Raw genomic sequence first — 72,089 nt, forward strand, 5'->3', positions numbered from 1 at the left:
TAGATAGATTTTTTGAAAATTGTCTATGTTGTGCTATAGGCTGAGACGGCTGGTGGAAACATCTCAGAGATTCATAAGTTTTGTAGTTTCCCAGGTCAGCTCTTGGGGATCACATGCTTCAATGTCATAGGTTGAGAGTATTTAGGATGACTTTCTTGATCTTTGCTATCCCAATGGTTGTGTAAGCCTTACTTTCTTAAAGCTCTTAATACTTGTAGGGCATACAGAGTGGTTTCTCTTTTCCTAATAAAACCATCACTAATACAACAAGTTGGAGAAGAAAATGGCAACCCACTCCAGTATTCTTGCCTGGAAAATCCCATGGACAGAGGAGCCTGGAAGGCTACAGTCCACAGAGTTGCAAAGAGTCAAACACAACTGAGTAACTTCACTTCACTAATACAATATGTAGTTCTTAAAAACATTTACTACAAAGTTAGGGAAAACAGAATGCAGAATGGATGAGAAAAGTATATTGTGTTATAGGAACACCTCTAAAGGGAATCTAATCCAGAACTGGGGATGGGGGAGAGAAACTTCCTGAGAAAATGGCCTCCAAGCTGAGACTTGCAGGATAAAAATGGGTTAGGTAGTCAAAGCGCACAGGGTGGGGGAGATGGAAGTTGTCTTATCTTTGTGCAAAGACCCTAAGGCCAGAAGGGGCTCAGAGAGTGTTGGGGGTGGCGATAGGTAGTGAAATCTAAGAGCAGTAGAGAGATACTACAGGATTTTAAATTGTAGAGTTTATGATTTCAGATGATCACTCTGGCTGTGGGGTCAAGAATGGAAATTCAAGAGAGCAAGATTAAATGTGGGGAAAGTGATAGGTGGCTGTTGTAAGGGTTCGTACATGAGACGTCCATAGCCTGGAGTTGGGAACTGGCAGAGGGGGCAGAGAGGTGGTGGCAGAGACAAGAAATGTTTAGTAGATGCCTGGACGGGTTAGAGAATGGGAGAAGTCAAGGATGACTCATTTTGCATCAACGGAAACCGAAGCTTAGAAGGATTATACAGTTTACCTCAGGTCACATAGCTGGAAGCAGTGGAGTCAGGATTCAAACCTTAATTTGTCTAACCCTGGAGCTCTTGCTTAACTAAGCTCTATAGCATACAAACAAGAACACAGTCACAGATCAATTTTTAAAAAATAATTAGAATGAGGACCTTGTGGCCCACAAGGTTAAAGGTAGCACATGGGCTAATGCTGGGTTACACATGAGATAATGCCAGGTTCTCTTCCTCTCCTCTATGACTTCCTAGTTGATTTACCTTATTTTCAAAAGTTTTTCCTCTATGTTTTACAATGTTGTAATTAAAAGAAAAAGAATGGGGAAATATTTCTCCTTCTCACTTGAATTGTGGTTTCAACTAAAGGAAAACCAAAAGGCATTTCTATTTCATTGTTTTGAAGTACATAAATCTGTAACTTCGGAAGTTCGAGAGGCTAAAAACCATAACTGGTTGTCATTATGGTTTGTTTGCTTGCCAAAATGACTAAGATAATGTATAAGGTTGGGAAAGCACTAAAATAATTACCCATCCTGCTCCCAGACGCCCACCTCTGCTGTTATACTGTCAATGTCTTAAACAAGTCCCAAATAGTTTGAAGCAAATACCAACTTGCCCAGAATTCTGACTCCTATCTGTTACTGAGTCTTGAGCCTCTGTTTCTAGAACAGACCTCTTTGCTGAGCCCCAAACAGAGGGAACACTCTCACTCGAATGACTTGGGCTCCTCAAACTTTTTGTATTCCAACAATCTAGCTGTTCCACACAGCTTCTCTTCCCAAAATCTTCACCACCCATGTCCACAATACCAGACACTTCAGTAATTATTCTGGACTCACATCTTCCCTATTTCTCATGTTAAATCAGCCACTAAATCTGATGATTTACCTCTTAAATATCCTTTTATTTTTTCTTTTCCTCTCTACTTTCACTGTGGCTGCTTAATACAGGATAGCATTTCCAAATTCCTGAACAGATAGTAATTCTCGTGAGGCAGAAACAAGAAATTGGAATTCCAAGGTATTCCCCAAATCATAATTTATTCTGTATTTTTCCATAACACTTTCAGTTCAGTTCAGTTCAGTCGCTCAGTCATGTCCGACTCTTCCTGACCCCATGAATTGCAGCACGCCAGGCCTCCCTGTCCATCACCAACTCCCGGAGTTCACTCAGACTCATGTCCATCGAGTCAGTGATGCCATCCAGCCATGTCATCCTCTGTCGTCCCCTTCTCCAAATTGCCAACATCCGCTGGATCATGGAAAAAGCAAGAGAGTTCCAGAAAAACATCTTTCTGCTTTATTGACTATGCCAAAGCCTTTGACTGTGTGGATCACAATAAACTGTGGAAAATTCTGAAAGAGATGGGAATACCAGAACACCTGACCTGCCTCTTGAGAAATCTGTATGCAGCTCAGGAAGCAACAGTTAGAACTGGACATGGAACAACAGACTGGTTCCAAATAGGAAAAGGAGTTCGTCAAGGCTGTATATTGTCACCCTGTTTATTTAACTTCTATGCAGAGAACATCATGAGAAACTGGACTGGAAGAAACACAAGCAGGAATCAAGATTGCCGAGAGAAATATCAATAACCTCAGATATGCAGATGACACCACCCTTATGGCAGAAAGTGAAGAGGAACTAAAAAGCCTTTTGATGAAAGTGAAAGAGGAGAGTGAAAAAGTTGGCTTAAAGCTCAACATTCAGAAAACGAAGATCATGGCATCTGATCCCATCACTTCATGGGAAATAAATGGGGAAACAGTGGAAACAGTGTCAGACTTTATTTTTCTGGGCTCCAAAATCACTGCAGATGGTGATTGCAGCCATGAAATTAAAAGACGCTTACTCCTTGGAAGCAAAGTTATGACCAACCTAGATAGCATATTCAAAAGCAGAGACATTACTTTGCCAACAAAGGTTCGTCTAGTCAAGGCTATGGTTTTTCCTGTGGTCATGTATGGATGTGAGAGTTGGACTGTGAAGAAGGCTGAGGGCCGAAGAATTGATGCCTTTGAACTGTGGTGTTGGAGAAGACTCTTGAGAGTCCCTTGGACTGCAAGGAGATCCAACCAGTCCATTCTGAAGGAGATCAGCCCTGGGATTTCTTTGGAGGGAATGATGCTGAAGCTGAAACTCCAGTACTTTGGCCATAACACTTTACTTATATGTTTTTAAATGATAAAAATTGGTCACAATAATGAACAATGAACAGCTTTTCTATGATAGGGTTATACTAGATATTTGAAACGTTTTCTGTAAAGAAGAAAATATATAATAATAAGTTGTTGACTATTACTATTTATTGTTGTTGTTCATTCACCCAGTCATGTCCGACTCTTTCTGACCCCATGGACTAAATTACGCCAGGCCTCCCTGTCCCTCACCATCTCCTGAAACTTGCCCAAGTTCATGTCCATTGCATTGGTGATGCCATCCAGCCGTCTCATCCTCTGATGCCCTCTTCTACTGCCCTCAGTCTTTCACAGCATCAGGCTATTACTGTGTGAACCAAAATACTGGAACAAAATTATTTGTTTCAATAACATGTAAAATGACATGTACCTATTATGGACATTTGATAAGAAGATAAAATTAAGGGCTTCCCCAATGGCTCAGTGGGTAAAGAATCCGCCTGCAATACAGGAGAGATCCCTGGATTGGGAAGATCCCCTGGAGGAAGGAAAGGCAAGTATTCTTGCCTGGAAAATCCCATGGACAGAGGAGCCTGGCAGGCTAAAGGCCAAAGGGTTGCAAAGAGTTGAACGCGACTGAGTGACTAAGCATAGACACACAGAATATAAAATTAAAAGGAAACATTAACAGAAAATAAATGTCAAGTAAAAACCATTTAAAAAATCTAAAGATAATATCACAAATATTTAAGATTTAAAAATTACTCTTAAAATTACAAATCATACAAGCATGAATCTTGCTGTCCAACAGTGAAATCTTCTTAGTTTCAAGATAAGCATTCCAGATACAGAAAAATGTCTTTCATCTTTTGTGAGGTTCATGGAATTGGTTGGTTGAGGGTGTGTTCAAAAGCATCTTCAAACTGAGTGATTAGCGAGCATGTTGTTTCAAATTAGATAATTTCCTTTTTCAGTAATAAGAATATTTTGTCTGTTTGCCCTGGTTTTTGTTTTGCCTTTGAAATAGGCATTGCTTTTTTAAATTCAAATTTTAGATCAGATTCTGATCTCTTAGGTCATTAAATAACATTAACCTGCTTTTCTCACTGTATGTATCTTGTTAAAATATTTGCAAAGAACTGTGGCTTCGGGTGTTTAAACACTAGAAACATCAATGAACATTTAGTAAGATTCATATCCTCTAATAAGGTTAACAGATCTTCACAGAATTATTTGCCAAAATTGCCCACATAGAGATTTATTTTGGCTTCCAAAACTTATTTCTTAGTACATACATACAGAATTAGTATAAAGTAAACAATATGTATAAGCATATTAATATTTATTTTATTGGCAAGAATGATATTATGATCAGCAGACAGGACCATGAAAACATCCTTACGCCAGTGCCACTAGCCAGATCAAGGCTGAATGCTTGTCTCTTTCCTGATGTTCCTCCCCTGGTTCCAGGGACACCAAATTTAATGTTCAGCTCTGAAGCTCACTGTTCCTGGCTCTAGCCTTTGCCTTGATGTTGAGTGGATTCCTTTGAGCCAGTAATGTCCCTATGTTAATAGTTAAGCTCTAATTCTTACTGGGAAATTATAATATTTTCTCTCATTTTTCTGATTTCTCAAATGATTATGATTCATATTTTGTTAGGTTCAGGATTTAGCTCCAAACTGGAAACAATCCAAATGCTCATTTGGATACATAAATTTGTGGTATATTCATGCAATAGAATAATAGTCACAAAAAGGGACATGAATGAATCTCAAAAATCATTGTGCTAAATGAAATAATACAGGCAAAAAAGTGTCTAGTGTATGATTCCATTCTATTTCATTCTATTCTATAGCCAAGTAATATTCAGTTGTATATATGGGAGAACAACATGGCTGAGGAGTAGGTGGATGTGGAGTACATCTCTCTCCATGGATACATCAGGAATACACCTTCAGACACAGAAGTGCATGCAGGACACCAGCTGGGAGCTGACAGGAGTACCTGACCAGTGGAAAAGAATATATAGAACCACACAAATCTCGGTAGGACTAAGGAAGTAGAGGGAAAAACAGGAGTGTTAGTAGGACGGGACCTGCCCTCGGTGGGTGGGGGAACTGAGGCAGGGGTCCGATCCCCACATCGGGGCCATTGTCTGAGTCAGAGGAGAAACATTTAAGGCTAAGAGTGAAACAGTTGATCTACGGCAGCCTAAATGGAATGAGAATCAGACAGTCCTTGCCGCAGCCATACATACCCTGGACAGGGACCTAAGTCTAATGGAAGGTGCAGTGGCTGGGAGCTGGAGTTTAGGGATTGTGGAGCAATCCCAGGGCAAGGGCTTCTATTGACTGTGGAGAGATGGATCGAGGGGATGGGAGGGAGGAGATTGGTGTGGAAAATGCTTATGGAGGAAAGCCGGGCAGCCATGGAAGCAAGGCGATACTGCTGAGTCACACCTAGAGGGTAGAGCCATCACCATAGCCTCTCTCTCCCCACATGCCAGCATTAGCAGCTGAACAATAGAGAGCCTGGCCCATCAAAATCCTGACACACTGAACTACAGAGCAGGAGCCCACCCAGGGTGCCCCTTTAAGTGCCTAATGCACCAATCCACAAAGTAGGACCCCAGCCAGGAAGGCCTCTCTATGTGCCTGACGTGCTGAACAACAGAGAAGTACCCCAGGTAAGGGAGCCCTCTAAGTGCCTGAAGGGGCAGAGCTATGGAGAAAGGCTGACCAAAGAGGCCTTCTGATCACCAGCTACAAGAGGCTTGAAAAGAGGCAGTCTGTGTCGCTGCACACTTTGTACCACCAGAGTCCCCATGAGCCAGGCAGCTGCACCACCTTCATGGTCAACTCTCACTGGGGCAGAGCTGCCCCAGGGGAAAAAAATCTTGCTTCTATGCACATAGGGTTGCTTTGGTAGTGTCTGACTCTTTGCGACCCTGTAGACTGTGGCCTGTCAAGCTTCTCTGTCATGGGGGTTCTCCAGGCAAGAATACTGGAGCATATTGGCCAATACTGGTTGCCATACCCTTCCAGAGTACTACATTTCCTGCTTCCCTAGCCACCAACTCCCCTGAGTACATGGTGCTGCCAGAACCCCTGAGACTCAAGCAGCTGCACCACTTCCACACCTGGCCTTCAAAGGGGTAAACGCAAGTCCTCCAGGGAAGCCTCAGGAACAAACCCCAGTGTATGACCCACATGCAAAGGTGGAAATAAAACCACAATTGAAGCCCAGGGGCAGTATGACTAAGGAAGAAGACCCAAAACTTTCCCACCAGCTGTATAAGCTGCAGATTAAATCCACACGATCAATTAGGCAGACTCTGTGTCTATGGAATATATAAAAGGTCATTGAGAGCTCCCACAAAAGAAAATGCACTAGTTCTGACAGCTGTGGACATTGGAGGCAAGAACACACAGCAGTAGGACCAAAATTAGAATCTGAGCTGCCCCCACAATAGGTCCAATAGCACAGTGTTAGAGGGCATCCTAGGCAGGTGAGGTGGACTGTGACTCCCAGAGAGGGAAAGGACTCTGACAGCAGTGACTCAAGAAAAACATGTATTTTTCTTGTGTTTTGACTTGTCCTGTAGATTCCTTTGGATTTTTTTTTCTTTTCTTTTCCCCCTCTGTTGTAGTTGTGGATTTTATTGGCACTATGAAATCTAATTAAGCATTTAAACTTTTTCTTTTTCTCAGTCACACTTTTTATTGTTGCTATAAACCTCTGCCTCTACATTGGGCTTTTGCAGTTCTGTGGAGTTTCCCTTTCTCTCTCTCTCTCTCTCTCTTTATTTAGTTTTAATTTTTAGTTTTTTAAACTTAAAAAGTATGATTGTTATTTTTATTAATATTTATTTATTTATTTTTATTTTATATATTTTTATATATATGAACAGTATGAAAAGTACATGAACAGCATGAACAGTATGAAACGGCAAAATGATAGGATACTGAAAGAGGAACTCCCCAGGTCAGTAGGTGCCCAATATGCTACTGGAGATCAGTGGAGAAATAACTCCAGAAAGAATGAAGGGACGGAACCAAAGCAAAAAGAATACCCAGCTGTGGATGTGACTGGTGATAGAAGCAAGGTCCGATGCTGTAAAGAGCAATATTGCATAGGAACCTGGAATGTCAGGTCCATGAATCAAGGCAAATTGGAAGTGGTCAAACAAGAGATGGCAAGAGTGAATGTCGACATTCTAGGAATCAGCGAACTAAAATGGACTGGAATGGGTGAATTGAACTCAGATGACCATTATATCTACTACTGCGGGCAGGAATCTCTCAGAAGAAATGGAGTGGCCATCATGGTCAACAAAAGAGTCTGAAATGCAGTACTTGGATGCAATCTCAAAAACGACAGAATGATCTCTGTTCATTTCCAAGGCGAACCATTCAATATCACAGTAATCCAAGTCTATGTCCCAGCCAGTAACGCTGAAGAAGCTGAAGTTGAACGGTTCTATGAAGACCTACAAGACCTTTTAGAACTAACACCCCAAAAAGATGTCCTTTTCATTATAGGGGACTGGAATGCAAAAGTAGGAAGTCAAGAAACACCTGGAGTAACAGGCAAATTTGGGCTTGGAATACGGAATGAAGCAGGGCAAAGACTAATAGAGTTTTGCCAAGAAAATGCACTGATCATAACAAACACCCTCTTCCAACAACACAAGAGAAGACTCTACACATGGACACCACCAGATGGTCAACACCGAAATCAGATTGATTATATTCTTTGCAGCCAAAGATGGAGAAGCTCTATACAGTCAGCAAAAACAAGACCAGGAGCTGACTGTGGCTCAGACCATGAACTCCTTATTGCCAAATTCAGACTTAAATTGAAGAAAGTAGGGAAAACCACTAGACCATTCAGGTATGACCTAAATCAAATCCCTTATGATTATACAGTGGAAGTGAGAAATAGATTTAAGGGCCTAGATCTGATAGATAGAGTGCCTGATGAACTATGGAATGAGGTTTGTGACATTGTACAGGAGACAGGGATCAAGACCATTCCCATAGAAAAGAAATGCAAATGGCTGTCTGGGGAGGCCTTACAAATAGCTGTGAAAAGAAGAGAAGCGAAAAGCAAAGGAGAAAAGGAAAGATATAAACATCTGAATGCAGAGTTCCAAAGAATAGCAAGAAGAGATAAGAAAGCCTTCATCAGTGATCAATGCAAAGAAATAGAGGAAAACAACATAATGGGAAAGACTAGGGATCTCTTCAAGAAAATCAGAGATACCAAAGGAATATTTCATGCAAAGATGGGCTCGATAAAGGACAGAAATGGTATGGACCTAACAGAAGCAGAAGATATTAAGAACAGATGGCAAGAATACACAGAAGAACTGTACAAAAAAGATCTTCACGACCCAGATAATCACGATGGTGTGATCACTCACCTAGAGCCAGACATCCTGGAATGTGAAGTCAAGTGGGCCTTAGAAAGCATCACTACGAACAAAGCTAGTGGAGGTGATGGAATTCCAGTTGAGCTATTCCAAATCCTGAAAGATGATGCTGTGAAAGTGCTGCACTCAATATGCCAGCAAATTTGGAAAACTCAGCAGTGGCCACAGGACTGGAAAAGGTCTGTTTTCATTCCAATCCCAAAGAAAGGCAATGCCAAAGAATGCTCAAACTACCGCACAATTGCACTCATCTCACACGCTAGGAAAGTAATGCTCAAAATTCTCTAAGCCAGGCTTCAGCAATATGTGAACCGTGAACTTCCTGATGTTCAAGCTGGTTTTAGAAAAGGCAGAGGAACTAGAGATCAAATTGCCAACATCCCCTGGATCATAGAAAAAGGAAGAGAGTTCCAGAAAAACATCTATTTCTGCTTTATTGACTATGCCAAAGCCTTTGCTTGTGTGGATCACAATAAACTGTGGAAAATTCTGAAAGAGATGGGAATACCAGAACACCTGATCTGCCTCTTGAGAAATCTATATGCAGGTCAGGAAGCAACAGTTAGAACTGGATATGGAACAACAGACTGGTTCCAAATAGGAAAAGGAGTTCGTCAAGGCTGTATATTGTCACCCTGTTTATTTAACTTCTATGCAGAGTACATCATGAGAAACGCTGGGCTGGAAGAAACACAAGCTGGAATCAAGATTGCCGGGAGAAATACCGATAACCTCAGATATGCAGATGACACCACCCTTATGGCAGAAAGTGAAGAGGAACTAAAAGCCTCTTGATGAAAGTGAAAGTGGAGAGTGAAAAAGTTGGCTTAAAGCTCAACATTCAGAAAACGAAGATCATGGCATCCGGTCCCATCACTTCATGGGAAATAGATGGGGAAACAGTGGAAACAGTTTCAGACTTTATTTTTCTGGGCTCCAAAATCACTGCAGATGGTGAGTGCAGCCATGAAATTAAAAGACGCTTACTCCTTGGAAGGAAAGTTATGACCAACCTAGATAGCATATTCCAAAGCAGAGACATTACTTTGCCAACAAAGGTTCATCTCCAGTCAAGGCTATGGTTTTTCCTGTGGTCATGTATGGATGTGAGAGTTGGACTGTGAAGAAGGCTGAGTGCTGAAGAATTGATGCTTTTGGACTGTGGTGTTGGAGAAGACTCTTGAGAGTCCCTTGGACTGCAAGGAGATCCAACCAGTCCATTCTGAAGGAGATCACCCCTGGGATTTCTTTGGAAGGACTGATGCTAAAGCTGAAACTCCAGTACTTTGGGCACCTCATGCGAAGAGTTGATTCATTGGAAAAGACCCTGATGCTGGGAGGGATTGGGGGCAGGAGGAGAAGGGGACGACAGAGGATGAGATGGCTGGATGGCATCACTGACTCGATGGACGTGAGCCTGAGTGAACTCCGGGAGTTGGTGATGGACAGGGAGGCCTAGCGTGCTGTGATTCACGGGGTCGTGAAGAGTCGGACACGACTAGCAACTGATCTGATCTGATCTGATATATTTTTATATTTATTATTATTTTTTCAACATTTATTCCTTTGTTTGCTTTTCCTACTGTTCTTTTCTCCTTGCAGTTAACCTTTAATGTATATAAATCTTCATCTACCTCTATTTAACTTTGCATATCTATTCTTTCTTTTCTTTTTTCCTTTCCTCTCAACTTATTTGTTAGTTTTATTTTCATTGCTTTATTCCCCACTTGGCACTTTGCTTTACTTTTGTGTTCTGGTTTGTGCTTTAGTTAATTTTGTTCTTAACTGGTAAATATAATTTTGATTTCCTTTGTTTGCTAGGTCAATCTGCTGTACTTTATTTTTCTTGGACTGTTTTGATTTTGCTTATGGGTATATATGTATATGTGTATATGCCATTATTTTAATTATTATTTGACTGATTTTGTAACTGCCATTTGTCTGGGGTTCCTCTTTGGTTTCTCATTTTGGGGTATTTGTTTTAATCTCCCTTAATGCCATAACAAACCACTTGTGGAATCTTCATTCCTAAGCAGAGATCAAGCCCTGAGCCTTTGGAGTGGGATCACTGACTCCAAGACCCTAGACTACCAGAGAACTAACCCTAGGGAGTATCAAATAGTGAGAACTGACCCAGAGGAAACCACTTGAATACAAGACCCGGCATCACCCAACCACCAGTAGCACCCTGTGCAGGATGCCCCATCTAAACAACAAACAAAACAAAACTACAAACCCAATCGTCAGCAGACAGGATTATCACCTCACTCAGTCTTGCCCATCAGAGGAAAAACAAACAAAAACTCAGTACAAATCTAACCCTATAAGAAGCTTACACAAACCACTGGACCAACCTTACAGAGCAGAAACCAAAAGGAAGAAAGAATTCAACCTTGAAGCCTGGGAAAAGGAGACCTCAAATATAGTAATTAAAAAAAAAATAATGAAAAGGCAGATAAATACTACACAAATGAAGGAAAAAACTAGAAACACAGAAGTCCAAATAAATGAAGAGGAAATAGGCAAACTACCTGAAAAAGAATTCAGAATAATGATAGTAAAGATGATCGAAAATCTTGAAAACAAAATGGAGAAAATGCAAGAATCAATTATCAAGGACTTAAAAGAAATAAGAATAAGCATACAGAGACAAACAACACAATTACTGAAATTAAAAATACTCTAGAAGGAATCAATAGCAATATCTGAAGCAGAAAGACAAATCAGTGAGCTGGAAGATAGAATTGTGAAATAACTTCTGAAGAGCAGAATAAAGTAAAAAGAATAAAAAGAACTTAGGATAGTCTCAGAGGCCTCTGGGACAACATCAAATGCACCAACATTCAAATTATAGGGGTCCCAGAAGAAGAAGAGAAAAAGAAAGGGTATGAAAAAATTTTTGAAGAGACGATAGTTGAAAATTTCCCCAACATGGAAAAGGAAATAGTCAATCAAGTCCAAGAAGCACAAAGAGTCCCATACAGGATAAAACCAAAGAGACACATGCCAAGACACATACTAATCAAACTAACAAAGACTAAACACAAAGAAAGACTATTAAAAGCAGCAAGGGAAAAGCAACAGGTAACATACAAGGGACACCTCATATGTTTAACAGCTGATTTTTCAGCAGAAACTCTGCAGGCCAGAAGGGAATGGCAGGATATGTTTAAAATACTGATAGGGAAAAATCTACAACCAAGATTACTGTGCCTGGCAAGGATCTCATTCAAAATTGATGAAAAAATAAAAAGCTTTTCAAACAAGCAAAAGTTAAGAGGATTCAGGACCACCAAACCAGCTTTACAACAAATGTTAAAGGGACTTATATAGTCAAGAAATACAAGAGAAGGAAAAGATCTACAAAATCAACCCCAAACAATTAAGCAAATGGCAATAGGAACACATATATCAATAATCACTTTAAATGTAAATGGATTAAATGCTCCAACCAAAAGACACAGATTGGCTAAATGGATACAAAAACATGACCCATATATATGCTGTCTACAAGAAACCAACTTCAGGCGTAAAGGCACATATACACTGAAAGTGAGAGGATGGAAAAATATATTTCATGTAAATAGGAAGCAAAAGAAAGCTGGAGTAGCAATCCTCATATCAGACAAAATAGACTCTAAAATAAAGAAGATAAGGAATGACACTACATAATGATCAAGGGATCAATCCAAGAGGAAGACATAACAATTGTAAATATCCATGCACCCAACATAGGAGCTCCTCAACACATAAGACAAACACTAACAGACTTAAAAGGAGAAATTGCCAGTAGCACAATAATAGTAGGAGACTTTAATACCTCACTCACACCAATGGGCAGATCATCAAAACAGAAAATGAATAAGGAAACACAAGTCTTAAATGATACATTAGATGAGATGGATCCCATTGATATCTTCAGGACATTCCATCCAAATGCAGAAGAATACACCTTCTCAAGTGCACATGGAACATTTTCCAGGATAGACCACATCTTGGGTCACAAATCAAACCTCAGTAAATTTAAGAAAATTGAAATTGTATCAAACATCTCCGACCACAATGTAATGAGACTAGACACCAATTACAAGAAAAAACTCTAAGAAACACAAACACGTGGAGATTAAACAATACAATTCTAAATAACCAAGAGGCTACTGAAGAAATCAAAAGGGAAATCAAAAAATTTCTAGAAACAAATGACAATGAAAACACAACTCAAAACCTATGGGATGCAACAAAAGCAATCCTAAGACGGAAGTTTATAGCAATACAATCCTACCTCAAGAAACAAGAAAAACATTGAATAGACAACCTAACTTTACACCTAAAACAACTGGAAAAAGAACAAAAAAATCCCAAAATTGGTAGAAGGAAAGAAATCATAAAGATATGAGCAGAAATACATGAAAAATAAATGAAAGAAACAATACTAAAGATTAATAAAACTAAAAGCTGGTTCTTTGAGAAGATAAACAAAATTGACAAACCTTTGGCCAGACTCATCAAGGAAAAAAAGAGAGAAGAATCAAATCAATAAAATTAGAAATGAAAAGGGAGAGGTTACAACAGACAATGCAGAAATACAAAGGATTTTAAGAGACTATAATGAACAACTATATGGAAATAAAATGGATAACCTGGAAGAAATGGACAGATTCTTAGAAAAGCTCAATCTTCCAAGACTAAACAAGGTAGAAACAGAAATTATGAACAATCCAATTACAAGCAGTGAAATTGAAACTGTGATCAAAACTCTCCCAAAAAACAGAAGCCCAGGACCAGATGGCTTCACAGAATTCTATCAAACATTTAGAGAAAAGCTAATGTCCATCCTTCTAAAACTCTTTCAAAAAATTACAGAGGAAGGAACACTTCCAAACTCATTCTATGAGGCCACCATCACTCTGATACCAAAACCAGACAAAGACAACACAAAAAAGAAAACTACAGGCCAATATCATTGATGAACATAGATGCAAAAATCCTCAACAAAATTCTAGCAAACAGAATTCAGCAACACATCAAAAAGCTCATACACCATGATCCAGTTGAATTTATTCCAGGGATGCAAGGATTCATCAATATATGCAAATTAATCAATGTGATACACCATATTAACAAATTGAAAGATAAAACCATATGATAATCTCAATAGATGCAGAAAAAACCTTTGACAAAATTCAGCATCCACTTATGATTAAAACTCTTCAAAAAATGGGCATAGAAGGAACCTACCTCAACATAGTAAAGGCCATATATGATGAGCCTACAGCAAACATTCTCAGTGGTGAAAAACAAAGCATTCCCCCCAAGATCAGGAACAAGGCAAGGGTGTTCACTTTCACCACTATTATTCAACATAGTTCTGGAAGTCCTAGCTACAACAATCAGAGAAGAAAAAGAAATAAAAGGAATCCAGATCAGAAAAGAAGAAGTAAAGCTCTCACTGTTTGCAGATGACATGATACTGTACACAGAAAACTCTAAAGACATTATCAGAAAATTACTAGAGCTAATCAGTGAATTTAGCAAAGTTGCAGGATACAAAATCAACACACAGAAATCACTTGCATTTCTATATACTAACAATGAAAAATCAGAAAGAGAAATTAAGGAATCAATCCCATCCACCATTGCAACAAAAAGAATTAAGTATCTAGAAATAAATTTACCTAAGGAGACAAAATAACTGTACACAGAAAATTATAAGACATTGATGAAAGAAATCAAAGATGACATAAACAGATGGAGAGATATTCCACGTTCCTGGGTAGGAAGAATCAATTATTGTGAAAATGATTATTCTACCAAACGCAATGTACAGATTCAATGAGATTCCTATCAAATTACCAATGACATTTTTCATAGAACTAGAACAAAAAATTTCACAATTCATATGGAAACACAAAAGACCCCAAATAACCAAAGCAGTCTTGGGAAAGAAGAATGGAGCTGGAGGAATCAACCTTCATGACTTCAGATTATATTACGAAGCTAGTCATCAAGACGGTAGGGTACTGGCACAAAAACAGAAATATAGACCAATGGAACAAGATAGAAAGCCCAGAAATAAACCCATGCACCTATGGGTACCTTATTTTTGACAAAGGAGGCCAGAATATATATACAATGAGACAAAGACAGCCTCTTCAATAAATGGTGCTGGGAAAACTGGACAGCTACATGTAAAAGAATGAAATTAGAACACTTCCTAACACCCTACACAAAGATAAACTCAAAATGGATCAAAGACCTAAATGTAAGACCAGAAAAGATAAAATTCTTAAAGGAAAACATAGGCAGAACACTCAATGACATAAATCAAAGCAAGATCCTCTATGACCCACCTCCTAGAGTAATGGAAATAAAACAAATGTAAACATGTGGGATCTGATTAAACTTAAAAGCTTTTGCATAGCAAAGGAACTATAAGCAAGGTGCAAAGACAACCCTCAGAATGGGAGAAAATAATAGCAAATGAAACAAGTGACAAAGGATTAATTTCCAAAATATACAAGCAGTTCACACAGCTCAATACCAGGAAAACAAACAACCCAATCAATAAGTGGGAAAAAGACCCAAATAGACAGTTCTCCAAAGAAGACATACAGATAGCTAACAAACACACGAAAAGATGCTCAACATCACTCATTATTAAAGAAATGCAAATCAAAACTACAATGAGATATCATATCACCTCACACCAGGCAGAATGGCCATCATCAAAAAGTCTACAAAAAATAAATGCTGGAGAGTGTGTGGAGAAAAGGGAAAGCTCTTGCACTGTTGGTGGGAATGTAAATTGATACAGCCACTATGGAAGATGGTATGGAGATTCATTTAAAAACTAGGAATAAAACCACCATATGACCCAGCAATCCCACTCATAGGCATGTACCCTGATGAAACCAAAACTGAAAAAGACACATGTACCCCATTGTTCATTGCAGCACTATTTACAATAGCTAGAACATGGAAGCAACCTTAGATGTCCTTCAACAGATGAATGGATAAAGAAGTTGTACATATACACAGTGGAATATTAGTCAGCCATAAAAAGGAATGCCTTTGAGTCAGTTCTAATGAGGTGGATGAAACTAGAACCTATTATACAGAGTGAAGTCAAGTCAGAAAGAGAAAGATAAATACCGTACTCTAACACATATATAAGAAATCTAGAAAAATGGTACTGAAGAATTTACTTACAGGGCAGCAATGGAGAAACAGACATAGAGAACAGACTTGCGAACATGGAGAGAGGGGAGGGGAGGGTGCGATGTATGGAGAGAGTAACATGGAATCTTACATTTGCTGTATGACTCAGGAAACCAAAACAGGGGCTCTATATCAACCTAGAGGGGTGGGATGGGGTGGGAGATGGGAGGGAAGTTCAAAAGGGAGGGGATATATGTATACCTATGGCTGATTCATGTTGAGGTTTGACAGAAAACAACAAAATTCTGTAAAGCAATTATCCTTTAATAAAAATATAAATTAACTTTTAAAATTATATAAATGTACCACATACTCTTTATCCATCCTCTGTTGATGGACATTCAGGCTGCCACCATGTCCTGCCTATTTTAAATAGTGCTTCAGTGAACACTGGGGTGCATGTACCTTTTTGAACTAGGCTTTTCTCTGAATATATATGCCCAGGATTGGAATTGCTGAATCATATGGTAACTCTATTTTTAGGTTTTTAAGGAACCTCCATATTGTTCTCCGTAGTGACTGCACCAGCTTGCATTTCCACCAACAGTGTAGGAGGGTTCCTTTCTCTCTACTCTCTCTCTCTCCAGTATTTATTGTTTATAGAAATTTTGATGATGGCCGTTCTGATTGGTGTGAGGTGATACCTCATTATTGGTTGATTTGCATTTCTCTAATAACTAGTGATGCCAAGCATCTTATTGTGTGCCTGTTGGCCATTTATATGTATTCTTCTGAAAAATGCCTATTTAGGTTTTCTGCTCATTTTTGGATTGAGTTGTTTGTCTTTTTGATATTGAGCTGTTGCAATACATGTATTTTGAGTAGTTCCTAAATCAAAGGGGAAAACAGCTAGAATGCATATACTTGGCATAACTGGGAAAATTTGAATATCACAAGATATTATTGAATTAATGTTGATTTTCCTAGGAGTGGTAATGGTGATGTAGCTGCATACAAAATGTTATTGTTCTTTGGGAATGTGTTGAAATATTTGGGAGTGAAGTGTCCTATATAGCCAATTTTCAGATGATTTTTTAAAAATATTAAAATATATATTATATATATATATAAATAACTATATGTGGGAGGGGGAGAAAGGTGGGAGCAACAGACTTGGTAAGAATTTAACAGTTGGTGAATCTTAGTATAGGTTTGCGTGAGTGCTCAGTCATTCAGTCGTTTCTGACTCTGTGACTCCATGGACTGTAGCCCGCCAGGCTCCTCTATCCATGAGATTTCCCAGGCAAGAATACTGGAATGGGTTGCCATTTCCTTCTCCAGGGGATCTTCCCCACCTAGAGCTTGAACTTGTGTCTCCTGCATCTCCTATATTGGCAGGTGGACTCTTTACCACTGCCCCACCGGAGAGAAACAGGACTCCCCTGGTGGTCCAGTGGTTAAAACTTTGCACTTCCAATGGCAGGGGAGAGGGTTTGATCTCTGTTTGGGGAACTAATACCCTACATGCTGTGTGCTGCAGCAAAAAAAAAAAAAAACCCTACTGCTACTTATCAGCCATCAGTATTTCAACCTTGAACATTGAGTCAAATTATTCTGTAAAAATAAACTACCTAGAAAAAAATGGGGACCTTAATCCTCTAGGTCAGCTATTCTCAAATATTTTGGCTTTAACACTCCTTTACACTTTTAAAAATTGTTTAGGATTCAAAGTATTTTATGTTTATGTGAATTACACATATTGATACTACCATGTATTATTATTCAAAATTGAAATTAAGAATGTTTAATAGGGCTTCCCAGTTGGTACAGTGGTAAAGAATCTGCCTGCTGATGTAAGAGACACGGAGTCATGGGTTTGATCCATAGGAAGGTTTGATCCACGGGAAGATCCCCTGGAGGAAATGGCAACCCACTCCAGTATTCTTGTCTGGAAAATCCCATGGACAGAGGAGCCTGGAGGGCTACAGTCCATGGGGTCGTGAAGAGTCGGACATGACTGAACGCACACATACATACACACACTATTTTGTAAATAATTTTAAAAATGACAAATAATATATTTGTATTGTCTGAGACAAATATTTGCAAGAAGTGTCTGCTTTATTGCAAGATAGCTGGATTGTCATATCTACACCCAATTTTTTACAATATGATATTTTGGTCAAAGTATATGAAGAAAATCTTGCTTTCCCCATATGTAGTTGGAAAAGAAAGGAGTATTTTAATAACCTTTTTAGATAGCTTTGAATATTCTTTGATACTACACTAAAATTTGATAACAGGCAGTTTCTTAAAGGTGAGTTGCAATGTGGAATTTGAAGCTGTATTAATGAACATTCAAAATGTTACATTAACCCCCATTGGTCTGTCTCACACTTGAACAGATCTTTTTTTACTTATGCATGATTTTGTAACATCAACCATTGGCCATTTGGAAAATATTGACTCACAGAGTCATGTAACTCATCTGAATGTTAACACATCTCATGATCCAAGAGAAACCTCACATATTTGTTAACATCACTATCAATCTCATCAGAAAAGTCAGTAAGTATTGGGAAGCTGCCATGCTCGTAGTGGCAGATGCATTTTCCAAAATTCTAATATTTGCTTGTAAGATCCAATTTTTCCCACTGGCAGCTAACATTGTCAGGTGTTTTCCTTAAAGTGACAAGTCACTTCATTAATCTTTAAGAATGTGCCTGCCAAATACCCAAGTCTGAATAAGCACAGTTTGTCAGTCACACTTTCAAATAAAAACGGTGTTAGGTGAGGGGAAACAAGACTAGTTTAGCTTGCAACTCAAATGATCACGCTAGTGCTTTTCTCTGAGACGACCATCACACTTTGGTACATAATTGCCTTATGGGTACTTTGCATGTTGTCCCAGAATATTAAAAAGATGCTCATTCCAGGGCTGAGGTGAATAAAATTAATATTTTTCTACTTTATCAGGGACATTCATTTCCTTAAATGAAACCAGCTCTTCTGAGAGTGCACAGTGTTAAGACCAGAACGACTAGTTCATAGCACCGTTTGGTTCTGTGGCCATAATCGGTGCTAAGTCTCCCTCCGTTTTACCCACCAAGGCTTTTGTCCCATCAGTGCAAATGTCAGCACGGTGAAAAGGGTAAGTAATGCTTTACTATTATCATGTAATAAATCTGACTTGTGGGCTTCCTGAAACTCTCACTGACCTCCATCCTTCACAGCCTGGGCCTCTCGTGAGTTCCCGCCTGGATTTCAAGCATCCCACTGAAGATGCAGACCAATGTCTAGCCTGAACCAGCCCTGGGAGCTACTTTCACCCCTTCTGGAATGCCTTCCTCTTTCTTACCTCCGGGTTTCCCCTCCCTGTCACCTGGCTAGGTGCTGTGCATGCTCAAGCTCTCCACATAGGGAACCGTCCCTCCTTGTGCCTCTACGTAACATCCATCATAGTGGATGGTGAATTCCCACTCCAACCCTTCCTTCTCCCACCAGGCTAGGAGCTCTGTGAAGTGTTCATTCATTCATAAAAACACACATTTAGTGAGCTCGTGTTAGGGTGCTGGGGATCCCCAGGGAGCAAGATGTGGAACCTACCTTCATAGAGGTAGATAGATGCTTGAAATCCAGGCGGAAACTCACGAGAGGCCCAGGCTGTGAAGGATGGAGGTCAGTGAGAGTCTGGTAAGAGGACAGGAGGAGGCAGGAAGAGTGGGCATAATTTCTCAGCAGTGCTTCCTTGTGGGTGTCAGGCACAGCCAAAAGTTTGACCCCAGTTTGTTTTGAATCAAAGGGAACTTCTCTTTCTTCAAGTCACTTGTGACTTTGGGGAGTAAGGACATTGCAGAAGACAGGGAGTTGTGAGTAAAGGATCAGAATTCATCATGATTGTCAACTTTCCCTTCCTAAAGACTTTTCATCCCAACTCTCCTCACAGAGGAAGAAGACTCAGGCAAAGCAGCAGACTTAGGAGCAGAAATCGAAGAGTCGCTTTAGGTTATGTGCATGCTCCCTCTCAAGTCTAACCTCCTCTCGCTGCAGATTAGGCTTTAAGCAGCCTGCAAACTTGGAGGCAGTAAAGACTACATCATAATAACTATCTATTAAACTTCAAAAGGAGGAAAAACTTAAAACATGAATGGAGCTAATTGCTGGCTGCCACAAATTGGTTCCTGGGCATTCTAAATGGTTTAATAATTGGTCTAGATACCATTGCAATAGGTGCCATATATAAATACAAACACAGAGAGATGCAGAGATAACTGACAGGCTGTGACCTCGTCAAGTTACAGTTTAGCCTAAAGGGGAGAATTTTACTGTTCAGTTTGCTTGTCATAATTATCTGTCACAAAGTAGCCAAAAATGACTCTCTTGTTTAACAATTACATTACCTAAAGACTGGAGTCAAGGTGAAAGAAATTAGACAATTACTATTTTGGGCTGGGTGTCAGGATGCCTGGGGGTCACGCCAGGCTCTGGAGCAGCCAGCTGTGTGCCCAGGCCAGTTGCCTGTCTCCATTACTCAACACACTTGTAATGATGCTTCAGCTCATGCATTCACTTATTCATTAATTCAATACATATTTATTAAGCACCTACTGCATTCCTGGCACAGGGCTAACTACTGAGAGTACCAAGAGGCAATAAAATTTAAGCCATCCACTAGGAAGGTGATGCTGAGAAACTGAAGTCCAGGGCATGATGATGCTGTGGAGGTATGTCCCGGGGCTGTTGGGGGACAGTGGAGGAGGTAAGTGGACTGTTGGAGAAGATGGGTGAAATCTTAAGATGGGGAGGTCTTTGAACTGGGTTTTAAATGATTAGCAGGAGTTTGCCAGGTAAAGAAGAACAGAATTATCAAAGTAACAGGAGCATGGTATCAAAAACATGAAAAAGAAATGTTTAGGGAACAGTGAGTGTCAGGTGGATGCAGTTAGACTATAAGGAACTGATGAGGGGGGTCAGTTAATCCTGAAGGGCTGTCTGGGTATTCTCTTGTAGGCTCTAATGCAGTGGTTCTCAAACTTGAGTGCACACCAGCATTACCTGGAAGGCTAGTTAGCACAGATTGCTGGGCCCGTCCCCTGTTCTGGGGTGGGGCCTGAGAACTGGCATCTCTAATAAGCTCTCAGGTATGGCAGATGACCTGGGAGGGAAGATGGGTTCAGCTGCGTCTTATCCTGATAGCACGACGCTACCCAAGTCGCCTCACCTCCCTGTGTCCTAGTCTCAGTTTCGTCCTTGGTGGAACTGGGGGTGTGGATGCTGCCTGGCAGCCTTTTGTCTGCCAGCTGCATTAATTAAAGAATGTGTGTGAGCTCTTGGAATACATCAAGTGCTAGGCAGTTCCAACCAGTCCATTCTAAAGGAGATCAGCCCTGAGTGTTCTTTGGAAGGAATGATGCCAAAGCTGAAACTTCAGTACTTTGGCCACCTCATGTGAAGAGTTGACTCATTGGAAAAGACTCTGATGCTGGGAGGGATTGGGGGCAGGAGGAGAAGGGGACGACAGAGGATGAGATGGCTGGATGGCATCACTGACTCGATGGACGTGAGTCTGAGTGAACTCCAGTAGTCGGTGATGGACAGGGAGGCCTGGCGTGCTGCGATTCATGGGGTCGCAAAGAGTCAGACACAACTGAGCGACTGAACTGAACTGAACTGAAAGCAGTTGCTGATACTTAGGCCACCTGGCGTGAAGAGCCAACTCATTGAAAAAGACCCTAATGCTGGGAAAGACAGAAGGCAGGAGAAGGGGATGACGGAGAACAAGATGGTTGAATGGCATCACTGACTCAATGGACATGAGTTTGAGCAAGCTCCTGGAGATGGTGAAAGACATGGAAGCTTGGAGTGCTTCAGTTCATGGGACCACAGAGTCAGACACGACTGAGCAACCGAACAACAAGACATATTTTTCAACAAGGTGAAAAATATGTTTATGTACATACACACAGACACATGTGTATCTTTCAGTACTTCTTTTAGCTATCAAAAACTCCCTAAGTCCCTTAAGGAATCCAAGAGATCTGTCAAACCTGTTGTATGGTTGCTCTGTGTGTGTGGGTGTGTGCATGTATGTGTGTACATGTGTGTGCATGTGAAGGAGAGAGAGAGAGATCGCAAGACAAAGGAGTGAGATAATTAGAGTAGAATGGAGTGGGAAAAGGAGGCCAATGTTAATTCCATTTTTATCTTTGAGTTCTGGTCTTGTTTCTGATAACATCTTAGAAGATCTATAAATTAAAACAGATCCGGAGTTAGGAATCTTCAGCTAGGAATTTCTCCCTCCTGTCAAATAAAAATCTTTGCTGGGACCCTTAGGGACTTCCTGGGTTCTCTGAAATATCAGCACTGTTCTCCACAAGCCTAGAAATAGGCAGTATTGATAAGGCTCACACTGCATGCACCCACACTCTTTTAACAAATGAGTGTCTAGCTAGTTGGAGGGAACCTTTGCTTACCCTTGGTGTAATTCTCCACCTCTAAGGTATTGGGGCTTCCAGAATCCACCTCCCAATGCAGGAGATGCAGGAGATGTCAGTTCAATCCCTGGGTCAGGAAGATCTCCTAAAGGAGGGCATGGCAACCCACTCCAGTATTCTTGCCTGAAGAATCCCATGGAGAGAAGAACCTGGTAGCTACAATCCATAGGGTATCAAAGAGTCAGACACAACTGAAGCAACTTGGCATAGCATACTAGGGTATTGACTGGCCAGGTTGAAAGAGCTCCTTTAACTAAACATGACTGAAGTTTTCCTTTCATCAGGAAGGGCATGGAGGCTGTAATATGTTATTCTGGAGTGCGTTGGCAGGTACACCCCGGAATGGCAGGCTATCAGCTTACACACAAGGGAACAATTACCCGGGTGGCATGGTTAATCGCAGGCACTTCACCATGGAAAAAGAAAAATAATACCCTTCCCATCTCATCCCACGGAAAAGAAAGGAGACATCTACCAGTTTGTAAGAGGATAATTGCCTAATTACCCCATGAAGGTTGTTATTTCTGTTAGGTCCTTAAATCAGATTGAGGAGGGTGAAACCTGATCCTTCCTTTAGTGATGAAAAATGTTATTGTAGGATTTGGTTTTCACACAGTGTCTCCCACAGCTGAAGGAAGAATTTACTAATCTCAACCAGGATAGCTGTGGAGGCAGCTGGTGTGGGCAGAGGAAAGTCCACAGTGGGGAAGCAGGAGCTGGGGCACTTCAGGTTGGTCCAACAGGATTGTTTAATTACTTGGAAAACCTTTCTCCTGAGTGTGAGGAGGCCTCTGCAGAATACATGACTCATAGCATATTAACTTCTGAATGTTTTAGAAATGAAGCTTGCCTTAGTTTTCAGCTACCATTAAATCCCCCTCAAGGCATTTTAGGAAAAAAAAGGAGGGGTGTTCTGGCGGTGATTATCAAACCAGAACCAATCCCCAGCCACACACAGGGCACGCCCAGAATGTTGCCTACTCTTCAGGGAAAGGAACTAACATTTCTGGAGCACCCACTGCATGTTCCAGCATTTTTTTCTCCCACTCTTTGCTTTCAGAATGGGGAGGCCACCGGGCCACTGCTCCACTGGCAGAGCTCGGCTCCTCTGCGTTCCCCTCTGTCCCTCTCTGGCAGCGGAGGGTAATAGGCAGGAGACCCGTAAAACAGAGAGGTCAAGGGGAGAACATGCAAGAATGGGAGTGGGAAAGAAAACTTGGCATCACCTGGATGTGGAGAAGGGCTGGCCTTGAGGGAGTGCCAGGGCTGGTGCCAGGAAGAATCGCCAAACGGGTGAAATGTGGCTTTGTTCTCACTCTCTCTGGTTCTAGAATGCCCTCCCTCCACCCCTGACATCCAGGCATTAGCTCAGCAACTATTTATTAAAAGCCTCCTAAGTTTTAGGTATCGTAACGGGCATTGGGGATACGGCAGTGAACAATCAAACACCAAGCCCCCCTCAAACAGCCTACATCCTAGAAGTTTCTATCAGTGGCTTCAGGTAGTCTTGGGCTGCTGAGAAGTCCCTATTAGGGCACCTCCTTACTGTCCCTGTTTACAACGCACACGCCCTGCTCCCTGCCTCGCAGCCCTCTCTTGTGATCACATGCGCACAGGTCTACGCACACGCACGGACATACGCGCACACACACCCGCTTACGCACCCACCCTGCGGGGCAGTCCCTTCCTAAGCCAAGGCGCAGCACGCAGGTGCGGGCAGTAGACGCGCGCGTGCGCCCAGGGGCCGCTTATCGCCAGGCCGCCTCTGCGGGTCCCCTGCAACGTGCGGGCGCGGCCAGAAGGAGGCCGGCGCGGAGCGGAGCCCGGGGAACGTGAGTCCTGACTGGCCGTTCCCCTCCGCTCTCACAGCCGGGCTCCGCGCTGCGGACAGGTGGGCAGCGCCCCCAGGGTCCCAGGGTCCCGCTCCCGCTCCCTTTTCAGGATTCCCTCTGGGCGCCCAGGTGGGAGGAGAGGACAGGCGCGCCCGAGGCGCGGGTTTGTGCGAGACGCGCGGGGAAAACAGTTATCAAGCGCTTTGGGAACAGCTTTGGCCCTGGGTCTGTGGCAGAAACTTGGACTCCCGGCCCTGAAACCAGGCCCAGGACACTGTCAGGAGGTGCGGGCCTGGCCCTCGGGGCTGGTCCATTAGCTGCTGCTTCCTTCCGGGGCGTCTGAGTCGGTGGTTAATTTCCCACCCGATCAGTCTCCGCGGCGTCTGCTCACGAACACGCTGGTTTCTTCCTGGGGCTCCTCTCTGATCTGACTCCGTACCTGGTCACCTTCGTTCCCTCAGGTCAGTTGGCACTTGTGAGAAGTTCTCAGGCTACTCCTACCCGCCCCCCCCCCCCCACTCCGCCCCATCCTCTTGAGGAGAGGGGTTAGGAGGAGGGACCCCCCTCCCGGCTGGGACCCCTGGCTTGGTTCAGAAGCCGTCAAGTTGGAGGGTATCCCATCCTGTCTCTACGTGGCAGGGGCAGTCCTGCTTTCTGGGGGGATGGGCCCCCGACAGGCTCCTCCTGCAGTCCCTGTGGATCAGAGTCAACAGCAGGTGACTCACACAGAGCCTGGTTCTCCCTCCTTGCAGGGAGAAGAGAACTCGGTGACCCTGGGTTGGAGTCACCTACCAGGGAGCTTGGGGGAGAAATGCCCTCATTGCCTGCCTATTAGCACTTGCCCCTGGAATCAGCACCTTTTATAGGAACAGTTAGACATGTATCATCATCCCCATTTCACAGGGCAGGAGAGTCACACTTGGGTGGTTAAGTGACTTGCTGAAGTTCACTAATATGGGAGACAAACTAGAACAAACTAGACCGCCTTCAACTAGTTTTATTACTGATAAGAGTTCATCTTCCTGGTTCTTTAAAGCAATGCTAATTTTGGCAGTTAGGATGCACTCTTGCTCCAGACATGCCCGGTTCACCTCTGCCCTGTAGAAAGTCCTTCTTCCTCCTAGACCTCTCTCACAGTTTCCCCAACTTGCACTGCCACTCTCCCTCTCACCAGTGCAACTCCTACACACCCGTCAGTTCAGTTCAGTCGTTCAGTCGTGTCCGACTCTTTGCGACCCCATGAATCGCAGCACGCCAGGCCTCCCTTTCCATCACCAACTCCCAAAGCTCACCCAGACTCAGACCCAGCTAAGAAACCCCTTCCTGTGTGAGCCTTTCCACTCCCTCTGGCTCTCACCCATCTCCCTTTACTCCATGCACCAGTGTTTACAGTCTGGGCCATAAAATCTAGCCTTCATTTTATCATTGCCTTTTCCGACTCACTCATCCTTTCATTTTCATCTGTCTTATTCCATCAGTTGGGTGGTCTCCCTAAGGGCAGGGACTGTGGCCTAGGCACTTGCTTTACATTCCCCGTGGTTTCCATCAAGGTGCTGGGCAAAAGTCTCACCCAGTGTCTCCTGCATGCATGCTAAGTCACTTAAGTTGTGTCCTACTCTTTGTGACCCATTGGACTGTAGCCTGGCAGTCTCCTCTGTCCATGTGATTCTCCAGGCAAGAATACTGGAGTGGGTTGCCATGTCCTCCTCCAGGGGATCTTTCCAACCCAGGGATCAAACCCCTGACTCCTGCATTGCAGACGGATTCTTTGCCACTGTGGCATCAGGGAAGCCCACACCCTGTGTCTCTTGTTTGGCTGATTGACCAGATTCACTGTAAACCTGGTCAAAGATGGGTCCAGGAGCTTCTGTTTCAAGCCTTTGAGGGGTGGTGTTACTGGGCTTCCAGCCATTAATCAGCTATCTGCAACTCCCCCTCATTGAGTGGCTTGCCCGCCTGGTTCTTCCAACCCATCAGGAAAGATTGCACCTGGATTACCTGAGAGGGAGAGACAGCTTAATTGTATTCTCTGTTCACATCAGGATATCCAAGGACTGCTTAGACCAGATGCTTCTTTAACAATGCCCTTGTTATGCAGTGATCGTGGATACGTCAATGAAATACAAACACAACATGAAATACACAACATGAAAGATCTGGTCTAAATTGAAACAGAGGGCTTCCCTGATAACTCAGTTGATAAAGAATCCACCTGCAATCCAGAAGACCCCAGTTTGATTCCTGGGTTGGGAAGATCCCCTTCAGAAGAGAAAGGCTACCCCACTCCAGTATTCTGGCCTGGAGAATTCCATGAACTGTATAGTCCATGGGGTTGAAAAGAGTCCATACGACTGAGCGACTTTCACTTTCAAATTAGAACAAACTAACAAAAACCAGAAGGTGAATTATTGTTTCTTTGAAGGAGGAACTCCGTGTTTTGTGTCAAGGGGAGGGCGGTTTGAGATTGTTCAAGTGCATGTCTGGGGCCAGGTCTTTTCCTGTTACCCTCTCTGTGTGTACGAGTGAGTGAGTGAAGAGAGTGAAGTCTCTCAGTTGTGTCCAACTCTTTGTGACCCCATGGACTGTAGCCTACTACGCTCCGCCATCCATGGGATTTTCCAGGCAAGAGTACTGGAGTGGTTGCCAGTTCCTTCTCCAGAGGATCTTCCTGACCCAGGGATCAAACCTGGGTCTCCCACGTTGTAGGCAGATGCTTTACTGTCTGAGCCACCGAGTGCTTACTCTTATTCTTGTAGTTGATAACATGTTTTCACATCCATCATCTTGTTTATTCCCCACAGAACTCTGAGGAAGAATAATAGTAGTCACTAATCACAACAATGTTTATAAAATGTCTATAATTATTTAACAACTACTATGTGCTGGGTACCATTCTAAGGACTTTATGTGTGTTAAGTCATTTGTTCCTTCCCATTTTACAGATGCAGATACCGAGGCACTGAGACTGCCAGCAGCGTGCAATGGTGGGAATGTCCCCAAGGCAGAAGTGAATCAAGATTCTTGGATGATAAGAGCTCCATTGAAAGAAAAAAGATGCACTAAGTGAGGAAACCAACATTGAACACCTACTCTACCAGGTAAGACTGTTTAGAGCTTTGTGGGCACTTTCTCACCAGATCTTCACAGTTACACATCAGGTTATTGTGTCTGCGCTGTGACCTGCCCCCACATTTGAAGAAACACGGCCTCATGAGGTCAGCTGGCTTGCCGCAGACACCTGGCTAGTGTGTGGCTGATCCAGGACCTGATGCCAGGTCTGCGGACTCACGCCCATGTTCTCCGTGCCCCATGTCAAGTGCTTGGATGGCTTGGCCTTCTCTGGCTCTTTGTTTCTCAAGAAGAGGGGTGGGGGGCAACGTTTATTTCACTGGCTGGGTGGTGAGATCATTATCACTCTTACAAAGCAGGTATTAACTCTGTAATTGTACATGGCACTGAGCAGAGCAATGAACTATTTTGTACACAAAAATAATTAAGTAAAGTCCACAGGGAGGAACTCTGCCTCTGGGAACAAAGGATCCCCAGTGAGTGAAGGTGTCAGGGTAGCCCGAAGAGCCAGCATCCTAGCACACATCCTCCTTGGCAAAAGTGTGTCCTTGCTGACAAGAAGTGGCACAGGGGTGTGTGGGGTGGCTTCCAAACCCATCACCGCTTCTGGGAAGTACCTCTGAGTGGTCAAGACTTTGGAAGCAGATAAAGGTGGGTTTGAAGCCTTCTTAGTAGCTGTGTAAGCTTGGACCAGTTCCGTGACCTCTCCAAGCTTCATTTCCCATCTATGGAAGTGGACTGAACGTGTATGCTTCTGTCAAATGAAATGATATACGTAATGCACTTAGCACTGCTGCTGCTGCTGCTGCTAAGTCGCTTCAGTCATGTCCGACTCTGTGTGACCCCATAGACAGCAGCCCACCAGGCTCCCCCGTCCCTGGGATTCTCTAGGCAAGAACACTGGAGTGGGTTGCCATTTCCTTCTCCAATGCATGAAAGTGAAAAGTGAAAGTAAAGTGAAAGTGTCCGGGACTCTTAGCGACCCCATGGACTGCAGCCCACCAGGCTCCTCCGTCCATGGGACTTTCCAGGCAAGAGTACTGGAGTGGGTTGCCATTGCCTTCTCCCCAGTGCCCGACATGGAGTAAGCATGTAATCATCGATAGCTCTTGTTTCAGCTGTTGGGTATGTGTCTTGCTCCCAGCGTGGATTTTAAGGATAAAGGGAAGATTCATTTTCCTAGTGGAAAGGGGGACTTGGGACAGCACAGCAGAGGCGCCCCTTCGATGCCCCAGTGCCCTTGGCTGTCACAGGCAGCTTGGCCCTTTGTTTCCTACTCACTCCTCCTGAGACAGCCGGGAGAAGGAGGGGTGGGGGGTGCCTGGCCTTTCCGGGCAGCCCCTACAAGTCTCCTATTCAATAGTTGGTCTTTAGCTCTTCATTCGGGAGAGTCGTGAAGCTTTCTAGGTGACAGGAAGTACACCTGGTGAACGGTACACAGTAGGAATTCAGTAAGTGCTGACTGCCTGGGGTATCTGGGGTCCAGTTTCCCCAGACTCACAGAGGGGGCTGGGCCCAGACAGTACTTGCTGAGGAGTAAAGGGCAGAAGGGTAAAGCGCATCTGCGTGTGAGGGGCTGTGCCATGCCAGGTGGGCCACTGTGCCTGCAGCCCGCATGAGTCCCCGGAGTGTACGCCCTTTACTCACCCAGAGCTGGGCTGAGAGTAACCCAGGGTACACGTTGCAGAACATTCCTTTTGTTTCTACCTGGCAGAGCCCCCTGCCCAGCACTGGCTTCCTGCTTAATGGCCCGTTCGGGATGGGGAGGCAGGGGAAATGTGCAGAACTCAGGGAGAAAGAGATTAAACTCACAATAAAACCAAACCCAAACATCACCGCCTTCCCTCTCGTCCTCCGCAGCCCTGACCCTGAGCTGTCTCTCAGCCAGTTTCCCTCCCAGGCAAATAATATTTATTCCAGGAGGCCCTGACACACTAGGCCAGAACAAGACAATGCTTGATTGTTCTTCCTCTCCCCTGCGGCAGGCGATGTGCTGGAGGAGAGAGCGTGAGGGAAAGGAGCTGCCCCCGCCGCTCCCAGTGGGACTGGCTCTGGGAGCTGTCAAAACAGGCCACGATCAGTGCTGGGGAGGGGTGCCGGGCAGATTAGTGCGGCTGCTCTCGAAGTTTCACTCTTTTACCCCAGTTCCTGGCAGCTGTGGCCACTTAAACAGCTTTGGCTTCCATTAAACAGGAGAGTCATTAAGTCATGGAGCTTAATGAAGCTCTAAAGGGCCCAGTAGTCATCCCTCGGTGAAAAGTGCCAATTCATTGCTTGGGAGATAACAAACCTGGAGACTGTGACTAAGTCAGAGGTGAGCAGCTCCAGGCCTGGATTGACGGCTCACCTCAGCGTGACCCTGCGCTGAGAACCAGCCTCGTGTGCAGGTGGGAAGAGGTAGGTGACCACTTGGACAGAGTTGGACTGCTGGTTTCCCCAGCTGCTCAGCTGGTGTTTGGGCTAGAAAGAGCCAGAAAGTTCTCCCGTGGTTACTGGTTTTTATTAATCGGGGCTAACACAGAGTGTGTTGTCCTGAAGTGTATCCCCCACCTGAATCAGGCCACCACCATCAGGGGCTGGACCAGGGAGTTAGTCTGCTTCTCCTCCCGCCCCCGACCCTTGACGTTAGGGATTTTGCCTCATCTGTTGCGCCTTTGAACAGTCCCTGGCATGGTGCTGGTAGAACGTGTACAGGAAGTAGGGAGGACAAGTGAAACCCCAGGGCCACCTCTTTTACCTCCTTTGGGCTGGAACCCACTTGTCACCTTCAGTGACAAGTGACTTGTCATTGGCTGGAAATGACCATGCACAGGAGCTGCAGTGGAGTCCTACCCAGCATGTTCAACCTTTCCTTTATTCTGATTCACTGAATTCTCATCCTTAGGCAAGGAGGGCAGGGAGAGGTATTACTGTCCCCATTTTGCAGATGGAGAAACCGAGGTTCAGGAAAGTAAGTGACATCCAGACATCGGATTCCTGGTCTAGCACTCCGTGGTCTCTCATGCTTATATGCAGCACCGGTGACCATTGGGCTACAGGACTTGGCTCCTTACCTGATCTTCATCCTGCTCTTGGGGCCCCTCCAGACCAGGCCAGACTGCCCCTCTTACTCAGAGGCCAGATATTGGGCAGGAATCAGAAGAGGAAAATAGTCCAAGAGCCTGTCTCCTGGCCCATTTCCCCAAGGTTTGAAAGCTGTCAGGAGAAGGATGGAGAGATTTGGTTCTGAGGCCACTCTCAACAAGGGAGAGTTTTCCTTCCTTTAGCCATCTCATCTGCATTTTCACTCTCTGCTCTCTCGGGGCTGGATGGGAGGAAGGGTCACACCTGCATAGAACCACGAGCTTGCAGACTGTGGAAACTGGCAGGGATACTTGCCTGGGGGGACATTTAAAGGACATGGTGGCTCCCAGGACTACCTGGCTCCCTGTGACTCCATGGGTAGGAAGGACATTCAGCCTTGCTACTGTCCTGGGATGGCCAGCCTTCTGGAAACACCTCTCCTTATAGGAACAGGGCCTAGGGAGGCTAGTCCCTGGCTGGGAAAGCTGGCTGAGTGACAGTCTGGCTTACCCCATGTGGGATTACTCAGCCTGTAAAAGTCCTGTTTGTTTGTTAAGGGAGAGGCAGATCCATAACCCATCTGTTGACACCTGGACGGCACAGCGGAGGGAGCTGCACCTCTCTGCCCGGCCCTGCAGCCCCACTGTGGTTTTCCTGCCAAGCTGCAGTGGTTGCTGGGAAGAACACCTGGTGGGTGAGTGATGGGAGAGCTTCCCGCTGGCAGCAGCCACCTCTGCCCAGAGCCATGCTCATCACTGGGTGCCATGGAGGGCCCAGGCAGGAAGCCTGAGAACACTGTTCCAGACACATCTGCCGTAGAGCCGTGCCCTGGAGTGAGCCTGACCATGTCGGTGAGACCCAGTTCACCATCTCCCAGGGGCGGGCTCTCCAAGAACCTCTTTGCAATCTCCCAGCCTTTCTTTCCATGGCTATGTTAATCTTGGCTCCAAGACCAAATGAGTGGAAGATTCAGGGGGTTTTGAGTGTTAGATTGCAGGTCTGAGCTGAGCACACCACGCCTTCACTCCAGGCTCCTCCACTTTCATTCTAATGTTAGGAAAGCAGAGGAGAGAAACTGGCTGTTGGTTGACCTTGTTTCATGGTGTCATCAGAGGACAGGTCATTATTGTAAGAGTGGTGTTTGGAAAAAGAACGGGGTCAACGCTTAAGATACATGGGCTCCTGTCCTCCCTCTGGCCTGAGCCAGCTGTGTGACCTTGAACAGCGAGTTAGTCTTTCCACATCTCCATTTCCTCAACCAGGAAACAAAAGAAATTGGATTGATGTCTCCCAGCGCCCCATCCAACTCCAACATTTTAGACTGTACAGCTGCGAACCTCAGGACTGATGTCGTTCATTTACAAAGAAAATGTCACCAACATCCCCTCCCCGCCCCCAGGAGGATGTGGTCTGAGTTGTTCTCCCTGTTGTGATGGTGGGTCTGCAGTGCTCCACACCCGCCTGCCCGTCCCCATTGTCCGCCGTGGTTCCCATGCAGGAGGGCTGACCCCCTTGCCTCTGCTGTCCTCTGAGTCTCTGGGAGGACACCGTCAAGAAACCACTCGAGGCTGGTAGGTCTGGGCCTCGGTTCCCACCTCAGGAAACTGACTTGCTGGTTGACTGCAGGCAAGACTTGGCTTCTCTGAGCCACATCCGCCAAATGGGGCAAAAAATTCTCCCTGGGAAAGTGCTTCGGGATGAGCACGGAGGCTGAGGATCCAAATCCCAGGCCCTTTGGGAGGCAGTGGACCTCTACTAATGGACCACACACTCAGCAGGGCTTTGTGTCCCAGTGTGCTGGAACCTTGGCCTCCTGGCACGTGCTGGTTGTCTTGCCCACATGCATTGTGAACAGGGATCAAGATGCCCTCTTTTTGGATTAGTTCTGCATTTGGTTCTGGGACTGTGAATGGCTTTGCAGTGCCTTTCAGTGAGCTCTTTTCAGCTTCACTCATCAGGCCTTGGTTGGGGAGCTCTGTTTGCTTCCAGCTGACTCAGTGTGGTTGCTGAGCTGATGCTGTTGAGTCACTCGGGCAAGGCCCGTTACTTGCCAGACATGGCTCACTTGGACCCATCTTTCCAGGGTAATGAACTCATAGGATTAAACTGAGAGCTCCTTCCTTCTCCTCTACTTTCACCTCCTAGCTTTCCATCAGCCCCCACCCACCCCCACTCCACCACCACCCCCAGCTTCTGGTCCTCAGGTGGGACGTCTTGAGCCAGGGAGCAATTAGCCAACTCAGACTTCAAGATTCTCCCTAGAAGAAGTTGCTGTTGTTGTTGTACAGTCTCTCAGTCGTGTCTGACTCTTTGCGACCCCATGGACTGCAGCACACCAGGCTTCCCTGTCCTTCACCATCTCCCAGAGCTTGCTCAAACTCACGTCCATTGAGTCAGTGATTCCATCCAACCATCTTGTCCTCTGTCATCCCTTTCTCCTAATTTCAATCTTTCCCAGCATCAGGGTTTTTTCTAATGAGTCTACTCTTTGCATCAGGTAGCCAAAGTATTGGAGCTTCAGTTTCAGCATCAGTCTTTCCAATGAATATTCAGGATTGATTTCCCTTAGGATTGACTGGTTTGATCTCCTTGCAGTCCAAGGAACTCTTAAGAAGTTGAGCACTGGCCTGATAACCCTGGGATGAAGCAGGCCTGCTTTACAGGAACCCTTGGAAGGATATGAGTATTTTTTTCTTTTCCCAGTGAGACAGAAATCTCTTTACTGAGTTTAAAAGCCAAGTTATATTTTATTTTAAAAGCTTCAAAGTACATCAAATGTAAGAGATGACTTTCACTATCAAAAGCAATACTTTTATAATGTCCGGTTCTCTCTACATAGAATATCCCATTTGGTTTATTACAGTATAATTAGGTCCTCAGTATCTATTTTATGACTAGGTTAAAGCCAAACCCGTGTTCCCTGACTGTAAATATTAATATGATTTCTCAATTAGTACCTTCCTTATTAAACCTAAAATGCCATCATGAGGCATATTATTTTTTGTAAAACTAAAGAAGAAAAATTGTTGCCAAATTAACTCTGATAAAATATTTTCTTATTGTTTCATCATGTTTTCTTACTAAAATCTATACTGATTAAATAAGATCATTTAGAAGTTTTTAATCAATTTAAAAGTTAACTCCTATGTGTATGTGAAAAAGAAAACAATTTTGAAAACTGTTAAGGTACTCCTTAGATGGAAAAGACATGAGTATTAATGGGGAGGCTCCTACAGACTTATTTAGAACTGCTTATAATTACTCTGCCACATTCTGAGACCACTGTGGCCTCAAGTTGCTACCTTCTTTGCTTAGAATCCTCTTCCATTCTCACCTGCCTGGTTAATTTTTACCTGGTCTTTAAGATTCACTCTCTCCAGGAAGTAAAGCATTCATTCAGTAAATATGTATTAAGCACTTACTAGGCATCAGTGACTCTTCTAGCATTTGGGATACAATATTCAAAATTCCAGCCTTCGTAGAGACCAAAGGGAAACCAGGGCAGACAGACCACACAGATAACAGAAAATATCAGCTGGTGATACATGCAAGGAAGAAAAATAAAGTCAGTTAAGAGGACAAGGAACAAAGGAGTGGGGTCAGGAAGGCTCCCTGAGGCAGCAGCACGTAAGCAGGGACCTTAATAAAGTCAGGGAATGAGCCAGGTGAATATTGAGCACTGCAGGCAGAAGAAACAGTAAGTGCAAAGTCTCTGAGGCAGATGTGAGTATGACATGTTTATGAGAGGAAAGGAGGCTGGTGGAACTGGAGATGAGTGAGTGGATGGGGTTGTAGGAGACAAGAAGCTGAGAAGGGTGATGGGGGACAGGTCACATAGGGTCTTCTTGACCCCTGTAAGGACTCGACTTTAATTGAGAAGTTGTCAGATTTTTAAAATTTATTTATTTGGGTGTTTTGGGTCTTGGTTGCTGCGCATGGGCTTTTTCTAGAAGTTGTGGCGAGCAGGGGCTACTCTTCATTGTGGTGCATAGGCTTCTTACTGCAGTGGCTTCTCTTGTTGGGGAGCACAGGCTCTAGAGTGCGGGCTCAGTAGCTGTGGTACATGGGCTTAACTGTCCCGGAATCTTCCCAGATGAGGGATTGAACCCATGTCACCTACACTGGCAGGTGGATTCTTAAACACTGGACCACCAGGGAAGTCCTGTTGGATGTTTTTAAATGGAGGGGTGACATAATTGGACTCAGGCTTTCATAGGATGGTTCTGGCTGCCGTAATAGAGGACAGGCTATAGGGAACAAGGGAGGAAGCAGGCAGATCAGCAAGAAGGCAACATCAGTAATCCAAGCTAAAGACAGTCATGGCTTCAGTGGGGCAACAGCCATGAAATGCTGAGGGGGCACTTAGTGTCTTGAAACATTTTTATGGTAAAGCCAACAGGATTTCCTAAGACATATGGGAGACATGGAAGAGTCAAGGATGGCACTAAGGTATTTGGTTCGAACAATCAGGAGAATGGAGTTGCATCACCTGAGACAAAGATGATGAGTGAAGCAGGTTTAGGGGGGTTGGGGAGATTAGACATTCAGTTTGGGACAAGTAAGGCTTGAACAGCCTATTGGATATTCAAGTGGAGATGTAGAGTGGGCAGAAGGTAAGCCGGTCTGGCATTCAGGGAGTGGTCAGACTTGGAGATATGAATGTGGGGTTGTTGATACATAGATTGTATTTAAACAGGAAGGACTGACAAAGTCATCTGCAGAACAAAAGCACTCCAAAGACTGAAACTTGGGGGTCTCTAGTTTCTAGAGGTCAAAGAAATTAGGAAGTTGCAGAGGCAATTGCAAAAGATCAGCAAGTGCAATGGTAACGCTTATGTTCTAGAAGTGAAGTGGAGAAAGTGTTTCTTGGAGGAGAGGATGGCTCACTGTCAAGTATAACTGGGAGGTCAAGAACCCGGGATTGAACATTACATGTGGCAGCTCAGAGGTCACTGGTGATCGTACTCAGAGCTGTTTCAGTGGTTTGAGAGAGAACTGGGGAAAAGAAGTTCATATGAACAACTCTCAAAGAATTTTGTTGGGAAGGTGATCAGAGAGACAGTGCACTAGATGGAGGAAAATACAGGTTAAGGTGGTTTTTTAAAAATGAAATGTACTTATTAGTTAGCTAAGGAACTATGAGGGGACATCGATGTGCATTTTTGAGAGCTTAACTTGGAGCCAGGAGAGGAGATTTAGAAAGGCTATTTTCATCTTTTCCCCATTAGCCCTGTCACCCCAGTTCTGCCTCTGTCTTTCACTAAATGGTGAGGGATATGTTCATTTGGGGGCTTCCAAGGTGGTGCCTAGTGATAAAGAACCCACCTGCAATGCAGACAATGTAAGAGATGTGTGCTCAATCCCTGGGTTGGGAAAATCCCCTGGAGAAGGGAATGGCTACCCACTCCAGTACTCTTGCCTGGAGAATCCCAAGGACAGAGGAGCCTGGCGGGCTATGGCCCAAAGTGTCGCAAAGAATCAGACTGACTGAAGCAACTTAGCACATACACATGTTCATTTTTGTATCAACATCTTGTGCAGATGTCTAGTCTCTCTGGTATTTAGCATACCAGGGAGACCACCTGCCATTTTATATTGGATGCCTACCTATCATGTCATGTCACCTCTTTTCTAGAAAACTGACATCTAGCCATAATGCCTGATTCATGTATTATAATATAACCTGGTGGTTGTATGGTGAAGTGATTTATCACTGCCAGAGGAGGCATAATAATGTTCATACTCTTATACAGTAATCAATTAGTAAGCATGTTGCATCATGGAGTATTTAAATCGTCTTTAAGGGTCAGATTTCTGGCCTTTATACACAGAATGTTCTTCTAAGTATGACAAAACAGACACCAGAAGACTTCTCTCCATTTAACACTATATATAGTGAGAACCCATACAGATGTCTGATCATGTTTTACAAACTTGAGATGATTTCTAGAAGAATATAATAGTAACCCACATTATTATTACCATAGATAATAACATTAACATGGAAATGGCTGACTCATGTTAGAGTCAGGAATCATTGACTAGGAATGATATTTTTTCTCATGACAAGGCACATGGTTTTCCTTCTTAATAACAACACACAAATAGGCATCACTTTCCGCTTTCCTTCTTTGTGCATGCATGCATTTGTGCTCAGTCATGTCTGGCTCTTTGCCACCCCATGGACTGTAGCCTGCTGGACTCCTCTGTCCATGGAATTTTCCAGGCAAGAATACTGGAATGGGTTGCCATTTCCTTCCCCAGGGGATCTTCCTGACCCAGGGATTGAACCCTTATCTCTTGAGTCTCCTGCATTGGCAGGCATGTTCTTTATTGCTGAGATCCAGCCCAGGTGGATCCAGGGAATTCGAAGCGGGGACGTTGGCGGCGAGGATCAGGAAACAATTGCTTAATTAAATGTTAATTAAGGATATAAAGAGTGGTTAAATAAGGATAGCTCAGTGAGGAAACTCAGTGGAGAAAAGAGGCTGAATAACTTGGTTTACGTGGAAAGCTAATAAAATTCCAAAATAAGGAATTTGCATCACCTACATAGGACGCAGGCATCCTCCCATTCTCCCGAAGGAGAGGAGACACTAAGGCCTCCCCGGTCAGATCTTAGAAGCCCAGGCAAAATTAGTAGGCTTGACAAGCCTCCATGCCCCAGATGGAAATTCAGCCAGAAGGTGAGAGAAAGAACTACATGGGGAGACCAAGTTTTGGTGAACAAAACTCGCACTTTATTTTCCAAAGTAGTTTTATACCTTAAGTTGTGCATAGAGGATAATGGGGGAAGGGGTAGAGTCATGCAAGGACAGCAGTCCTTGATCCTAATCGAAGCCAGGCTTTCAAACTTATCATATGCAAAAGTTTAGGTGATTTACATCATCTTCTGGCCAAGATGCCTGTTAACATTTTAAGATCCTTTCTTCAGAAAACTTCTTTTTCTCTAAAGGTGATTATTCTAAAGTCAGGTGCCACCCTCCAAAAGCATTAGATAAAGTTGCATTCCTATAGGGCAAAGGTGTGGTGGGCTATAACAAGAAAAGAATTAACTCAAGGGTCCAAGGTTACAAACATTAAAGCTACTACTTACATTTCTATACACCAATTATATTAATCAGTACACTGCCAGGGACACCGTAGGTAAGGGATATGGAAATTTAGCAGCAAACATTGGCCCAACAAGTGAAAAACCCTTCACCAATACAATTTCTAATCAATCTTTTAACTGCTCAAAGAAATCTGTATTTAGACAGTTTAGAACATCTCATGCCTCTCACAGTTGGGAGGCTCTGAACAATCACATGTGGCCGGAAGAACCTATTCAGGTAGGCTAGAGGACTTCCAAAGGAGTTTGTAGGTCGAAACAGTCTTGTCACACCCAGGAATTTTACTAACTGGAGCTGTAAGTTAACTCTTTTTTAGAGAGAGAGATGGTGGTGGGGGACAGCCCCCCGTAAAGTCAGAAGTGTAGGTGAGAGCACAAAGCAGTAAAATAGGCAGACTCTGGTTTTGGGGGTAGATGCTCGAGAATTTCCAGGGGGACTCCTGAGGCTTGATCCTGCCTTTGCGTATGCCGAACCTTCTTCCTCATGACCTTTGCCATGGGCGGAGTTCCTCACGCTGGCTCCCGGCACTTTACCAGCTGAGGCACTGGGGAAGCCCCTCATTCTTGGTAGTGTAGTAAGAAAAATAATAATGAGCTTTGGGGTCAGTCAGATCTACATGAAAATCCTCAGTTTATCTATACCATTTTTCTAGATTCCACATCTATGTGTTAATATATGATTTTTGTTTTTCTCTTTCTGACTTACTTCACTCAGTATGACAGTCTCTAGGTTCATCCACGTCTCTGCAATTGGCACAGTTTCATTCCTTTTTATGGCTGAGTAATATCCACTGAATATACAGATGAACTTATTTTCAAAGCAGAAATGGAGACACAGATGTAGAGAACAAACATATGGATCCCAAAGAGAGAAGTGGGGGAGTGGGTGGGATGAATTGGGAGATTGGGATTGACATATATATGTACTGTATGTGTGTCTGCTAGTCACTCAGTCATTATGTATAAAACAGATAACTAATGAGAACTGACTATATAGCACAGGAAATTCTACTCAGTGCTTTATGGTGACCTCAGTTGTGCCCCTCCTACCATCTTGTTGTGGCTTCTCCTTTGTCCTTGGATGTGGGGTATCTTTTTTTGGGTAGATTTCAACATCCTCCTATTGATGGTTGTCCAACAGCTAGTTGTGATTTTGGTGTTCTCGAAGGAGCAGATGAGCTCATATCCTTCTATTCTACCATCTTGATCTCCCTTTAAAAAAAAAAGGATATATGTATACTGCTACTGCTAAGTTGCTTCAGTCGTGTCCAACTCTGCGTGACCCCATAGACGGCAGCCCACCAGGCTCCCCCGTCCCTGGGATTCTCCAGGCAAGAACACTGGAGTGGGTTACCATTTCCTTCTCCAATGCATGAAAGTGAAAAGTGAAAGTGAAGTCACTCAGTCCTATACATGTAGCTGATTCACTTTGCTCTACAGCAGAAACTAATGCAACATTGTAAAGCAACTATACTCCATTAAAAATTAATTTTTAAAAAAGTTAACCATATAGTTGCAGGTAATTGCAGCCAGGTGTTTCTTTCCTCGGATCTCAGACCTGAGTGCATGTCCCCTGGCTGTCAGTATGCACAGTGACGAGATGGCAGAAACTGGTTTGACACCAACATGAACCCTTCACCTAAAACTCAACTCAAGCCCAGGGATTTCTGAGCTTTGAAGCTTTGATGGCTTTCCTTGCTTAATCAGTCTCTGTTAAGCTCCCTTGAGGCTAAAGAGGGAAGAAGGGGCCATGAATTTTGTCTTTCTGTGGGAAAGTACACTTCCAAAAGCAGCATCCCCTCCTTCAAATCAATGTATAATCAAAGTAAATACAGCGTTCCCTGCTTTGTAAAACTAGTGTAAACCAACACAATGTTGTAAAGCAGTTATCCTCCAATTAAAAATAAATAAATTTTTAAAAAGAAATTGTGGAATCTCCAAGGCCTAATAGAGTAACAATATGCATAATAGTTTAAACATACATGTTAAATTAGGTTTCATCGGTCCCCCCGACTCAGTGATAGCTGCCAGACACTCTGAGAAAATCTGTCCCAATGCCCACAAAACACTAGCTCCTGTTTCTCTGACCCACAGGAACATCAGAACAGGAAGGTACATCCTTAACAGCAGTAATTCAGGACTTAGCAAGCTCTCTGTTTTACCAACCAACCCTTTAAGTCAACAACCTCCTACTCATCCATTGGCACATGTTTTCCTGAGTGATAATTGCCACTCTTCCCACAGGTAAGTTTTTTTAGAGAAAAATAGGTTAGCTATTGGATGACTTTAAAAAAAAAACAACTTTTTCTTTAAGTTGGAGTATTATAAAGGAGACCAGTCCTGGGTGTTCTTTGGAAGGAATGATGCTAAAGCTGAAACTCCAGTACTTTGGCCACCTCATGCGAAGAGTTGACTCATTGGAAAAGACTCTGATGCTGGGAGGGATTGGGGGCAGGAGAAGAAGGGGACGATAGAGGATGAGATAGCTGGATGGCATCATTGATTCGATGGACGTGAGTCTAAGTGAACTCCGGGAGTTGGTGGTGGACAAGGAGGCCTGGTGTGCTGCGATTCATGGGGTCGCAGAGTCGGACACGACTGAGCGACTGAACTGAACTGAACTGATGCCAGTTAACAATGTTGTGATAGTTTCATGTGGACAGCAAAGGCGCTCAGCCATACTTATACGTGTATCCATTCTCCCTCAAACTCCTTCCCATCCAGGCTGCTGCATCATGTGAGCAGAGTTCCCTGTGCTGTACAGTAGGTCTTTGTGGTTAATACTGGATTGATTTTATTTCAGGCAAAGAATACCCAAACCCTTACCACTACTCCATCCCTGTGAAAACTGCAACTCAGCTTCACCAGGAAAAATAAAAGTCGTCGTATTAAAATGAAACTGATTACACACCCTTCCTGACTATAAAAAAATAAGAATAGCATTTCATCATATACAGAGGCATTATCAGGTGGTCATAGCTATGTCAAAGTATATGTCATATGTCATAGCTATGTCAAAGCATATGTCATATGTCATAGCTATGTCAAAGCATGTGTCATAGCATAGTCAAAGCAATGGTTTTTCCAGTCATCATGTGGATGTGAGAGTTGGACCATAAAGAAGGCTGAATGCTGAAGAATTGATGCTTTTGAATTGTGGTGCTGGAGAAGACTCTTGAGAGTCTCTTGGACTGCAAGGAGATCAAACCAGTCAGTCCTAAAGGAAAGCAACCCTGAACACTCATTGGAAGGACTGATGCTGAAGCTGAAGCTCCAATACTTTGGCCACCTGATCTGGAGAGACTTGTTGGCAAAGACTCTGATGCTGGGAAAGATTGAGGGCAGAGGATGAGATGGTTAGATAACATCATTGACTCAATAGACATGAGTTTGAGCAAACTCTGGGAGATAGTGGAGAACAGAGAAACCTAGTGTGCTGCAGTCCATGGGATTGAAAAAGAGTTGAACACAGTTAGCAACTGAACAACACAACAAATCAGGTAGTGATTAAAATTCTAGATTCTAGAGGTAGAGCTGTGTATGGATTACTGCTTTAAACCAGTAACTGCTCATGTGACTAAGTAGCTTGGCTTCTGTATGCCTGCTTCACAGGGTGTTGTTAGACTTGTATGAATAAGACAATGTATTGCAGTGTTTTGATGGTAGATAGTAGTCAGTTGTTTAAAACAAAACTATGTTAGATGGTCCTGATTACAGCTGATATGAATACAAACAGCCAACAAGCATTCACACAGCTCTATTGTAATAATTTCTGCTCTAGGGAAAGAGAGAAAAAAATTGGTTCCCATCGCAAAAGACCACATATTATATGGTTGCATTTACCTGTATATGAAATGTCCTGACCAGACAAATCCACAGAGACAGAAAGTGGATTCATGGTTGCCCAGGGCTGGGTAGCAGGACATGAGAAGTCATGAAGGGAAGTGACTGCTAACAGGTACAGGGTTTCTTTTTGGAGTGATTAAAAGGTTCTTAAACTGATTGTGGTGATGGTTACACAACTCTGAATACACTAAAAACCACTAAATTGTCAACTTCAAATGGGTAAATTGTATGGGATGTGAGTTATGTCTCAGTAAAGCTGTTTTTAAAAATATATTAGTGCCCATTTATTGCTCAGTTAATCTTTATAATAGCTCATGGTTTTATTCCACAGTCAAGAAGACTGATATTAAGATGTATTAAAGCAACTTAATCTGGCCCATTTAAGTAGCATGTAATGGACCCAGGATTTCCTATTGATTGATTGACTGGATCTTAGTTTCACAAAATTGGATTAATCATAATCTTTGGTTCATGGTACATAATCTCCTTTGATCCACTAAAGGCCATCTTTTATTCTACTTTATTTTATGCATGTATGCATGCTGAATAATACAATAAATACGTCTGATGCCCCCCACCCCAAAGCAAGTTTAGAATGTCACCAACAACATCCAGCTCCCTTTTTGTTCTCTTCTTTCACATCCCTGACTCCTCCCCAGAGATAAGCACTAACCTGAATACTGTGGGACTTCCCTGATGGCTCAGCAGTAAAGACGTCTGCCTGCAATGCAGGAGACAAAGGTTCAGTCCCTAGGTATTGAAGATTCCCTGGAGGAGGAACCCACTCCAGTATTCTTGCCTGGAGAATCCCATTGACAATACCTGGTGGACTACAGTCTATAGGGTCACACAGAGTTGGGCACAACTGAAGTGGCTTAGCTCACACTCTGAATACTGTGCTTACCATTTCCTTGCCTTTTTCTAAAAAAAAATAGCAATATGCATGCCTCAATGGCATATTTAGCTTGGCTTAGTTTTAGATTTGCTTCTCCATAGTTTTTGAACTTTATAAAAAGTCTCTCAGGTTGTATGTGGTCTTCTGGGACTAGGATTTTTCATTCAACATGGATTCATCCATGCAGAGGAGTGCCTCGGTGGCCCTTTGGTTTTCATGTCATAGAACGTTGCATTTTCTAAATACACTATGATTTCATTATGCACTCTTTTTTCAGTGGGTTTTGAGATTGTTTCCAGTGTTTTGGTAATTTAATACATTCAATTGTTATTATTGTTTGTATATTGTCTCCTTTACACATGCTAAATTTTCTCTTGGGTATATCCTTACAGAAATCGGTGTGCGTGCGTGAGTGCTCAGCTGTTCAGGCACGTCCGACTCTTTACGACCTCTTGGACAGTAGCCCACCAGGCTCCTCTGTCCATGGAATTTTTCAGGCAAGAATACTGGCTGCTGCTGCTGCTGCTAAGTCACCTCAGTCATGTCCGACTCTGTGCGACCCCATAGATGGCAGCCCACCAGGCTTCCCCATCCCTGGGATTCTCTAGGCAAGAACACTGGAGTGGGTTGTCATTTCCTTCTCCAATGCATGAAGGTGAAAAGTGAAAGTGAAGTTGCTCAGTCGTGTCCAACTCCTAGCAACCCGATGGACCACAGCCCACCAGGCTCTTCTGTCCATGGGACTGTCCAGGCAAGAGTACGGGATTGTGTTGCTATTTCCTCCTCCAGGGGATCTTCTCCACCCAGGGATCGAACCTGTGTTTCCTGTGTCTTCTGCATTGGCAGGCAGATTCTTGACTATTACATCACCTGAGAAGCCCCACAGAAATTGAATATATACTGATTAAATTTGCTGGGTATGCAGGCATTCAACTTTCCAAGATAACATTACATGGTTTTTCAGCTTCCACCAGCTATGTGTATGAGACCCTCTCCACATCCAACACCTTGGTATTGTCAGACTTCTTAGATTTGTCGATCAAATAGATGTAAACCAGTATTTCATGGGGACAAAATGTCATCCATCTCTTCCTGATTATTAGTGAGATGAGCGCCTCTTTGTTGGTCATGTGTTTCTTTTTTAAAAATAAATATGAAACAACTTTTATTTAAAACTTGAAGCAAACCCCACATATTGCTTAATTATATTTCATTAGCTCCTCCCTGTCTACAGGCTGAAATGATTGGTTCCATACGTATTTCTTGTTCTATTAGATGTTTCTTTATGGTTTCTACCCATGTTTATGCTGAGCTGAGGTTTTTCTTGATTGTAGGAGTGCTTTATATATTTTTGAAACTGCTTTTCTGTTGGCTGTATATGTTTCAGATATTTTCTTCAAGTTTGTAGCTTATATTTTTACCTTCATTGAAGACTCTTTTTAAATTTTTTTTTAGCTTTTTTTTCAAATTTTAAACTTTTTTTTTGTTTGGAGGTATAGCCTATTAGAAAAACATCTACTTCTGCTATATTGACTATGCCAAAGCCTTTGATTGTGTGGATCACAACAAACTGTGGAAAATTCTTCAAGAGATGGGAATACTAGACCACATGACCTGCCTCCTGAGAAATCTGTATGCAGGTCAAGAAGCAACAGTTAGAACTGAACATGGAACAACAGACTGGTTCCAAATCCAGAAAGGAGTATATCAAAGCTGTATATTGTCACCCTGCATATTTAACTTATATGCAGAGTACATAATGAGAAATGCTGGACTGGATGAAACATAAGCTGGAATCAAGGTTGCCAGGAGAAATACCAATAACCTCAAATATGCAGATGACACAACCCTTATGGCAGAAAGTGAAGAACTAAAGAGCCTCTTGATAAAAGTGAAAGAGGAGAATGAAAAAGTTAGCTTAAAGCTCAACATTCAGAAAACTAAGATCATGGCATCTGGTCCCATCACTTCATGGGAAATACATGGGGAAACAGTGGAAACAGTGACAGATGTTATTTTGGGGAGCTCCAAAATCACTGCAGATGGTGATTGCAGCCATGAAATCAAAAGACTCTTGCCTGGAAAAAAACTTGGAAGAAAAGTTATGACCAACCTAGACAGCATATTAAAAAACAGAGACATTACTTTGCCAACAAAGGTCCATCTAGTCAAAGCTATGGTTTTTCCAGTAGTCATGTATGGATGTGAGAGTTGAACTATAAAGAAAGCTGAGCGGTGAATAATTGATGCTTTTGAACCGTGGTGTTGAAGAAGACCCTTGAGAGTCCCTAGGACAGCAAGGAGATCCAACCACTCCATCCTAAAGGAAATCAGTCCTGAATATGCATTGGAAGGACTGATGCTGAAGCTGAAACTCCAATACATTGCTCCCCTGATGTGTATAACTAACCCATTTGAAAACACCCTCATGCTGGGAAAGATTGAAAGTGGGAGGAGAAGGGGATGACAGAGGATGAGATGGTTGGATGGCATCACTGACTCAATGGACATGAGTTTGGGTAAACTCTGGGAGTTGGTGATGGACAGGGAAGCCTGGCATGCTGCAGTCCATGGGGTCACAAAGAGTTGGACATGACTGAGTGACTGAGTTGAACTGATAGCCAATTAACAGTGTTGTGGTAGTTTCAGATGAACAGCAAAGGGATTCAGCCATACAAATACATGTATCCACTCTCCCCCCAAACCTCTCCCATCCAAGCTGCCATATAATATTGAGTAAGAGTTACGTATGCTGTAAAATAGGTCCTTGTTGGTTATCCATTTTGAATATATCAGTGTGTACATGATCTTCCCAAACTCCCTAACTATCCCTTCCCCCCAGCAAGTATAAGTTCGGTTTCTAAGTCTGTGAGTCTCTGTCTATTTTGTAAGTTCATAATTTCTTTTTAGATTACACATATTATAAGGGATGTCATATGATATATCTCCTTCTCTGTCTGACTTACTTCAATCAGTATGACACTCTCTAGGTCCATCCGTGTTGCTGCAAATGGCATTATTTCATTCTTTTTAATGGCTGAGTAATATTCCATTGTATATATGTACCACATCTTACCTTTGTTGATGGACATTTAGGTTGCTTCCATGTCTTGGCTATTGTAAATAGTGCTGCAATGAACATTGGAGTGCATGTATCCTTTCAGATCATGTTTTTCTCCTAATACATGCCAAGGGTAGGATGGCAGGGTCATATGGTAGCTCTATTTTTAGTTCTTTAAGGAACCTCCATGCTATTCTCCATAATGACTAAACCAGTTTACATTCCCACCAACAGTGTAGGAGGGTTCCCTCCCATTGGAGACTCTTTGGACAAATAGAAATTCTTAGTTATAATCTAGTCAAACTTATATATCTTTTCTTGTATAACTAGAAATGTTTATGTCTTGACTAAGAAATCTTTTCCTATTCCAAGGTTATTAAGATACTCACTAGTTCTGAAAGTTTTCAAATGTTGCCTTGATATTTATATTCTTAATCTATTCAGTATTGATTTTTGAAGGTGTGAGAAAGGGATCCTTTTCAATGATTTCCATGTAAAAAGCTCCCTTTTTTCAATGAAGGAGATATTTACACCTAGACCTTTGCACCTTGAAAGCCCATGCTTTTAATCACTCTGCTGTTCCAAGGAAATAGTGGTATCGTATTAGACCGTTGGATAAGCAAGCGTTAGACACTGGGGAGAAAAGTGAACTAAAGCACAGCTGCTACCCTCAGTCTATTGCTCAATATTAGGAGCTGAGGGTTGGATTAGATCCTTTTTTTCAAATCATTTCTGGCCCCTCTAAGTTTCATGACAGCATATTCCAGGTCATCTTTTGGCATTGGCAGTTCTGCAGAGCAGTTCCTATGGGAAGCTCTGGGTTCCATTTCTTTTTTAAAATTAAATTTAAATATTTTTAGTATAGTTGGTATGCACTATAGGTTACAGATGTACAACATAATGATTCGCATTTTTTAAAGTTTTTATTCCTTTTATTGTTATTACAAAACATTGACTATATTCCACATATTATACAATTTAGCCTTGTAGCTTATTTTATATCTAATAGTTTGTACCTCTTAATTCCTTACCCCAGGTTACCTCTCCTTCCCTCTTCCCATTGTAACTACTAGTCTGTACTCAAATCTGTGAGTCTGCCACTTTTTTGTTATATTCACTAGCTTGTTGTATCATTTAGATTCTGCATATAAGTGAGATCATAGAGTATTTGTCTTTCTTTGGCTGACTTACTGCACTTAGCATAATGCCCTCAAGTCTATCCATGTTTCTGCAAATGCAAAAATGTCATTGTTCTTATGGCTGAGTAGTATTCCAGTGTGTGTTTGTGTGAGTGTGTGGACTCAGTACAATACTTATGAAAATACCAAGGAAATAAAAGCAAAAATAAACAAGTAGGACCTAATTAAACTTAAAAGCTTTTGATAGCCAAGGAAACCATTGATAAAATGAAAGGACAATCTATTGAATGTGAGAAAATATTTGCAAATTGACTTGACCGATAAGGGATTAATATCCAACATGTATAAACAGCTCAATGTCAAGAAGACAACTTGATTAAAAATGGGTAGAAGAGCCGAATAGACATTTTTCCAAAGAGAAAATGCAGATAGCCAGCAGGCACATGAGAAGATGTTCGGCATCACTAATCATCAGGGAAAAGCAAATCAAAGCCACAGTGAGATATCACCACACACCTGTCAGAATGGCTATCATCAAAACCATCACAAACAATAAATGTTGATAAGGATGTGGATAAAAGGAAACCCTCATACATGCTGGTGGGAGTGGAAACTGGTGCAGCCACTATGGAGAACAGTATGGAGGTTTCTCAAAAAACTAAAAATAGAACTACCATGCATGTGTGCATGCTAAGTTGCTTCAGTCGTGTCCAGCTCTTTGTGGATCCTATACTGTAGCCGGCCAGGCTTCTCTGTCCGTAGGATTCTCCAGACAAGAATTCTGGAGTGGGTTGCCATGCCCTCCTCCAGGAGATCTTCCTGACCTAGGGATCGAACCCAAGTCTCTTACATCTCCTGCATTGGCAGGCAGTTTCTTTATCACTAGTGCCACCTGAGAAGTCCGGAACTACCATATGACCCAGCAGTTTCACACCTGGGTACATATCTGAGAAACAAAAACCCTATTTCAAAAAGATAACATGCACCCTGATGTTCATAGTAGTATTATTTACAATTGCTAAGATATGGGAGAAACTTAAGTGTCCATCAGCAGATGAGTGGATAGAGAAGATGGATTCTGCTTCTTTAGTCCTTGTTTCTTTCGTTTTCTGGAGGTTAAAGTGATACCATGGGGAAGAGCACAAGCTTAGAGTCAGACAAACCTAGATTCAAGGCTCAGTCCTCCCACGCAGTAACCTGGAGGAAGTTAAACCCTTATGAACCTCAGTTTATTTGCTCTGTGTCCCTACTCTGCAGATCCTCTGCAGAAAAGCGTAGCTTCCTCATTTACTCCTCTGCTAGGGGTGAGGACATAGGAGATGGTGGTGGCCAGCCCCTCTGGGACCATCTGCCTCATGGAAGGGTGATGCCCCCACAGAGCTGACACAAATGACCAATGTCCACTATAGCTCCCTGGGATGTTACCCTGTCTTATCTTTCCCCCCTCTGCTTGGTTGGAGGATCTCATCACTCAGCTGGCCTGTGAGCTCCTGGTGAGAAGCCCTCAGACCTCATTTCTTCCATGGTCTCACCCCAATGCTGTGTACACAACAAAGCATTCATCAGTGGTCTTTGAGGGACTGAGTTAAGAGGGAAAGAGACCCCACTCTTGCAGTCTGGGGCTGAAGGCCATGCCTTTTGGTTTCCCAGGGAAAACAAAAACAAAACCCAAAAGCCAGCCATCAAAACAGAGAAAAGAGAAAGGCCTTCCTCCACATACCACCCCAGGTGCTGAGAGCCGGCTTTGAGAAGGTCGGGTGTGACAGGCGGCCTCCACTCTGTCCCTCATTGGTCCCCACCACCTGGCTGGAGTGTTTATCGCTGGCACCTCTCACACTTGGCAGGCAGAGATTCCTGGCTCTGCACACACAGCAGCAGAGAGAAGAACGATCCCACAGCACACACGGCACCACTCCTGACTCCACAGCCCATGTATGTAGCCTGGTAATTAATCAACCAGCGATGAGATACAGGAACATCGCTGGGTCCTGTCGCTGCCCAGGGCGCTTTGCGTTGTCACCGCGTACGTTTTTCATCCAAGCTAAACAGAGTGCTGGGTGGGGTGCTGTTTCTTGCAGTATTTACAGGCCCCTGGGATTTTTCCCTTCTCTCTAAGGACTGTGAAGGTAACAGGCTGACTTCAGCAATTTCTGCAGTGAAGTCATAGGGCCCTGGGAGGGTAACCTGAGTCCAGAAGACGGTACCCAAGGCCCTTGTAGTGTTGGGGTTAGAGAGAGAGAGAGACAGGAAGGGGGGGACTTGATTCAACTAAATCTAAGACTCATTTGCAGTGTTTTTGGTAAGGTTCCAATTATGCCTCTCAACAGAGCAAAGTTTTACAACATTCCAAATGTAAACATTGGAAAGAGGCTACAAAGTGAAAACAATCAGGTGACATCTCAAGCCAAAAAGAAGCCCAAAGTGATCTTAATGATCGAACTGCCCCAGGCTAAGTGGAGTTTGAATGATCGGCCTGCTAGAATCCACATCGGTCTTCCTCTCACTCACACAGGACACTCTAGAACTTGACTTTGAGACACTGGGCTCGCATCCCAGGTACACCGCCTGCTAGTCCCATGGTCCTGGGCTTGCAGCTGAACCTGTCAGTGCCTGACTGTGGGCATCTGTGAAGTGGGGACAGTCCAGCCCAGCCCAGCTTCCCAAAAGGTTTGTATGGCGATTCAAAATGAGCTACTGTGAACAGCAGCTCCCTGGGTGTCCATGTCTCATGGGGGGTCCAGATGGCTCCAGCGTACATGGGTGTCCTTGTCTTTTCTCTCCGAATCCTTTATCTTTGCTTCTTCTTCAGATGTCTTCACCTCTCTCTCCTTTTTAAATATTGAAATAAATAAGTATTTTTTTGTCTGTGCAAGGTCCTAGTTGCGGCATGTGGGATCTTTAATTGCAGCATGCAAGATCTAGTTCCCTGACCAGGGATAGAACCCAGGTCCCCTGCACTGGGAGCGTGTGAAGTCTTAGCCACTGGACCAGCAGGGAAGTCTGCAGGTGCTCCTTTTTGGGATTCCTCTTCTCCCATTCAGGCCATGGTTAGGATTTCCCAGGGGTGATTCATGGATTGCTGGTCCCCACATGGCACACAATGAGAGGGCCTTCTGAAGACAAATCAATTTGGAAACAGAGCCCTGTAACCCCCTCTGAAAGTTCCGGAGACCTCATCCATGTCTGCTCCTCCGTTGCTTGGCACCTCACTCCTGAATCTGATCCCAGACCCATTTTCTACATATTGCCTATTAATCCCTCTCCCCAAATACAACTTGGGACTCATCCTAGATGATGCTGGTATGGTGACAGGATACACTGAAGCTTATGACTTGTCAAGCACAGTGGTGGTTCTTTAGTGCTTGAGTACTAAGTTGCTTCAGTCATGCCTAATTCTTTGAAACCATATGGACTGTAGCCCACCAGGCTCCTGTGTCCATGGGATTCGTCAGGCAAGAATACTGGAGTGGGTGGCCATGCCCTCCTCCAGAGGATCTTCCCGATCCAGAGACTGAACCCACATCTCTTATGTCTCCTATATCGGCAGGCAGGTTCTTTACCACTAGCACCACCTTATCAACATTTAACTCCCAGGCAGCCCAGCAAGACCGGTGCACGCCACATAGGCATGACCAAACCACGGGTCTACTGTCTTTTTAATAAATGAGGAAAGTAAGACTCAAGGCTGGTATCTTGCTCAGAGTCACAGAACAAGTTAAGTGATAGAGTGGGGCATGGCCCAGGCCTCCCTCCAGGTCTGTCCAGCAGGAAAGTGCAGTGTCCTGCCTGTCCCTAGCTGGAAGGACAGTGTCCTGCCTGGCACTGTGCGTGTGGGTGTGTGGCCAGTGGGCCTTTGGACTGGAGTGCTTACAGGCCTCTGAGTCAATGTGATGGAAGTCGGAGTCGCATTGGTGGACAGTCAACTCCATGTGTGTGTCCAGCATGCCCGGGGTCTGTCGGGCACTCCACGTGGAATGACAACATCATCTCCATACACAGATAGACAGGCTCAGGAGATGGAGTGGTGTGGCCGGGCAGCTGCCAAGCTAGAGTCCCAAGTGTTCTAGATCCAACCTCACCCTCCATGCTCTGGAGCCGCTTAGATTGCCCTGCTTTTCTCACTAATTGAAACCTCAGGGCGCTGTTGTGGTGCCTGTTGCTATAAACACTTTGCCAATTTGCATAAGTATGTGACATTATAAAAGTTCCTTAAAGATCTTATCCACCTTGCTGGCACCCAGCCCAAGGGAAAGCCAGGTAGAAAGACAATGTGTGTGTTATTTAAGAGAAGAAAAAAAAAAAAAAACTTTTCTTGTTTTTGTTCCCCATGCAGGTGAACAGGGTAAGAAGTGGAAAACACCCCAGGCCGAGGCAGCGCCTGCAGCTTGCTTTGTTTTGTTTTGAAATTGCTTGAGAGAAATCTTCCTTGTACCTCCTAAGCTGCCTGTCATATGTGAAAAGCCGGAACGGGACTCTTAAGATTCTATAAATGAATTCGTTTTGGAACACAGGGTTCTCTGCTGGGCGGGAAGGAACTGTAGCGATCACCGGGTCCAGCATGTCACTTGCAGAGAGGCCCGTGACCTGGACCTGGCAGCCGTAGGCCACTCTAACCTCTGCCGCATGGCTCTCTCACACTCTCCCAAGCACTCCAGGCTCAGCTGAACAGCTCACACTTGTTTTCGGCAGCGTGAAACTCAACTCGATGCATCAAGACACAATCGATAGCTTCAGAGCTGGGCCCAGGTGAGCCCTCCCCAGACTTCCCTGGCCTCTCTGCTGAGCCCCAGCCAGTCCCAAGCATCAGCCCTAGGTCAGGATGGTACCTGCCCTCCAGTCTTTATCCCCGGAGCTCCTTCAGAAGATAGGTGCTGTCGTCCCTGCTTTTCAATATGGACATCAAGGCTGGGAGAGGTTAGTGTGTCTTGGGTCCACAGCTGGGAAATGAGGCTGACCACAGCCCAGGACTGACTGGCTGGGTGCTTCAGTGTCATCAGCTTCCTAGGTTGTGGGAAAGAGTAAGAAAAAGCAAGCACAAAGTCTAGCCCAGTGTCTTGTACACAGTGGGCGCTTTCAGAAAGCTCAGTCCCATCCCTGTGATGTCTTCTCTGAGTCCTCCTTCATCATCAGTTAAACCTGATGGAAACAGGGTCTATAACATGCAGATTTATTACCATTTGGTTTACCTAAGTAACCTGTCCTTCAGAGGGACTTGGTAACCCAGCGAATGAATTTCAAACTATCTGGCACTTGAGTGGGTGGAGGATAGTACTTTGCAACTGAGAGCCCAAGAAGCTGTTAAACACTTAAAATGTACAGGGAGGAATTGTTCATCCTATCCCATCTCCTAGCCAGGGAAGAATACATGTATCTTCTCTCTCCATCTCAAGCAGCCTTGTTTGAGCAAAGTTCTTGATATAATTTCTTGACCCCTCCCAACCAGTCTCCCTAGACATATTTTTGGAGGCTTCCTATTGAATAATTAAGCAGCACAACTTGGCATATAAGACAGTTTGAGTGAAGGCAGTGTGTGGGACAGGATGGTGGGGCAGGAGGGTGGGGTGGGAGGTGGAAGTGTGTGCAAAGGATAAGGACCTCAAGAAACCCAGAAACCCAGGAAGTCAAGGGCTTGGGCTGGGGAGGGGTGAGTCCATGGAGCATTAGGGAGGTTCCCCTTGTGTCTTTCTGCTGGTCCACTTATGGATCTTTCTGCACTTCCCCCTAAGTGTTCATGTTCAATCAGTCACTTGTGTCCAGCAATTTGAGACCCCATGGACTGTAGCCCACCGTCTCCCCTGTCCATGGAATTTTCCATGCCAGAATGCTGGAGTGGGTTGCCATTTCCTTCTCGAGGAGATCTTCCTGACCCCGAGGGATTGAACCCAGGTCTCCTGCACTGGCAGGCAGATTCTTGACCACTGAACCACCTGGGAAGTCGAAGCAGGTGAGCAGCTTTGTCCTGCCACCCAGAAAGCCCAATTCCCCTCGCACTCCCCCTCCACTCCGCCTACCCTACAGTTACTTCCAGGGCTGAACAGCAGAGCCTGGAGGAACAGTGTCCAAGGGAGGAGACGTGGCTGAGGGGAGGAGTTGCAGCCACAGGACCGTAGAAGGTGGGATCAAGGCTTCTGGAAGGAAGGAGATGGGGAGGGGACCAGTGTTGACTGAGCATGTACTAGGTGCCAGGAATTTGACACATATAATCTTATTTAATCCCCACAGAAGTCCTGTAAGATAGGAATTATTATCCTCTTTGTACTGGTGAGGATACAGAGGATCAGCAAGGTTAGGCAACTCACCGGAGGTCACATGATGACTGAGGTGGAGCCAGAATTCAATGCGTGTCCTTTGATTGGAAATCCTGTGTTCTCTCCATTAGCACTAGTACCCGGTGAGATCAGTTCCAAAGTGCTGACTGCATCAGTTGTCCCTTTTCCCTTGTGAACTTGAGCAAGCTGCTCAACTTTCTGGCTTCCTGGCCTCAAAATGGGCATCAGTAGACTACCTACCTTGGAGGTATGCTATGGATTAAGCGAGGTGTGCAGCTAAGCTGCTTAGAGCAAGGTCCCGCAGGTCCGAGTTCTCTAAACATCAGCCACTGCGTTGACTTTTACTACTGATGCCACTGTTCCTGCATCTTGGGGAAGACATGCCCAAAATCTCTGTGCCTTGGTTTTCTCATCTGTGAAATGGGTGGGTTGGACAAGAGGATGCCTAATCTATCCAATAAAAATGAAATTTTATTTCCAGCTGTAAAACCCAATTACTCTGCTTGGCGTTCAGGTTCCCCTATTGGCTGGTCCAAGGTTTCCCACCAGACTTGGACTCCCCTGTGGGGTCCCTTCATTCTTAATCATGTGCCCACAGCCTGGCACCCAGCTGATCAGCCACTGCCTGATTCCTTCCAGCCTCCAGTCATACTCTTTACCTTCCTTGATGCTCCTTGCTGTCGTCTGCCAACTTGACTTCTGCACTTCTTTCAAGGCCCAGATTAAAACTCAACTCTTCCATGAAACTGTCTCTGGCAAACCCCACCCTGTGATGACTTCTCCTTCACTTAAAACTCCCTCAGCTCTTCTGCCCACAGTCTGAGTCACACGGATTTTGAATGGTTTATATTGTCTCGTTTAAGTCTGTTTGATTTGCTCAATTCCCTAAAAGTAAACTCCCTAAGGGCACGGCCCTCGTTTGCTACTTTGGTGTAGCCTCAGTAATACCTGCGCTGTTCTGGGTGCCTGTTTGGTGAACTAGTGGCCCTTATGCCGGCCATTCCCTGCTCAACCAATGGCTGAGCATCCCTGCTGGTGGGAGGTGGGGGGACTTTGTTCAGGATGCTTATGACTCTGAGGATGGCAGAGGGATTACCTCTGCCCTCAGGGAGCTGCAGAAGAAGAGGCAGATGTCTTGGTGTAAACAAGCTGCAGTATGATTAATTGCATTGCAGAGGTACAGGAAAGGTGGCCCTCTGCCTGCAGAAGGAGGGGAGCTCAAGGATGAGCAGGAGCCACCAGCAAGGACAGGGAGGGCATTTCCAAGGGCACAGAGAGTGGGAAGACACATGCGTCTGGTTTCTTGAGACCAATTAAAGGGTATATTTTAGGGGAGGGAAGCAGGTCGGGGACAGCAGGAGGGACTGAAGTTGGAAATATAGTTTTCGGTTATCCAAAGGCATATCCAGAGACCCCCAGTAGGGTCTTTATCCCCTCAAGCCAAATGAAGACCATGTCCAAATGAGAAAATTAACAGCTACATAAAGAGCTTTATTTATTTATTTGGCATGAAAGTGCCCCCTTTTTAATTTTTAATTAGAGGATCATTGCTTTACAATGTGGTGCTGGTTTCTGCTGTGTAACAGTGTGAATCAGCTGTAAGTATACCCACATCCCATCCCTCTTGAGCCTCCCTCCCGCCTTCCTCTAGGTCATCACAGAGGCTGAGCTGAGCTCCCTGTGCTATAAGGCAGCTTCCCACGAGCTGTTTTATACGTCGCGGTGTATACATGTCCATGCCACTTCCCAGGTTGTCCCACCCTCTTCCCCTGCTGTTTCCGCAAGTCCATTCTCTACAGCTGCCTCTCTATTCAAAAGTGCCCTTAAAAAAAGAAAAAAGAAAGAAATCATACTGATGAGAGAGATTTGTTTTTCATTTCATTTTGTTTTAGCAAAATGTTTTGTTTATCTTGGCTCAACAAAATAAAGATCTGGCAATTCTATGCCAGAAGGGAAGTTTCCAGGTCTAAATTCTTGAAGCTACTGCTAGAGAGTCGTTGAGATATATGGAAATAAGGAGCAGGTACAATGTCGATTAATCTCTTAGGAGGACAGAGAAAGGTTTAGAACTTCTCAGCAATTTCCACTGATGAGGTTGGCAGATGGAATGATGCTCACGGTGGAGGCTGTAGGGGAGCCAGGGGCAGAGACAGTTTGATCTGTTTTGATGGCTTTAATCCCTGCTCTCCCTCATGAGAGGTGTGAGCTATTCGAGCTGCCTCTTGGTCCTCCTCTGCTCTGTGCTCTTGCCCCCTCCCTGGGAGGGAATAAAAGGTGTCCAAGCTCTGCGTGCAGCTCAGACCCGATCGCCCATCTTTCTGCCTTTCAAAGCAACAGCTGACAACTGTGATTTCTCATCTCCAGGTGCAAAGGAAATTGCCCCTTGTAAGTGTCTGCATGTTTCAGGCCTCCGCTCCCCCACCCACCGCCAGGGTTGTTTCGGTGCCTGTCAGTTGAATTTGCACTAATGAGATTAAAGTCGGTGTGTTGGAACGTTCACACATTTTTGCCCAGATCCGTTCAAAATTCCTAAGGTAAGAACTTGCCTGAATCAATATAGTAGTCATTTCAAATCTTGAGCTGTCCCTTGTAGGGCATTTCAGTCATTTCGTTGAAACAAGAGAACAGCCAGGGGCCCTGGAAACAAAGATGTGAAGAGGGATGAGGGGCAGGGGCTGGGTAGGCTGCTCTGGGGGAAAGGGGGTTTCAAGTCTATATGGCAACATTTGGTTAGTTCAATAATTTCTTACTCTAGCTGGGATTTTACTCTACAGATGGTTTATCTAAGGCCTTGTGGCAGTTTTGGTCAAAAAGGCAAGCAATCATGATAATAGGAAGCAGGGGATCCCAGGGAGCAAGGGAGAAGATGCAGCCTGGGGAGGGTGGGGCAGTAGAGGATGATGACAGGGGGTTTTCAAGTCTTTGGCCCCTGGAGTCATGGACAGAGGTACTGAATCAACGAGAAGACTTGGAGGCTGGCAAGGAGGGGGCTCATGCGAATTTCTTGTTATTGAAGCAACCACAGCTTGGAAAAAGCAGCCAAGGCTTAAGGGAGTAGCAAAGACCTGAATTCTTGTCTTAGGTCCACTGTGTGAATTTGGGTCAGTGGCACCACCCTCCTGGGCCTCAGTTTCCCCGGAATAAAGTGAGGGCAGGGCACCACTGGGATTTCCTTCCAGTTCTGTCCTGATCTGAGACTCTAAGCAAAAGACTCCTGCTCTCCACTTTTGTTTCCTCATGAGATGCGAGCTCCTAGGAGCTGGGGCTATAACCCTGTCTCAGGCTAAGTTTGGGATGCGTGGAGGGAGGGAAAGAGGAAGGGACTGAGCCAAGTGAAAGCAACAGGGGGTGTCACTGCACATGTACTGATGACTGCCCACCAGAAGACCAAGGACAACTGGGTGATGGACGGCATTCTACACGCCAGTGCCCTGGAACAGATGGTGCCCAGAGGCCAACCTGTGTGCTCCATGTACGAGCAGGTGAAATTTGGGAAGCTGAGTCAGCTGTGGAAGAATCTTCCCCCTCATTCCTACACACACACACACACACACACACACACACACACACACATTATGGGGCCTCTTCAGTTCTGGAAGCCTGCTGATCTTTTGTCAGTTACTATCAGGTCCTCCTGTTTGCTTGCTGCTGCTGCTAAGTCGCGTCAGTTGTGTCCAACTCTGTGCGACCCCATGGGCGGCACCCAACAGGCTCCTCCATCCCTGGGATTCTCCAGGCAAAAATACTGTTTGCTTAGTCAATAGAATATGCTGACACTTGACTTGCTTGTACATTTTTGATGCTGTGTACATATGGTGGCCACTCCTGGGTCCCTCATGTCTATCACTACACACAATGGCATCTTGCTCGCCAGTGTGTGAAAGGGCATGTGGCTCAGTGATATAGGAAGCTCAAGTTAGGACTTAGAGGGTCAAGAGGCCAGAGTAACTGGGGTTGATAGGAGTGCGCAGCTGTGCTCTAATGGTTGAGGAAGTAACAGAGAACTTCAGGGAAAAAGAAATGGGAGTTTGCGAGGCCTGTGTCAGAACTGAGCACACCTCAGTTGGAGGTGGCTGGTTCTGAATGTGAACGGCTCATGTTTGTCATCCATGGCATCAGAAAGGTTTGTTGAGACCTTGGGAAGTATGAAACTGTCTTACCTCTTCTACTCTGTCTCTGATTCCTATTGACTTATGTCACTTCCCATCATCCATTTCCATTAGCCCCAAAAGCTTGCCAAGGGCACCCTGCTAATTAATTCCCCATTGCCTGTGAGCTCAGGTATGCTTTGGTGATGATTTCTAGGTTTGGGGAAAAATCAGTTTTGGGCTCTTATGGTATCCCTGCTGGTCATGATTTCTGCCTCAGACTTCTCTGTGGCATCAGATGACTGTGCCATTATTTCATTTAGCACTTATTGGAGACCTACTTGAGAGCAGGAAATGACCTTGTTTTTGGTTAGTCACTAAGTCATGTCTGACTCTTTGCAACCCCATGAACTGTAGCCCTCCAGGCTCCTCTGTCCATGGGATTCTCCAGGCAAGAACACTGGAGTGGGTTGCCATTTCTTTCTCCAGGAGATCTTCTGGACCCAGGGATGGAACCAGTGTCTCCTGCACTGGCAGGCGGATTCTTTACCATTGAGCCACTCAGCCACCCCCACTTCCTAATAATGATACATATCGAGAAGCATGCCAAGCAAGCACACAGGGCTTCTGATTGATTGTGGCAACCCAAGTCTAGCTTCCCTCTGAGCCTCACAGTGTTCCAAGGCAGAGATGGTCACAGCTAGATTTTCATTCTGAACCTCCTCCCACAGCTGGTTTTGACTGGGATGCAGTGCTGATCAATGATAATTGAGGGGCTTCAAGACTGGAACTTTCTCAGAGTTGCCACATCGTGGGGCCCTGAGAAAGGAGCTGGACCTCTTTATTAGCAGACCTCGTCATTAGGCCCCAGGGGGCCCAGCAAGCACCCACATATTCAGATGCCTCCCTGCTGTGCTCCCCTAATGCTCAGGAGGCAGTATCATTTCTCTGGGACCACCCCACCCCCCCCCCCCCCCCGCGCTTTTTCTGACAAAGCCTGTATCAGATGGGCTGCTACTGCTCTCAGGATCTCCCGGGATGCCGCATTTTGTCACTTGTTTGTCTTTGTCAGGTTTCCAGGATCTGTGTGGTTCTGTGTGTTATCTGTCTTAGATTGGAAGAAATAGGCAGATTCCTTTGGAAGCAGTTCAGTGATTAGCTGGTCTCAGAATGAACTACTTCCTAAATTAGAACATTTCTGCCTACTGTGCTGGGATGACCAGCTGCCCTGGGCTGCAGGGAACTGTGCTGGACATACCATACCACACTACACCACACCGTACCACACCACACCACACTACACCCCATCATACCACACCATACCACACCATATCATACCACACTATACCACACTATCCATATCATACCACACCATACCACACCATATCATACCACACCACACCACACTATCCATATCATACCACACCCCATCATACCATACCACACCACACCATATCATACCACACCATACCACACTATCCATATCATACCACACCATACCACACCATATCATACCACACCACATCATACCACACCACACTACACCACATCATACCACACCACACCACAAGACACCCCATCATACCGCACCGCACCACGCCACACTACACTCCATCATACCACACCACACCATACCACACCATATCATACCACACCACACCACACTACACCCCATCATACCACACCACACCATACCACACCACACCATACCACACCACACCACACTACACCCCATCATACCACACCACACCATACCACACCACACTACACCCCATCATACCACACCACACCATACCATACCATATCAACCATATCATACCACACCACACTACACCCCATCATACCACACCATGCCATACCACACCATATCATACCACACCACACTACACCCCATCATACCACACCATGCCATACCACACCATATCATACCACACCACACTATACCCCATCATACCACACCACACCACACTATCCTATCATACTATACCATAGCATACCATACCACACCACACTATCCATATCATACCACACCATATCATACCATACCATATCACACCACATAATATCAAATCACACATACCACACCATAATACACTACATCATACCACAACATACCACACCATTATCATACCACACCACACCACACTACATCCCATCATACCACACGATACCACACCATATCATACCACACCACACCACACCATATCATACCCATACCGCACCACACTATCCATATCATACCACACTACACCACAACATACCACACCATACCACACCATATCATACCACACCACAGACAACCCATCATACCACACCATACCACACCATATCATACCACACCACACCACACTATCCATATCATACCACACCATATCATACCACACCACACCACACTATCCATATCATACCACACCACACCACACCACACCACACCACACACTATCCATATCACACCACACCATAGCATACCACACCACACCACACTACACCCCATCATACCACACCATACCACGCCATATCACGCCACACCACACCACACTACACCCCATCATACCACACCATAGCATACCACACCACACCACACTATCCATATCATACCACACCATAGCACACCACACCATACCACACACTATCCATATCATACCACACCACATCATATCATATCACACACACCACACCATACCACACCACATCATGCCACACTACACACCATACCATACCATATCATACCACACCTTTCATAACTGACCAGAGGGGTGGTGGGCCCTGCTCACTGTTTGAATGCCCATAGCTCAAGCCAGTCATGACCAGTCAACCACCTGAGTTGCCTGCAGCTCTTCATTAATTGTAAAACCCTTGAAGCAAGGATAAAGAATAGCCCATAAATACATGAAAAGATGTTCAATGTCGTTAGCCAACAAGAAAATGTAGATCAAAACCACAATGAGATTCCACTTCACACCCACCAGGATGCTTAAATTAGATGATAACAAATGCTAGTTAAGATGTGGAGAAATTGGAATTTATACATTGTTGAGAATGTAAATGATAAGTGTAAAATAATTCAGCCACTTTGGAAAACAGTCTGGTGGTTGCTCAACATGTTACATATAGGATTACTATATGGCCCTGCATTTTCACCCTGTGTATATAATGCAAGAAATGAAAACATAATCCCCACAAAAACATGTACATGAATACCCACAGCAATGTTACTCATAATAGCAAAAAGGTAGGGAAAAAAAACCCCTGATATCCAAATGGATAAATAACATGTTCTATATCCATGCAATGGAATATTATTCATCAATAAAAAGAAATTAAGCATGGAAAGACATCCTATATTCATAGATTGGAAGACTTAATACTGTTAAGATGGCAGTAATTCCCTAAGTAATCTGTAAATCCAACACATGAAAGTATTAGGCACTTAGTTATTCATTTCTGACTCTTTAAGACCCCATGGACTCTACCCACCAGGCTCTTCTGTCCATGGCATTCTCCAGGCAAGAGTGCTGGAGTAGGTTGCCATTTCCTCCTCCAGGAGATTTTCCCAACCCAGGGATATTAACCATGTTAATATCTTAATATGCTTATTAATAAGCATATTAACCATGTTGCAACCCACCAGTGTTTTCAAATGATTTTGCATGGACTAACAATCACAAAGGACATTCGGGCTAAATCATGTGTGATTCTTCGTCTTGAAGCACATACAGTTTACAGGGAAGACACATTTCCAGGCACAAATGACTAAAGAGTCAGAAAATAGAAAAATGGAACAGGTGGACATATTTGCAAAGCAGAAATAGAGACACAGACACAGAGAACAACAGGGATACCAAGGAGGAGGGTGGGATGAGATTGGGACTGACATATATAGATTGATTGATACTGTACTGTGTATAAAATAGATAACTAATGAGAACCTACCATGTAGCACAGGGAACTGTACTCAGCGCTCTGGAGTGACCTAGATGGGAAAGGAAATCCAAAAAAGAGGGGATATATGTATACATATAGCTAATTCACTTTGCTGTCTAGCAGAAAATAACACTATAAAGCAACTATACTCCAATAATTTTTTTTTAAAGAAAATTCAGAAATGGCTAGCTTCCCTTGAATCCTTTGGTTCAAATAAGTTCCTTTGTTCTTTGCACCCCAGAAGTCCTTACCTGCCCTGTCTTAACACTCCACTTGCCATTTGTTAATCTGTCTTCCTGCTAGGGCAGGAGCTGGGTCTTCCCTCCTGCCCTGTCTCCAACACCCACTACAGTTCTGATCAGGTGCTCGCTCAGTCCTGCACACATTGAACAGACAGATTGATTCTCAAGTGTGAAGTGTAACCTCTGCTAGACCCTGTGCCAGAGGTGTATTGTTAGAGAATTCAGAGAAGGAAGGGCTGCCCAGAGATGCTGAGATGTCAGAGAGTCCTGTATGATTGGCGATGGAGTTGAGAAAGGTGAGGGGTCTTCCCTGGTGGCTCAGAAGGTAAAGAATCTGCCTGCAATGCAGGACATGCACGTTCGATCCCTGGGTCAGGAAGTCGCCCTGGAGGAGGGCATGGCAACCCACTCCAGTATTCTTGCCTGGAGAATTCCGTGTTCAGAGGAAAATGGTGGGCCACAGTCCATAGGGTCACAAAGAGTCAGACATGTCTTAGCAACTGAAGTTCCACCTCCTCCTGGGGAATGAGGGAGGCAGACATACAGAAGCCAGTGTGATTCTCTCTGTGCTGGAACAGCCACTGCCCAGCACAGGGCTTTGGGCTTAACCCGTGCTTTCTGAGCTCAGCTTGGAAATGTTTCCTCGATGTCATTAAGAGGAGTTGGAAGGAGTTGGAAGCATAGAAACAGCAGATGGGGGAAGGTGCTCCGTTCAGTCTCCATTCTTTCTATCACACCTGACTCCCCAACCCTGCGGCCTCACACTGGGAGTCCAGCTCCATAGGTAGCTCTTGCCAACAGGGCTTTAACCTGTGACTGGCCTGGAGCAGCAGGGGAAGCTGCAGGAGCCCGTCTGGCAGGCTTGGCATCTTCATCTGCTGGCAAAGAGAGGATTAATACAGTAATTAGTCTCATTACAGGAAAACCCATGGCAAGAAAGTAGGAAAGCCATCAGCTCAGCTAGTGGGGAGTCAAGTCCCACAGAGAAAGCTCCCATTTCTTCAGACTTCCTCCATCTGTGACTTGGCACCTCTGCGTTCCACTGAGAAGCCTGCTCACCTGTACTTTGTCCATGATAGCCCTGACTGCCTTGCTCCATGTGAAGCAGGCAACTGAATGCCGCATCACCCTTCCAAAGGCACCCATTCTCCTTGACTCCACTGCTGGCCAGATATGTGAACTTGGGCAGATTACAGCCTTTAGTCCTGCGCCTGAAGGACAGCAAGCATTCAGTAAATGTGGCTGTGAAAGTTATCGATACTTTTTATTTTGGCCACACCAAGAGGCATGCCGGATCTTAAGTTCCCTGACCAGGGATCAAACCCATGCCCCCTGCAGTGGAAGTGCAGAGTCTTAACCCCTGGACCACCAGGGAAGTCCCAACAATACAAAAACATTGTTATTGTTGCAGACAACTCTAGAAAAACAGACAATAGGGGTTTAGGGCAGGTAACTTTTGTGAAATTTTTGTATCTGTGTTTATTTATCTACCCTGACACAAGCTCTCTGGGTGAGAGAAAGGACTTTTTATTTACTTCGAGCATCTTTAGAGACAAAATTATGGCCAACTAGCGCACTTTTCCTTCTAGAGTGAAAATGGTGCTAACAGAATAGCAGAATAGTGTAGGCTGTTGGAGCTGAAAGGCACCCAAGGGTTTGTTTCTTGAGTGTCTACTCCACTAGGACTGGGAAACAGATACTCTCTTCCAGAGATTCAGTCTACTGAGGAAGATGGACATTAAAACAAGGGCCCCCAGTGAAGGTTGGTAGGATAGCTTCTTATTTCCCCTGGGCCTCCCTTACTCCTAAGAAAGCTCCTATTTCTGACCCTCTCCATTTCCTGTCTATTGTTTTCCAAAGGTCCGAGAAACTTGTTTCTTGCCACTTGCAGAGTCATGCCCTCTGTACTGATGGGCAGTAGCATCTCCCCCACGGGGATAATCACGGCCCCTTTGCCCACCCAGTGTTCCACCTTCAACACCAGCTTTTAGCTCCAACTCCAGACACAGACACTACCGCCGTATCTCCTCTCTCCTTAGACATTTGCAGATAAGAAGACGGCTCCTAGTGCCCTTTTCCTATCACTCTGAGCTTTAAGACTCTTTTCTGGGGGTTCCTGAGTTCCTCGATCCCCACTCCTGTTCTCCTTCCTTGGCTTCCCCGAGGTAACCCATCTATCGCAGCCAATCCTTCATTTCCACTTTATTCTCACCTTCTCCCTTATAACATGCTGTTCTAGGAAAGCACAGTTTTAGGGGTCAAACTAGACTTTGAATCCTAACTTTACACTTTACTTGGGAAACTCACCCAATGTTTCTGAGTTCACTTCCTGGATGATGAAATGAAGAGAGCACATCCTTGTTACAGGTAATGAATGCTATAGTCTGTCTGAAGCCCCAAGCCAGAATCGGGTGATTACCTTCCCTTGCATGTGTGCTAAGTCACTTCAGTCGTGTCTGACTCTTTGAACCCTATGGACTGTAGCCTGCCAGGCTCCTCTGTCCGTGGAATTCTCCAGGCAAGAATACTGGAGTGGGTTGCCATTTCCTTCTCCAGGGGATTTTCCTGACCTAGAGCTCAAACCCAGGTCTCCTGTGTCTCCTGCATTGGTAGGTGGATTCTTTACCACTGAGCCACATGGAAAGCCCTACACATGAACCTTGTTCATTTTGCCAGTACCCCTTCTCTCCTCCACTTCCTCCTGTGCTTCTTCCTTCCTTCCTTCTGCCCCATTCAGAGTTGGCGGGAAGCACTCTGAGGTTCTAGCCTCGTTTCTCCGGGCACCTGGTAGCAGAACCCCTGCTGTCTCTGGGCTGTAGTGTCTTCATCTCTAAAAGAAGGTGCCGCGGTCCATGACCTCTGAGGCCCTGATTCTCTGAGACCTGCTGAGATAGAAAGTCATTCTGAAATCCCATTTCCTCCACGGAGACTTTCCGACTGTTGAAAATAGTGGCAATTCTTTCTCCCTTACCTGCATTCCACCGCCTTGTTGGAACATGTCCCTTCTGTTTTATTTTTGCTCTTTACACTAAAAATGTTTATCCATAAGGATTTATGTCAGAGTGTCTAGGGGCATAGTGGTGAAATGATTACTGCATGTTGATAGGGAGAGTCTTGGCGCTACAGGAACAAAAATGTTGCCCTCAAGGGGGAAAGCTGTCCTTCACAGAGGTTGTGTCCTCTGTTCTTACCCTCACAGGAGCCTGAAGACAATACTTGGCTGAGTTCAGGGCACAGGGAGCCATGATCACCCTCCTTCCCTCTTCTCTTCTTTCTCTCCCTCCTCCCTCTTTTCTCTCCTTCCTACTTCTTCAGTGGAGACTCACATGAAATATACAAAAGTATTTTTACCAAAATTCATTTGAATCTATCAATTCAATTCAAACTATCTATATGTTCATGCATTCTTTCTTTAAGACGTTGTAATTGAACACATATTCTGTGTTAAACTGTCCTAAACTTTAAGGTTGTCAGCATGAATAAGACATAGTTCTCGCCTCCCAGATAAGGGCTTCCCAGGTGACTCAGTTGGTAAAGAATCTGCCTGCAATTCAGGAGACCTGGGTTTGATTCCCTGGGTCGGGAAAATCCCCTAGAGGAGGACATGGCAATCCATTCCAGTAGTCTTGCCTGGAGAATTCCATGGACAGAGGAGCCTGGTGGGCTACAATGCATGGTGTCTCAAAGAGTCGGGCTTGACTGAGCACAACATTCCGTTCTGCTTGCTTCGCAGGAACACACTCTCTACTTAATTTACTCATTTAACAAATATCTTAGTATAGTGTGCCATGCTGAGTGCTCCAGAAACCGTCAGTGAGACCAACTTTGGAGTGTGAGTTGTTTATTAGGGATCAAAATCTGTGAAAGGAGGAAGGAAGAAAGCAGATTGGGCAAAAAAAGAAGCTGCACATGATTCAGGCCTGACAGAACCTCGGGGACCCAGCAGTGACCAGAGCATGAACCGGTCATCGGTGGCCCAGATGCAGTCCTTTATGCCCGTGTGTTGGTTTCTTAGGGATGCATAACCAATGGCAACATCGGAAATATCTTTCCTTCCAGTTCTGCAGGCTGGAAGTCCAGCATGAGGTGTCAGCAAGGCCGGCGTGCTCCCTCTTAAGGCTCATGGGGAGTAACCTTCTTTGCCTCTTCCAACTTTTAGTGACTCCAGGTATCCCTGAACAGTGTCCTTCCAGTCTCTGCCTGTTTTTTTTTTTTTTTTTTTCTGGCTGTGCTGGGTCTTCTTGCTGCGAGGGCTTTTCTCTAATTGCAGCAAGTGCAGGCCAGTCTCTAGTTGCGGTGTATGGGCTTCTCATTGCTGTGACTTCTCTTGTTGCAGAGCACGGGCTCTAAAGCACAGGCTCAGTAGTTGTGGCACATGGACTTAGCTGCTCCTCAGCATGTGGGATCTTCCTGGCTCAGGGATCGAACCCATGTATCCTGCGCTGGCAGGCGGATTCTTTTTCACCGGGCCACCAGGGAAGCCCTGCCTTTTTCTTATAAGGACATCTGTCACTGGATTTAGGTTCTACTCTAAACCCCAAATGACCTCATTTTGAGAACCTTAACTTAAATCCATCTGCAAAGACCCTTTCTCCAAATAAGGTGTCATTTACAAGGTGTCTGGGGGTTAGGACCAGACGTATCTTTTGGGGGGTCACCATTCAGTTCACTACCCCCTGCTCCACTCGCTCACCACTGTAGAGTGCCCCCCCACCTGGGAGGTATGACCTTCAGAGATGCTGTTGTGCAGCGGAACCAGACCCTAAAGATGCTGACAGCAGGAGGCTCTGTGCTGACTGAGTTCCCCACAGGTGGGCAGCAAGTTCTTCGCTGAAGTGGATCTGGGTGGCACCCTGGGTGGCACATCTTAACTACAGCAGAGTGCTGAACTCCATACTAGGCAGCAAAGAAAAGGCCAAGGGCGTTTCTGCCCCAACCACACTTGCAGTCCAGCAAGGGAAGCAGGTGTTACTCAAGTAGCCCCACGACTCCAGGTAAAGTCACCTCAGTGGTAGGTGCTGCCAAGAAGAAGTGCACACTACCGAGAGAATATGTAGACCTGAGGATGCTTGATTCAAGAAAAGAGGACAATTGCTAGAAGGCAGTTTTTCATGATGTCTTTTATTTTCTTCCTCCTTTATATGAGTTCTCACTCCTGGAAAAATTGAAAAGCTCCAGAGGAAGCAACACACTCTCTTACTGAGAGCCGACAATTTCTCTCCCACTTTTAGATGCCAGTTTGATTTGGACAGCCCCAGAAGTGAGGATTCTGGCTATTCCTCACACTTGTGAAAGTGAAGGTCGCTCAGTCGTGTCCGACTCTTTTTGACCCCATGGACTATACAGTTCATGGAATTCTCCAGGCCAGAATACTGGAGTGGGTAGCCTTTCTCTTCTCCAGGGGATCTTCCCCAGCCAGGAATTGAACCCAGGTCTCCCCCATTGCAGGCAGATTCTTTACCAGCTGAACCACCAGGGAAGCCCAAGAATACTGGAGTGGGTAGCCTCTTCCTTCTCCAGTGGATCTTCCCTACCCAGGAATCAAAGCAGGGTCTCCTGCATTGCAGGTGGATTCTTTACCAACTGAGCTATTAGGAAAGCCCATTCCTCACACTTGGGCCCTTTTATATTTTTTGAAATGCACTGGGGGAGAGGGGGAAGGTGGTGAACTAGCCCCTAGACCTACATCCTAACACCTTATCTTCTGGCCCTTCTCTTCCCCAAAGTGCTACATTGTCCAGCACCCATGTAGGCTCTTCTTGGACCACACAACTAACTATAAAAAGACTCAAGTTCTAGTTCAAGTTCTGTCATTGACAAGTTGTGGGATCTTAGGCAGTTCACTTAACATTCTTGTTTTTGGTTCCTAATAAGAAAAAATGAGCGGCTTCCCAGGTGGCTCTGTGGTGAAGAATCTGCCTGCCAATGTTGGAGATGTAGGTTCGATCCCTGGGTTGGGAAGATCCCCTGGAGAAGGAAATGGCAACCCAGTCTAGTATTCTTGCCTGGCAGATCCCTTGGACAGAGGAACCTGGTGGGCTACAGTCCATGGGGTCACAAAGAGTCAGACAGGACTTAGCTACTAAACAACAACAAGAGAAATGAGAGGGACTTCCCTAGTAATCCAGTAGTTAAGAATCTGCCTTGCAAGGCAGGGGACACTGGTTCAATCTTTGGTCAGGAAACTAAGATCCCATACGCCACAGGGCAACAAAGCCTGTGAGCCACAGGTACTGAGTCTGTGAGCCCCCTGCATGCCACAACTAGAGTCCATGTGCCACAAAGAAGGATCCTGCAAGTCATAACTAAGACCCGATGTGTTTTTTTATAGTCTTTTTAAAGAAAAATGAGAAATGTGAGTTCCACTATAAAGTATTCCCTAAGAGAAACAGCTTATGACTTTTACGACTGTAAAATGTCTTGCCTGCCGGACCATCCGCACTCTCCCTCCATCAGCAGCACATCAGCACCCTTTCTTTCTCCAGTTTGTTTTCCTACCTTCTGACCCTCATGGTGTCCATCACCTGGCTCCTTCTCTTCTCCACCTTCACCACTGGCTTAGCCCCAATTGTAACAGGTAAACTACTCGAGGGTGGAGTAATACCTGTATAGAGTCTGCAGATTAGTAAATGATTATCATTATTAAAGTAATAATGACACCTTTGTTTTTACCCTGATTCTTTGAGCTCAGATTAATCCTGCCTTACCCTCCCAAGATGACAAGTAAATAATTGCTTAGACTCTCCTAACTGAGGGATTTGTATTTTCCAAAGGCTTCACATGCCCTGTGACAGCTCACTGGTGTCCTCCCTAGTTTGCCAAAGAGATGACAGACACAGATGAGAGAAAGGGCTTTTTCAGAGCCTTGCAGGGTTTCAGTCCCTCCCCCCACTTCCTCTCTGATGGTGACAGGAAGCCATGAACGGCGTGGAAGGAGTATTTGACTCAGTTTTTGTGCTTCTAGGATTAGTTTTGCTGGAATATCTTGGTATCCTTGGGCAAAGGCAAGTCACTACATTTTCCAAAGCTTCATTGTCTTCATCTATTATAAGAAGGGATTAGACCAGATGATTGGTGAGCTTGGACCCTGGAGTCCCAGACATTGCCATACTTCGTTGTTGTTCAGTCACTAGGTCATGTCTAACTCTTTGTGACCCCATGGAGTGCAGCAAGCCAGGCTTCCCTGTCCTTTACCATCTCCCAGAGTTTGCTCAAACTCATGTCCTCGGTGTCGCCATCCAACCATCTTGTACTCTGTCGTCCCCTTCTCTTCCTGCCTTTACTGTTTTCCAGAATCAGGGTCTTTTCCAATGAGTTGGCTCTTCGTATCAGGTAACCAAAGTATTGCCGTACTTAGGAGTTTGGAAATTATTCTGAAAGCAGTAGGGAGCCATTAGACCAGGGAAGAAATATGATCGAGTTGTGTAGTTGAACAAAAAATTCTGGTCGTGATTTGCAAGTTAGATTGAAGGACAATGATATGTTAGATCAGGAGATCATTTAAGACCATTCCAATAACCCAGACAAGAGGCCACAATGGCTTGATCCCTCACTATGGATGCAGAGGGGGTGGGGGAAGGGACCAGTGATGCTCACACAAGTGTCTGACTTGAACAACCAAGGGAATGGTGGTCCATTTACTTAGGTTAAGCATGAGAGTAGCTTCCCGGTTTTTCTGATTGGTTCCAAATTACTTTTCGTATTTCCTTTCCAGTCATCCCTTTTCTTCCTCCTTCTGCCCATTTCCAAATTGTGGAGACCAGGATGGTAAACGCTTTCCTATATTGATTATGTTGGAGCCTAGAGACAAAGACCTCAAAAAGAACCTTTTTAATCCCTAACAAGGTCCCTGGATGGAAGCAGTGAAAAAGTGGAGTGTAATGGGCTATAGAGAAAAACCTGTTGATGGAATAAAGATTTATTTGGAAAGCACTTGAGAAACAATCATACTCCCTCTTTTTCCCTCAGTAACTCAAGTCCTGACATGCAGTTTTCCTGCAGCTGCCAATTTGTCCAAGTCAAAACTTCCCTGGTGATGGCCATCCTTGGCCATGACTGTCCCATCTTAGTCCAAGCCAAGAAGGCCCATTTCACTCCACAGGAGTTTGCCACAAAAAGAGCCATTGACAAAAGTAAATCTAACAGGTGAGAATCTTGAATATGATGGATTCTTCCTGACCTTCCCTTTTTGTTATGGACCAAGGGGCAGGCATGCATCCCAATTCTTAGGATTAACGGATTACCTTCAGAAAGGGAAAGAAAAATAGTGTTAATTAATTTTTATTTGCACCCTCCGCCCTTTTCCTGTTCTCTATTCCTCCTTTGTCTAGTCCCAGGGAAGGCCTGTGGGAGAGGCCTAGCCTGTCAGCCAGCGGAGTTGGCTTCTCTGCGGCTGGGGACTGACTGCAGCCACTGTGAGCCACCCTGGGCCGACTGCTCCTCTTCCCCTTGCGGCTCTTACACAACAGCCAGGCAGGCAGATGGAGAGTCCAGATCGTGCTTTTCTTTCTGGGCTCCCAGGATTCTCAAAGGATCCCTTTGTTAGTGAATGTCAACCTCTCCCCAAAGGCCTGAAGTGGGAGCCAAGGAGGCCAAGCCCAGATGAAGTGGAGGATGGGGACTTGCCGGTGGCCCCTGGGGTAACCTTGGCATCTGTGTGTTTTCCAGGGTGACTGTGGTCTAGCACATTCAAAGTCCTTGGTAAGACTCACCTCCTAAAGGAAGCCCTCCCAGATTACTCCTATGCTTGCCTGTTAAGTTGCTTCAGTCACGTCTGACTCTTTGCAACCCTCTGGACTATAGCTCCCCCGCCCATGGATTTCCCACGGCGAGAATACTGGAGTGGGTTGGCGTTTCTGTCTCCAAGATTACTCTTACTTCTGCTCTGATTGTGTCTGCACTGAGCCTCCTCTTGGGCTGCTGTGCATGTAATGCCTCTCGACACACTTGGCACCATTTAAAGGGAAACTTGAGACCATTGAAAGGGAGGGGAAAAGACACGTGCTTGGGGCAGAAACAAATTCAAAGCCAAGATTCAGCTAAATCCTGTACTCTTTCTGCCACACCCAGCTCTCTGGTCCACACAATACTCTGGGATCAATTACCTCAGTTTCAGATGCCCCAGGTGCAGTGTTCACTCAGAATTCTGTCTTTCTGGAAGCCTGGGGTATTTTGGAATATTTGAATGGAGGCCTTCATTGTTCTAGGGCTTCCCTGGTAGCTCAGATGGTCAAGAATCTACCTGCAATGCAGGAATCCTTGGTTCAATCCCTGGGTCAGGAAGATCCCCTGCAAAAGGAAATGGCAACCCATTCCAGTATTCTTGCCTGGAGAATTCCATGGACAGAGGAGCCTGGTGGGCTACAGCCCATGAGGTCACAAAGGGTTGGACATGACTGAGCGACTAACACTGCTTTCCTCATTGCTCTAGGCCATGGCACACTCTGCTTTTCCTAGAAGGCACTGTCGAGGACCTCTGACATAGTAACATTCGGGTTAGGGTACAAAACAGCCAGCCCCGTGAAAGGCATTGAGACAGGACACTTACGTCACCACATGTGTTCCCCATCACTCAAAGCTCTCACTGTCAGAGGTGACAGAGGGGCAGCTGGGGGAGAGGAGCTGCTCAGAGGGGCATGCTAGAGCATGAACTGAAATCAGGGGGCATACACCAAATCCTCACCAACACCTTTCTCTTGTCTTTGTGATGACAGCCATTCTAACCTGTATGAGGGGATATCTCACTGTGCTTTTGATCTGCACTTCCCTGATGATTACTGATGAACTTGTTGGCCATTTTTGTGTTCTTTGGGGGAAAATGTCTGTTCAGATTCTCAGCCCACTTTTTAACAGGTTGTTCATTTGTTTTGTTTTGTTTTTTTGCTATTGGGTTGTTTGAATTCTTTCTGCATTTTGGATATTAACCCCTTATCAGATATATGATTTGAAAATATTTTCATTCCATAGGTTGTCTTCATTTTGTTGGGCAGAAAATGTTTGGCTTGATATAGTCCCACTTGTTTATGCTTGCTTTTTGTTAGTGTTGTCTTTGCTTTTGGTGTCAAATTAAAAAAATCTTTTCCAAAACTGATGTTTAGGAATTTTACTCATTATGTTTCCTTCTAGGAAGAAACACGGCTTTCTTATGGTTTCAGGTTTTACATTAAGGGTTTTAATCTATTTTGAGTTTATTTTTGTGGATAGTGTGAGACAGGAGTCCAGTTTTATTCTTTTGCATGTGTTTGTCCAGTTTTCCCAACATCATTTATTGAAGAGACTATCCTTCACCATCGTATGCTTTAGACTGTGCTTAGTGGCTCAGCCATGTCCGAATCTTTGTGACCCCATGGACAGAGCTATCTTGTCATAAATTGTTATTGTTCAGTTGCTAAGCCGTGTCTGACTCTGAGATCCCATTGACTGCAAAATGCCAGGCTACTCTGTCCTCTGATATCTCCCAGACTTTGCTCAAATTCATATCCATTGAGTTGGTGCTATGTAACTATCTCAACCTCAGCTGCCCTTTCTCCGTTTGCCTTCAATCTTTCCCAACATGAGAGTCTTTTCCAGTGAGTTGGCTCTTTGCATCAGGTGGCCAAAGTGTTGGAGCTTCAGCATCAGTCATTCCAGTGAATATTCAGGCTTGAATTCCTTTAGGATTGACTGGTTGGATCTCCTTGCAGTCCAAGGGACTCTCAAGAGTCTTCTCCAGCACCACAATTCTATAGCATCAGTTCTTCGGCACTCAGCCTTCTTTATGGTCCAACTTTCACATCTGTATGTGACTACTGGAAAAAACCATAGCTTTGACAATATTACCTTTGTCAGCAAAATGATATCTCTGCTTTTTAATATGCCGTCTAGGTTTATTATAGCTTTCCTTCCAAAGAGCAAGATCTTTAATTTCATGGTTGCAGTCACTGTCAGCAGTGATTTTGGCACCCAAGAAAATAAAATCTGTCACTGCTTCTACTTTTTCCCCTTCTATTTGCTGTGAAGTGATAGGACTGGATGCCATGAACTTAGTTTTATGAATGTTGAGTTTTAAGCCAACTTTTCACTCTCCTCTTTCACCCTCATCAAGAGACTCTTTAGTTCTTCTTCACTTTCTGCCATTACAGTGTATCATCTGTATATCTCAGGTTGTTGGTGTTTCTCCCAGCAAAGAATGTTAGGGAGCTCAGCAAATTTCCAGGAAAGCTGGAAAGACAGAATCTGAGTGCTGCAGCAGCCACACTCAACAGCTTCTCTAGCAAAACCATCACAACCAGATGCTACATGGCCCCTGTAATCCCTGGAACCAAATGATGGAAAGG

General features: G+C 44.6%; 1 long non-coding RNA gene across 2 annotated transcripts; it reads left to right on the forward strand.

Moving 5' to 3' along the window:
• Positions 1-23,967: 23,967 nt before the first annotated feature.
• LOC113886337 lies at positions 23,968-52,081 on the forward strand. Of its 2 annotated transcripts, none has more exons than XR_003509416.1 (4): positions 23,968-24,126; positions 27,010-27,165; positions 39,405-39,554; positions 50,585-52,081. It is a non-coding gene; the product is annotated as an uncharacterized LOC113886337 (long non-coding RNA). The 2 variants fall into 2 exon arrangements; XR_003509415.1 differs by lacking the exon at positions 50,585-52,081 and adding an exon at positions 40,114-40,448.
• Positions 52,082-72,089: the final 20,008 nt, after the last annotated feature.

Source organism: Bos indicus x Bos taurus, chromosome 29 (genome assembly GCF_003369695.1).
Source record: "Bos indicus x Bos taurus breed Angus x Brahman F1 hybrid chromosome 29, Bos_hybrid_MaternalHap_v2.0, whole genome shotgun sequence".
NCBI lineage: Eukaryota > Metazoa > Chordata > Mammalia > Artiodactyla > Bovidae > Bos > Bos indicus x Bos taurus.